The following is a 71,445-nucleotide window of genomic DNA, read 5'->3' as shown; positions in this document are numbered from 1 at the left end:
CAGCACTGATAATAAAACTTCTAGGTTAATGGTGAAAAGATGCTCCACTGTGAGGACACCCAGAGAGGTTCACAGAGTTACATGAAAAAGAGGAGAGGGAGGAGGGAGATAGAGATGAGCAGGAGGAGAAAAAGTGGGACTCAAGAGGAGAGAGACAGATCTACACAGTTCTCTGTTCCCAAAGTGTTCTCCATAGTACAGAGACCCACAAAGAGTCACAGAATTGGATTGGGAAGAGAAGGGGAAAGGAGGAAACAGAGGTGTTCTGAGGTAGAAAACAGAGAGTCAAAAGTGGGAGAAGGTAATCAACACACTCCTGTATAAAAATGGGAACTGAATATTGGATTCTTAAATGTCCAAAATTTATATCACATACTGAAAAACAAAGATTAAAAATCTAGAGTAGAGGTTAGACTCTTAAAAATACAATATTAAAAACAAAAACACAAAAAATTTTAGAAATATATATGAAGTTCAGTTTAAAAATAGGGCTTCTCTTTTTTTTTCCCCCAAGGTTATAGTGAAATGAAAATGAAAATTAAGGAGTAGTAGAGGAGTAATAGAGGACTTTAAAAGAAAGTAAGAGAAAAAAAGAAAAGAAAAAAAAGCAAGAAAAAAAATGTTTTTTCCTAATTAAAAAAATCTTAAAAATATATGAAAATGAAAGTTAAGGAGTAATGGGGGAGTAATAGGGAACTTTAAAAGAAAATAAAAGAGAAAAAATAAAAAAAAAAAAAGAAAAGAAAAAAAATTTTTGTTTAAATTTTTTTTAAAAAAAAAGGTAAAAATATATCTAGGAATTTCTCTGGAGCTGTTGCGGTCAGTGTGGGTTCAGTTCAGTTTGAGATAGCTCCTCGTTCCAGCTTACACTTCTCAATATCTATAGGCCGTTTCTGGTGTAGTTGCTATTACCTACAGGGATTTTAATCTGTTGCACAGGTCCCTTCTGAAGCGGTTCCCTTTGTTTATTTGGCTTCTGTTTGCCGGTCCCTTCAGTGTCTAATTTCCGCCCTGACACAGGCAGGTGGAGGTGGTCTCTTGTTCAGGTTCGCTAGTTCAGTCCTGCTGTGGGGAGGGAGGGGCGCTGCAGGCAGATATCGCTGGGTGTGGGGAGCTCTCACAGTGTTCTGGCCACACTGGGTTTGTCCCGCTCACGGGTGTGTGCTCTCCCCATCTACGCTGCTCAGGCTCCCGGCTGCTCTATATGGAGCAGGCCCTGCATGGCGTGCGGTTCCAGTTTTCGGGTATTCCACAAAAGCGCAGACTCGGTTGAGACAGCGTTTTGTGCCTCCCCCAGCCCGAGCAGCTTAGGCAGCCAGGAGCTTGGTGGGCGCACTCTCCCTGGGTGCAGTCCGCCTTCTCCCCTCCGCGGCCCCAGCCTCCGTTTCCACCAGCACCAGTCGGGTGCGTGCGCCTTGTGTTTAGCTGCGACCCTCCCGGCGGATGTCGACCATCCCGAATCTCAGGAAGTCTTTGGTTAGAAACTGGAGGCCTGTTTGCAGTGTGGTAGGGGATGCCATCTCTGGGGCCGAGTTTGCCCCTTTCCCCTCCCCCCTGCCTCCTGCCCCCGGTGGGGATGGGCCAGTCCGCAGCCAGCTAGCTCCTCTGGACTTGCTGAGACCCTTTGTTCTGCGAATGGCTGGCAGTGCATTCCAGCTGGTTAATTTTCTCTCTCTCTTTTGCTATCCCACAGCTTAAGTTGCTATCTCACAAAAGTTCCCTCCGATTGCCCTCAGGGCACTCAGGCCCGGTCCTTGCCCTAAGCAATGCCGCCCGCTCCTCTCCGTTCCACCCCCACTTGCTGGTGGTGGATGCGGGCGTCTGGGGTACTTTTCTGTTGGGAGTTGCTATTAGGCACATAATATGTGGGTTTTATTTATTTTTCCTCCCAGTTAGGTTGCCCTCTGAGATTCGAAAACTTCCCCCAGAACCGCCAGTGCGAGGGTTTCCTGGTGTTTGGAAACTTCCTCTATTAAGACTCCCTTCCCGGGATGGGTCTCCATCCCTAGCTCTTTTGTCTCTCTTTTTATCTTTTATATTTTGTCCTACCTCCTTTCAAAGACAATGGGCTGCTTTTCTGGGAGCCTGCTGTCCCTCAGCTAGTGATCAGAAGTTGTTTTGTGAAGTTTGCTCAGCGTTCAGTTGTTCTTTAGATGGATTTGTAGGGGAGAAAATGGTCTCCCTGTCCTATTCCTCCGCCATCTTGGCTCCTCCCTCGAGATTCTCAGTGGTGTCACTTTTACATTTCAGCTCTTCAATAGGAAGTTGAAACACCAGTCTGAATGTAGAATCAAAATTCTGAACTTTCAAACCACTTGAGTAATGTTATGTGTAGATGCCGTGGTGGGGGAAAAGGGAATCCACTCCTGTATTCTTGCCTGGGAAATTCCACGTACATAGGAGCCTGGCAGACTACAGTCCATGGGAGTCACAAAAGAGACAGACATGACTGAGTGACTAAACAGCAACACAAAGGCAGGCAACACTTTTTATTCACAACAGCCAGCCAATGAATTAGCACAGGCCCCTCCCCCTGCCATGGCAACTGGTGACACAGCAGATGGTGAAACGTCCATCAGTCTGCACCCCCAGGAGACAAGGTTCCAGGTCAGAGTCCCAGTTTGTGAGGTCCTTTCTCAGTGTCTCCCTCCATGCCCCACCCTCTTGTCTTCTCTACATTATTTCCAGGTCCCCCAAGCCCAGGATTAACGAGCACCTGTATTAGCAGTCAGACAGACCTGGATTCACATCTTGCCTCTAACACTCTCAGGCTCTATGTCCTCCATGGAGATGCTTAACCCCTCTCAACTATAGTTTTGTCATCTTTAAATTGGGGACAATTTCAAGTTCTAAAGGTGCCCATGAAAAGCACAGAGGAAAATGCAGTCAATGTCTATGGGATCTTTGAATGGACCAGGCTCTGTGATTGTGAGATTAGAGTGACCAGGGAAGGCCTGCCTGAAGGAGACACATTTGAGATGAAGCTAAACATTGAGAAGAAGCCAGCAATGCAAAAAGCTGGGAGAAGAACATTCTAGATGTGAGAAATAGTCACTGTAAAGGCCCAAGGTAACCAAACTTAATGAATGGCTACTTTTCGAGTTCCAATATTGCTTTCATGCTTGGAACTTGGCCACAAGTCACCAACCAGGACCTCATCACATACTTTAATTGTGAGTTACCAGCAATGAACCATCTCATCCTCCCCAGAAGGGAGACGCTGGTGCCATCATAGGGCTGAGTCAGCCCTGGGCCCAGGGCCATGTACACAAGCTGGTTATGACCAGGGGCGTCCATTCCCAGGGGCATCACAGGTGTCTCTGGCTATCTCTGTGTGCTTGTTCTCAGGGGTGGAAGCTCCAGGGAAGTGATAGAGCCAAGAGACAAACAAAAGCTCTTGTCCAATCTTGCCCTGTGTGATCCTCTGGTCGGCTGACGACACTGCTCTCTGGGCAAAATCTCTTTCTCTTATTCCTTCTCCGAAGGTGGCTTGTGAATAAGATCAGCTCCTGACCCTGAAGTCCGGTGGCTGGAACTCAACTCACAACCAGCTGAGACCCGGAGATGTCCAGCCTTGTCCTGAGTGTCTGTCCTTTTTCTCCAACCAGTTCCATAAAGCAAAGTCCCCCAAGAACATGACTGGTTCACCCGCTCTCAAGGCATTCAAAGCTCCAAGATCTTTTTTGAGCATCAAACAGGGAACAAGTCCCTTGATTATAGGCTTGTCTCAAACCAAACCTGGCTCAGCCAGAGTACATTCAGTACTCTGAATGTAGAGTCATAATTCTGAATTTTACAGCAACTCAAGCAGTGTTTTGATATGTGCAGCTAGTCACCAACTTGTTACAATTAGACTTATTAGTCTTTGTTCTCAATTTTGACACACGTGATTATTTTTTGATTCAATAACACGTTTTCATGGCTGCAAATCAAAGTATAAAACAAGAAAAATCTCACTTCCCTGCACCTCATCAGTACATTACATTTTAGTAGTTTTTGGCTAATTCTTTTATTATTTCTAAATGAAAATAGACATACATGTGTATAAGAAGCAACAAACTCTAAGAACTTTTTTGGACCCTCTTTTTTCAAAAAAGCTAAGTACATAGTTGACAATGTCACCCATTCCACATTATACCCCAGTGTTGGGATGCCCTGTGCCTTATTACAAATTCCTCCATGGATGGTCACTTCACGTATGTTGCTGATATTTTGATTTTAAAAACAATGTGCAGTAGATAGCTTGTGCATATGGCTTTTTATATTGTCACCACTGTGTCGTTGGGTAGAACCCTAGGAGTACAATTGCTGAGTTAAAGAGCAAATGTGTGTGTCGTTTTTTATATTCTCTCATATTCCCTCTCTAGAGACTGGACCACCAAAACTGGATTTAAACAATTTACATAAATGAGGGTTAAGACATTGTGCCCCATCTATACACAGCTGTTGTCCAGACCAGGCCCCTGTTGTTGTATCCAAGGGACAGACCAGGATAGATCTCATGCAGGAATAGGCCCTGGGAGTCCTGGAAGAGCCAGGAAACACTGTCATCTTTACTTTGACTGTGGTAACAGTTTAACAGATACCCCTGTTCATCTCAGTCTGGGTTGGAGCCCTGAGTGGTTTTCTTTGCCTTCTTTGGTTGATAAGACATTTCAAAATTATATTCTGTGTGTTTTGTTTAGCAGTCAAAATTTTTCATAGCATGGACCCTACTGGAGATTACATCGGACATATATCCATTTATCTTCAGCAAATCGACATTATTAAGGTCATTGATTGATATGTCCCTGGTGATCTTTCTTTGCAAATAGAAAGAAACGAACATGTTTAATATGCATTCAGTCTCATTTTAAATCATCCAACTTGAATTAACATCCCTCTCTGTCCCCACTGCACTCCTACTTCTAGGCCAGAAATAAAAACCTGCATAGACTGAAGGCTGAATCCAGCCCACCATAGTGGGAGATTTGGCTCCCACTATGTTTTGAGGGGATAAAAATTAGTTGCTAACATTAAAATCACGAACTTGCACATAAATATCCAGATTTCTGACTTCTCTTGAAAATATGGCCAACTGACCCACTTTCCAGCATGGCTGAAGTGGAGGAGAGGCTGCTCCCAGTGGAAAGGCGTGTGCTGCCCAGTGTTGAGCATAGATGCCTAGGCTTTCATCATTTCTCTTGCCTCCTGGACCATGAGTTTGTGATAACTAGAATGCTAGCTCTATTAAGATAAAGACAACTTCTGTCTTGATCAACTTTGACTTTCCACCATCTAACTCAGACCCCAGCACACATATCTTCCTTGTAGGTTTGTTGGATGATATAAAACATCCTGTGGATATTTTCTTCCAATACTTCTTCCAATACTGAAATCATTCAGTTTAAATACTGCTCTGCCCTAAATCTTTGATGCAGACAGGCATCATAGGTGCCCCTGATCTCTGCCATTAGACACACTACCTAAAGCTACTCATATGTTCCTGGGCTGCCTCTGAAGTCTTCACTTTTCCATTTGACCTCTTTTCCTCCTAGCAATCAGCTCTCCAACGAGGTCAGCAAACCATACCTCATGAAGTGGCTAGGCAGACCCCATGAGATCATGAATGTCTAGCATGGTCCCTAATATTGATTTTTATGGTGTTCTTAGCAGTTATTTTCTCCATGATGGCAAGTTTCTCCATGCCTTAGATGTCCATGTGGTTCACGTTGGTATTCCAGCCTAGCCTCAAGGAAGAGATCACAGTAGAATTCTCTGAATTCTGAGAATTTTCTAAGACCATTCCCCAAGGTCAAGAATGAAGATAAAAGTTTTATCAAGAGCTTTGTATTTTTATCCGATCCATTAGTGACCTAAAGGGGACAATTAGGGCAGGTTAGAGCACATATAACCAGAAGCTCCTGGTCACCACTGCATGCTAAAGAACTAAAGCTTCCCTGAGTACTTGGAGCCAGGAAAGAAGCATGAAGTGGCTTGTGCTCCTCGGGCTGGTGGCCCTCTCAGAGTGCATAGTCATGTAAGTATGGGGACTGTAAGCTGCATCATCCTCCTTTCTGGGTTAGAAAGAAATGGAACATTTCCCTGATAGTCTTAAAGTTCAACTCTTACTTATTGATAAATACCCTGCTATAGGTACTTACCCTTGCTTCTTTAGCCTTGGGCTTCCCAGGTGGTGCTAGTGGTAAAGAACCTCCGTGCAAATGTGGGAGATATAAGAGATGCGGGTTGGATCCCTGGGTTGGGAAGATCCCCTGGAGAAGGACATGTCAACCCACCCCAATATTCTTGCCTGGACAATCCCATGGACAGAGGAGCCTGGCAGGCTTGGGTCCATAGGGTCATATAGAGCTGGACACGACTGAAGCAGCTTAGCACGCAGGCATGCACCTTGCTATAGAAACTGTGGGTCCCAAGGGTCAAGGTGTAGCTTTGCATGGTTGCACACTCTTGGGACCCCATCATGTGGTGACCTGCTGAAAATGGAACTCATTGCAATTGTTTAGTGCGTGTGTGTGGTCCTGTGGAATAGCATTTTTCTACATTTTATTCTAGGTCTCCTCTCTGTTCTCTCTCTACTTCAGTGTGTATATGTCTATGTCTGCATCTCTGTGTCTCTCTCACTTATCTCTTCATCTCTTTGGAAGTCTCTGTGAGTGCAGATCTCTCTGTGTTGTTTTCTCTTCTTTTAGTTTTTCAATTTTGACTCATCCTTGCTTCTTTAGCCTCTTAATTTCTCTAAATTGTTTCCTATCTCCTGGATTCTTCTCTTAACCCTCTGTTCTGTTTCTACTTGGAGAAAGATTGGGAGAGCTACCTCTATGCTGTTGTACATCTGGCAAGCAGTGTGACCACAGCCAAGTGACAAACTCCTTGAATTTCAGATTCCTTCCCCGTAAAAATAGGATAATGATCCTCTTCTAGAACCTTTCTCCCCGAGCTTCCTTGAGAAGGATACAGTGGGATGGCAATAGCAATACTAATGGTTGTCATTGTTGACATTTACTATATATCAGGTACATTATATCCATCACTTCACTTACCTCCCAAATTTTCTATGTGGAGGGTGGTAATCATTACATTTCACCTTTTTACCCAGGAGTAAGCTGAGAGTCCAAATGGTCTTACACAATGTTACACAACACAACCTGTATTCAAACCTACATCTTTGAAATGGCATTTGCATGGCATTCTGATCATAAGGTGACACTCATAAAAATGCTGGAAAATCCACAGTGCCATTACAATGACAGTTATACCTTAACACGGACAGCTAATCGTATCTTCTCCTTTGTTTCTTTTCCTAATCCTCGGTGAAAGTTTGCCTCTAAGGAAAGTGAAGACCTTGCGAGAAACCCTGAGGGAAAAAAACTTGCTGAACAATTTCCTGGAGGAACGAGCTTACAGACTAGTCAAGAATGACTCCAAAACAGCTATTCTCCCCCTGAGAAACTTTCTGGATGTGAGTTTGTTGGGAGGATGGTTCTCCTCATCGCCCCCTTGTGCTCTGTCCTAGCACTGGGACTCATCTGGCGGTGGCAGGTGGGATGTTGGGGCTGGGGCTCCAGCAGGAGGCAGAAACACTGGGCAACAGGGACCCCACTCCAGAGGAGAAGGCATTCTCATCCTCAACTCTTGGTCTGTGGTGACTGGGACCAGCAATGACCAGGTGGCAGATAAACATCCATTTCTGTGTCAAAGATGTGTCGTTAGTCTGAGGGAGATTGCTCCTTCTGAACTAAGAGAGCCACTCAGTTACAGATGAAGGGTGAGCCATCTCTGGTCAAAGGATAAAGCCAACTGCAATACAAGAGTGAATCCCCAGGCAAAAGAATTCAGCTTCCACAGATGCAAGAATCACAGCAGTAAAAAGTTACTGAATCCCTATTCCGTGTAAGTGATAAGAATCTAACACTGTGGTTATTGTTATTAGATTAGAAAAAAGGGCATATTTTGTCTTCAAGATTGTGCAGGCTAGCCTGAGAGAAAGGCAAAGAGTAAATATATGTCAAATGAAAGGGTCAGCTGTGTGGTGTTGATTGGATGTGGTCTGAGTTTAGAGGGAGTGGCTGGGATTGATCAAGGAGGACCTCCTGGAGAAGGAGGTGCTCAGGCTGGGTTTGAAGAGACTAGAGAGCTTCTCAAATGAAGGCACCAGGACTTCCCTGGAGGTCCAGTGCTTATGACTCTGGGCTTTGAATACAGGAGGTACTAAAATTACCTGGTCATAGAGTGAATATCCCACATACCATAGAGCACAGGAAAAATTACCAAATGCAGGCACCTCTGAGAACAAAGGCTGTGAGCTGCATGGTGGTTGGAAAGTGATCTCAGGAGACATGTGACACCCAGAGGGAGGCAGCAGTGGGGCCATCAAGGGGAGCCAGATCTGCACTAACCCATCCCTCCTGGTCCCCACAGAGTGCCTACGTGGGGACCATCACCATTGGAACACCCCCTCAGGAGTTCCACGTCATCTTTGACACAGGCTCAGCTGACTTGTGGGTGCCTTCCATCACTTGTGAAAGTCCAGCCTGTAGTGAGTACAAACACCCCCCAACCCACCCACCCTTTCCTTGCCCTGATTCTCCCTTCTCCACCCTTGGCACCTGACTGACACTCATCTCTTGTGTCTGCAGAAACACACAACACCTTCAATCCTCAAAATTCTTCCAGCTTCAGGGAAGCAGGCCGGCCTGTCACCATCGTCTATGGATCTGGGATAATTCAAGGATTTCTTGGCTCTGACACCATTCGGGTAACGTGGAAACAGAAGTTGAGTTAGGACTGACTATTGAGTGACCACTGCTTACAAAACAGACACAGGACCAGCTGGCAGGACCATCCTACCCTAACTCCCATAGACATTGGCCATCTTACCCACAGGATCCTGTCCCTGGGGAGACGTCTCCATAGTGACACACAAACAAATGGATTAGCTAACCCAGAGAGTGGCTCGGGCTGTGGACTTGGAGCTCCTCTGCCCATGAGCAGCTCAGGGTTCATTTTGCTGGGAGCCAGAAGAGGGGGAAAGAAAGCACCAATTTTTATATTCTCAGACTGTGCCAGGCACTTTCATGGTAATAACTTGCTGAAAGCTGTAACAACCCCACACAGCAGGAGTGTTGATTAGCTTATGATACAGATGAGGAAACTGAAGTGCAGACAGCAAGGGCCTAGCTGAGGTCACACGTGTGGTAAGCAGTGGAGCTGGGCTGGCTTGTCAGGACCGAAGCTATTGGTGGGTGTTTGGGGAAAGGATGAAACTGATCTGGGGACCCTGGGCACAGTCAAGCACTTCAGGTATCTGGGGTGGATACGCAGGAAGCCAGAGATTTAGGGGGGCATGATAAGTGTGTGCTCCACGTATGGGGCTTTTGGAGTCTAATAAAACCTATAGCCTCCCTCCCCCAAAGTACCTGAGTAGTTCGCCTCTTTCTCTTGCTCTCTCTCTCATACACACTCGTACAAAAACACATATACCCCCCAAAAGTGTTTTTCCCACGCAGTAATTTCATAAGAACCCTACCAGCAACATTGAGTAATGGACTTCTGTCTTTCTGGGCAGCTGCAGATTCCAAAATACATTACCAGCAGTTCAGTCCATTTCTGTCATCAGTTCATAGAGACGCCAGAGAATTTTCTCTTGCTCTTTACTCATTTTGTCCACAAGGGGGCACCATTGGGTCCCGTCCCGACTCGGTTGCCCAACCCTTACAGAAGACATGAGGGCAGTTTGACTCACTCAGAAGGTGTTTTTTAAGGAGCAGATGTTTTAAAATCCACAGACCCACGTAAATGGAACCCAAATTCCCCTCCCAGCTCGGTCTAACCATCTGAGGTCTACTGAGGACACAGAAAGACCTCAGTTCTTGTCTGCAGAGCTAATGGCATCACTCCCTCAGCCCAAGCCTACACCCACTTAACAAACCTTTATGTGGGAACACTCTTCTCGCCCACAGATCGGGAACCTGGTGAGCCTTGAACAGTCGTTTGGCCTAAGCCTGGTGGAATACGGGTTTAATTTTGTACCCTTTGATGGCATCCTGGGCTTGGCATTTCCCACCATCAGCATCGAAGGTACCATCCCCATCTTTGACAACTTGTGGTCCCATGGTGCCTTTTCTGAGCCTGTCTTTGCCTTCTACTTGAGCAAGTAAGTCTGAGCTGGACATCCCTCTCTCCAAATTAGTTGTAAGGTGCTTTCAGTTGCATGAAAATTAAGCAACAGTTGATACAGAAGTATCCTGAGAGATAGTCTAACCCAGGATAACTATGGCCCCAGGGCCCCACCTGGCTTCACCACTGGCTTTTATAAATAAAGTTTTATTGGAACACAACCATGCTCCTGGATGCAAGAGCAGGGTCTTGGTGTAGGGGGTGAGCAAAAGCGAAGACTAATGCAAGGTGTCAGGATATGAACTGGAAGAAAAGGCAACAAGATTTGCTGATGAATTTGACATGGAATAAAAGAGAGGAATGGTGGAAATCTTTCCTTCCTCGTTAACATTTCACTGAGCACCCAGGACCAGCTACACAATTTGCAGGAGCCAGTGCAAAAAGAAAGTGTGGGATCCAAAACAAAAGTGTGGGACTCCATTTTGAACAAGTATTGGGAATTTCAAGACAGGGAGAGCAGAGGTGGGGGCCCTGCTGAGTGTGGGGCCCAAAGGACAACACAGGTCACAGGCCAGTGAAGCCAACCCTGTGTGACTTGAAGCCACACCCTTAGTGCTTCAGGCCTTGATGTTTCTGAAAAAATACAGGCTGGACAAGGGGGAAGCCAAAACCCTTCAGCACACTGTCCTCTGAGAGTATCTCAGGTCACAGGAGGTCCAGGGCCTCTTCTGAAGACTGAGTGGGTGGAGCCCAGCCAGGTGGCCCAGCTTCTAACCTCCTCTGTGCCACTCATTAGCCAGCAACCGACCTTGGTCTGGTTCTCAACTGCTCCTAGCCTCGATTTCTGCATATGTAGATGGGGATCTTATTAGGGCCTTGATGGGTGGACAAGCACAGCTCCCAGGCAGTGCTGTTGTTACTGTCCTCTAAGGATCCCCCTCCCTTCTCTCTGCAGAAGCAAGCCGGAGGGCAGTGTGGTGATGTTTGGTGGGGTGGACCACCGCTACTACAAGGGAGAGCTCAACTGGGTACCAGTGTCCCAAACTCGCCGCTGGCAGATAAGCATAAACAGGTAAGCCTCTCCTTCTGAGGGTCACCTCAAGTGATGCTCCCCTATCTGTATACAGACACAGGCAGACACACAAATGCACTCCCAGACACACAGTCAACAGGCATACACACCACCCACGATGACACAGACAGACATACGGACATACATGCAAAGATACAATAGGCACATATAAATACACATAGCCAGCCAGAGACACACAAGTACACACAGAAAGCCACATACGAACACACACATAAACACAGAAACACATAGACCCACAAACCACACATGGGTTTGTAATCGCCCAAGGCTCCTGACCAGGGCTTAGAACAGGGTCCCTCACAGGGTCCAGAGAGGCCTGTGCAGCTGCGGGAGGACTGCACCCCTGAGTGTGAGGTGGGAGGCATAGCTATAGGACTTTACAGTGTGGTGAAAAGAGGATCAGGAAGAATTTCCTCAGCCTGAACAGAACTGTGATAAGATGACCAACTGTCCAGGGCTACATGGGACCAAGGAAGTTCTCAGTACAGAGAAATGTTATTTTAAAAACAGGGAAAGTCCTGAAGAAATGGGGAAAACTGGTCTCCTTAGGGAGAAGCTAGCCAGCAGTGGAGAGAGGTTGGCCACAGTCTTGGAACCCAAAAGCCACTCATAAAAAGAGACACCCCACGTCCCAAGGCACACAGTGATGCAGGGGCTATAACTGAGAGAATCGGGAAGGTGGGATCCAGGAGTGGATTGAGAACAAGAGGCAATAATTGATGAGATTCTGTGTTTTACCCTCAGATAAAATCTACCTGTCCTTTGAGGTTCTGTGTCTAGTCAGGTATTGACTGGTCAGGGTCTCAGTGTCTGAGCTCAGGGAGGGGGTGCTGCTCAGAGACACCCTCTCCCAGGGCAGCCGGTCTCTCCCACCCCTATGAGAATCTGCTGCCGCAGGAACCTCCATCTTCACTGTGTGTTTGACCCATTGTTGGTGAGACATCAGATATACCTGTCTGGATGGTCTCCATTCATTATTTTCACAGTCTTCTTTCACTCATTCCACAAACAAGCATTGTGCATCCACTGTATGCCAGGCACTTTAGGGACGCGATGAAAATAAAACTCGCCCTCACATCTAAGAAGGCAAATGTGCAAGAAATGACACACACACATAGTGAATTGTCACTTCGGTACACACTAGACATGAGGGGCATCCCTTATAGCTCAGTGGTAAAGAATCTGCCTGTAATGCAGGAGACCTGGGTTCGATTCCTGGGTTGGGAAGATCCTCTGGAGAAAGAAATGGCAACCCACTCCAATAGTCTTGCCTAGAGAATCCCATGGACAGAGGAGCCTGCTAGGCTCCTCTAGGAGTTGCAAGAGCTGGACATGACTTAGCAACTAAATCACCAGCACCAGACATGAGGAAGGGTCTACAGAGAGTGACCAAGACAGGAGACTGATACACACTGGGAGAAAGACTTCCCGGAAACCATGACAGTTAAGCTGGAATCTGGAAGATGAGGAGAAATTAGCCACTCAAAGGGGAGTAGGGTCTTCCAGGAAGGAAGACCAGCGTGTGTCAAGGTACAAAAGAGCCTGGTGTATTCAAGTACTGCATTCATGGATGTCAAGGAAGTTGCTGTGATCAGAGCAAAGGATAAGTCAGGGCAAGAGATGAAGCTCTGTTCAGGAGACAGTCAGGGAGGGGGCAGCTGTGAGGGAGGGAGCTCACAGTTTCCTCAAGGAGGGAACGTTCTGCATGACCCTGATGCCCGCTTTGTCCTACTGTCTCTCAGCACCACCATGAACGGGAATGTTGTTGCTTGTTCTCATGGATGCCATGCCACGTTGAACACTGGGACATCAGTGATCTATGGCCCAACAGAAATGGTCACCAACATCCACAAGCTCATGAACGCCAGGCCCGAGGGTTCTGAGGTGAAGGGTCATGCCACAGGGTCACTCCCAGTCTCCCCATATAATAAGGATCCTCTGGGCCAACCTCTCTCCTTCTCTCTAACAGTATGTGGTTTCATGTGATGCAGTCAACACCCTGCCTCCTGTCATCTTCAACATCAATGGCATCGACTATCCACTGCCCCCTGAAGCCTACATCATCAAGGTGAGCAGCCACCCCTGAGGGTTGGCTCTCCTAATTGGGGTTTGCAGGAACCCTTGGGCTACTGCTGGGAGGAGGGCACCCTCGGCAGTCCAAGCCACACCATTGCAGATGCCGCTGAGCCCCTGTGGCTGGGCCAGCACCTCCAACAAAATCAACCACTTGAGAGTGGAGGACGGTCTGGGATATCCGTCCTCCTGAGGTAAATGTGGAGACACCACTCCATGCTGGCATGGTGGGAGTCACAGGGAGAGGGGAACACTAAGGTCTTCTGCCCTCATAGATGTTCAGTTCAACTAGAGCCCTCAGATGCAGGAACACGGAAAGTCAGCTCTAGTGATCCCTAAAATAGGACATGTGACGAGGGGGCTTGGCTGGTGGCGGTGCTGTGTACTGTCCCACCATAGTGATTATCAATCTCCCTTTCCTTCTTGAAATTTTCCCGGTTACAATCAATTACACAGCTACCTTAGACGTTGACTGCAACTTCCCCTTGCTAAGCCCCAGTTCCCCCTCTGTGAGTCGGGCTGCCCGACCCTTCTGTGGGGAGGTTGGATGCTAAGGTGAATGAAGGGCGCACAGTGCCTGCTCAGCCCTGACACAGGGTGGAGGCTTCACGCCAGCTCCCTCTGGGAGTTCAGAGCAGGCTGTCGGGCTCAAAGACGGCTGTGAGGAAGAGAGGGAATTGCAGTAATTCTAACACCCCTGATTCATGGCTCCATAGGGAGGCCCGCTTGGGTCTAGGCAAATCTGCCCTGGATTCCATGCCAACGGAACCCCACGGTGCTCTGCAAAGGGACCCTGGGGACTTATTAGGGGTGATGAGGGCTATGAACTGACCAGTGGGGATGGAGACCTGAATAAGTCACCCAGCCAAGCCTGGACTGGCTGAAGGGTGAGTGTGGGTCCAAATAGTCTTCTCAGAGGGCCTGAGCGAAGTCTTAAAGGTTTAGAAACTAGTTATTTTTACTCATGAGTGATCTTAAGCAGATTTGATTTAAAGCCTTTTGATTCTGTAAATCCAATTTCATTTAGGAAGGAGGAGGCTGGGGAAGGGGGGAGAAAAGAAAAATGAGGCGTGCATTATTTAACTACATTTTCCAGGTTAATTTTGCCATTAAATGAGGAAGCATGATATTAAAAAAAAAGAAAAGAAAGAAAGAAAGAAAGTTTCGAGCACTGCTTTGAATGTATTTAACATGCATTACCAACAGGGAGCTACTGTATAGCACAGGGAACTCTGCTCAGTGTAAGGTGGCAGCCTGGATGGAAGGGCTGTCTTTGGGACAAGGATACATGTACATGTATGACTGAGTCCCTTTACTGTCCACCTGAATCTCAGAATATTGTTTATCAGCTATACTCCAAGACAAAATTAAAAGTTAAAATAAAAAGAGTTGGTTGGGGATCCAGGAGAAGAACAGGCATTCTCTGCAGAGAAAACGAGGAGCAGGAGTCAGAAGGAAAGAAACAGAGAGTGTCAGGGGAACCGGGGACGCTCTTGTTCTTTTCTAGAAAACGATATTGCAGTATGGCTGATCGGTGTTGCCTTAAGTTCTGCCTCACAGCTAAGTGCTTTAGCTGTACATATACAAATATACATATTCTTTTTCGTTAGTTAATCAATAAATATTGAATATAGCTCCTTGTGCTATAAGTAGGACTTTGTGGCTTATCATTCCTCTGTATATTACTTTGCATCTGATCATTCCAAACTCCCAATCCTCCCCTCCCCACACTCCTGCCATATGGCAACCACACGTCTTGGCCCTTTTTGTTTTTGGATGAATCCTAATATCCCCAGCTGCTGAGAAATTCACCTGATACTTAAGAAAAGAGGGAAATAAAACCAAGAAGTGTGCCAGGTCTGGATATTGAGGAGGGAGTCGCAGGTAAGCTCACAGGCTGACTGGTGTGTATCTCTAACTCCTCCAGATTCAAAACTCCTGCTGTAGCATCTTTCAAGGGGGCACAGAAGCTAGCTCTCGAGACACCTGGGTCCTGGGTGATGTCTTCCTGAGGCAGTACTTCTCGGTTTTTGATCGAAAAAATAAAAGGATTGGCCTGGCTCCGGCAGTGTAAATGCTTGGACTGGTTCAGGAATCAATCAGGCCTCTCCTAACACACACTCGCTCTCACTAGGGCACTTCTCCCCAGCGATGCTGGTGAACTGTGTTTGGTGCCCTGCAAACCCTATTCTCAGTAATGAATAAAAAGTTTCACTTTTAATGGTGCTAAAACAAATGGGTGCTTCTTTTTGGGTCTGGGAGGTGCATCATAATCAGCAAAGATCTAGATCCAAGTCTGAACCACAAGTGACAGGAACTCAAATCCAACTGGTTTCAAGGAAATGGGAGACTTTTCGGAAGAACACTGGAGATCCTGTACATAGGAACCAGAGCAGATAGAAAGATCTCAATGACTGGACCCAAGAAATCAGAAACCTTCAGCTCAGTCTTTCTCATCCTCGCTCTTTCCCCTCTCTCTTCTTTAATGGTCTTAGCCTAACAACCTTCATCCTTAAGGCTTCTACACCTAGTGAGGGAGTCCAAAGCTACCTGCCTCAAGGTTTTTATATTCAAGGCATCTAACTCATAAGGAAAGAAGCTCGGAGACATCAGGGTTCAAGGGAGTGTTCTGAATGGCCCACCCAAGATCACATGTCCAGTCCTGGATCAACCATCCTGGCAGGGTCATAGGGTCCTATGAGTGGGTTTACATAGTCATGTGGCCCTGACCCAGCAGCAAACATGATTGACAGTTTCCTCCAGAACTTAATAACTGGAGCTGGCAGGAGGCAGCCCCAAGGATAGTGACTGGGGGATGGTCTCGGTCAGGGAAGAGTTTATGATGATGCCAACTCCACCACCTCCTCATTCAGAGGGATTATGAGGGGTAATGAAAATATTCTATTCATCACATCTTAGATGAACATTGGCAGTGGGATTCTGCTCCAGGGGGTTCTGGGTGAGGCCCCTCACACTGAGATGGTTCTCCTTTGTCCCCCCGCCTCAGTTACCAGCTCTCTGCCACCCACACCTGCTGTGACTTTTCCAGTCCCCTTTCCCATGTAACAGCCCCTGTGGATCCCTGAGCGATCCCCCTCCTCCAGGGTCCAGCACACCCCTTCCTTGGCCTCCAGTGCTGTAGGGGAAGGTGTCACTCATGTAACAGTGGACCACGGTGCACAGAGCATTCAGCCTCTCTGAGCTTCCTCCAGGGCCAGAGTTACAAACAGTTTGGTTGTGAGCTGCCATGGACTGGCACCTTGGGAGTAAAAGTATCACTTCTTTCCACCTGGAGACCCTGGGTAGAGACCTAAGCTCAGGACAGTAGGGGTCAGAGATGTAGGGAGACTCAGGTAATGGAAGAAAATGAAAAGAAGAGATAAAGTTAGAAAACATACTCCAAGACAATGCATAGTAGGGGTCTTTACTCAGGCAAGAGGAACATCAGTGAAAGAAGTGTCCCCCTGCCTTTCTTCATCTTTTTATTCAAAACAAATTTACAGAGCAGCTACAATGGTCTTTCCTGAGGGCTCAGCGGGTGAAGAATCTGCCTGCAATGCAGGAGACATAGGAGATGCAGATTAGATCCCTGGGTCTGAAAGATCCCCTGGAGAAGGAAATGGCAACCTGCGCCAGTATTCTTGCCTAGAAAACCCCATGGACAGAAGAAGCTGGTGGGCTGTAGTCCAAGGGTCAGAAAGTCAGACAGAACTAAGCACACAGGCACGTATTTTGCACCAGGTGCTGTAGTTGACCCCAGGGATAGAGGAATGGTTGATAAACCCACCACAAAGCCGTGGAGACAGATAAAGAGACAACCTGCAATGGGGAGGGCCAGATGGAGAAAACAGCAGAGGTGTGGCTGGGAGGCCAAGAGGAGTGAGGGGACTTGCTCTTTAGGGAGGCAGGGAAAGGCTGGCATAGGGCGAGGTGAAAGGCAAAAGGCACTGACTCCAACTTTGTCACCCCACCCTGAATCACACCCCTAAACCTTTCAGTTTGCATCTGTGTGCAGAACAGCCACATGTCCATGGTTACCTGTGCCTGGTCCCTTTGGGATGGCACTGGATAATGATCACCTTGAGCGGAGTGAAAGAGGACCAATAGCAGAGCTGATAAAGGGGAGAAATGTGAGAACAGAATCAGTTATTTTTCTTTAACAGTAAATATCAGCAACTGGGCTTAAAGGTGATGCAAGTGACCAGTTTGTGAAACTCATTGTCCAAGTGTTCTTCAGAGAACCCTAAGGGATGATTCTCTAGATGAGAAATCAACAATAAGAGTAAGAATAACAGCTCCAGTTCATTACATATGCTATCTCACTGTCTCCCCAAGATCCCCTGCAAGCTTTGACTCCCACCCCCCGCATTGTACAAGTGAAAGAAGTCTCCTCCGATCTTTTGGCTCTAGCACTGGTGTCAGACATCTAGTAGGCCCTCAAGAAATACATGTTGACTAAAAAATAAATGAGTTAGTAGATGCTTCCACTAGATGACACAACTACATCCATGTCGGAAGACATGCATGGTGTCAGCATGACTACTGCCATGATGCTGGTGCTGTTCAGTCACTAAATTGTGCCCGATTCTTTGCCACTCCATGACCTACAACATGCTAGGGTTACTTGTCCTTCATTATCTCCCGAGTTTGCTCAAATTCTTGCCTGTTGAGATGGTGATGCTATCTAAACTTCTGATCCTCTGTCACCCTCTTCTCCTTTGGCCTTCAATCTTTCCCAGCATCAGGGTCTTTTCCAATGAGTCAGCTCTTCATATCAGGTGGCCAAAGTATTGGAGCTTCAGTGTTAGCATCAGTCCTTCCAATGAATATACAGGTTTGATTTCCTTTAGCACTGACTGGTTTGATCTCCTTGCTGTCCAAGGTACTCTCAAGAGTCTTCTCCAGCACCACAGTTCAAAAGCATTAATTCTTTGGCACTCAGCCTTCTTTATGGTCCAACGTTCACATCTGAACATGACTACTGTCTGTCTAGGTTTGTCATAGCTTTCCTTCCAAAGAGCAAGTGTCGTTTAATATCATGGCTTCAATCAACATCTGAAGTGATTTTGGAGCCCAAGAAAATAAAATCTGTCAGTGCTTCCACTTTTTCTCCTTCTATTTGCCATGAAGTGATGGGGCCAGATGCCATGATCCTCAATTTTTTGAATGTTGAGTTTTTAAGTCAGCTTTTTCACTCTCTTCTTTCATCTTCATCAAGAGGTTCTTTAGTTCCTCTTTACTTTCTGCTATTAGAGTAGTAATATCTGCATATCTGAGGCTATTGATATTTCTCCTGGCAATCTTGATTCCAGTTTGTGATTAATCCAGCCCAGCAATTTCACATGATGTACTCTGCATATAAGTTAAATAAGCAGGGTGATAATACACAGCCTTTATACACTCCTTTCCCAACTTTGAATCAGTCAGTTGTTCAGTGTAAATTTCTAACTGTTGCTTCTTGACCTGCATACAGATTTCTCAGGAGATGGGTAAGGTTAACTGGTATTCCCATCACATTAAGAATTTTGTGAAGTTTGTTGTAATCCACACAGTTAAAGGCATTCACACAATCAATGAAGCAGACATTTTTATGGAATTCCCTTTCTCTCTGATCTCTGGTTTCTCTGCCTTTTCTAAATCCAGCTTGTACATTTGTAAATTCTCAGTTCACATACTGCTGAAGACTACCTTGAAGGATTTGAGCATAACCTTACTAGCATGCAAAATGAGCACAACTTTAGGTAGTTTGAACATTCTTGGCATTGCCTTTCTTTGAGATGGGAATGGAAAGTGACATTTTCTGGTTCTGTGGATATTGCTTTTTTGTTGTTCAATCGTTCAGTCAAGTCTGACTCTTTGTGACCCCACAGACTGCAGCATGCCAGGCTTTCCTGCCTCTCACCATCTCCTATAGCTTGCTCAAACTCATGTCCATTGAGTTGGTGATGCCATCCAACCATCTCATCCTCTTTCGGCCCCTTCTCCTCCTGCCTTCAATCTTTCCCAGCTGCAGGGTCTTTTCCAATGAGTTGGCTCTTCACATCAGGTGGCCAAAGTGTTGGAACTTCAGCTTCAACATCAGTCCTTCAAATGAATATTCAGGACTGATTTCCTTTAGGATTGACTGGTTGGATCTCCTTGCAGTCCAAGGGACACTCAAGAGTCTTCTCCAACACCACAGTTCAAAAGCATCAATTCTTTGGTGCTCAGCCTTCTTTACAGTCCAACTCTTAGATTCATACATGACTACTGGAAAAAACAGAGCTTTGACTAGATGGACCTTTGTTGGCAAAGTAATGTCTCTGCTTTTTAATATGCTGTGTAGTTTTGTCATAGCTTTTCTTCCAAGGAGTAAACATCTTTTAATTTCATGACTGCATTCACCATCTGCAGTGATTTTGGAGCCCCAAAAAATAAAGTCTGTCACTGTTTCCACTATTTCCTCATCTATTTGCCATGAAGTGATGGGACCAGTTGCCATGATCTTAGTTTTCTGAATGTTGAGCTTTAAGCCAACTTTTTCACTCTCCCCCTTCACTTTCATCAAGAGGCTCTTTAGTTCCTCTTCACTTTCTGCCATAAGGGTGGTGTCATCTCCATATCTGAGGTTATTGATATTTCTCCCAGCAATCTTTTTTTTTTTTATTAGTTGGAGGCTAATTACTTCACAACATTTCAGTGGGTTTTGTCATATATTGATGTGAATCAGCCATAGATTTACACGTATTCCCCATCCCGATCCCCCCTCCCACCTCCCTCTCCACCTGATACCTCTGGGTCTTCCCAGTGCACCAGGCCCGAGCACTTGTCTCAGGCATCCCACCTGGGCTGGTGATCTGTTTCACCATAGATAGTATACATGCTGTTCTTTTCAAAAATATCCACCCTCACCTTCTCCCACAGAGTTCAAAAGTCTGTTCTGTATTTCTGTGTCTCTTTTTCTGTTTTGCATATAGGGTTATCGTTACCATCTTTCTAAATTCCATATATATGTGTTAGTATGCTGTAATGTTCTTTATCTTTCTGGCTTACTTCACTCTGTATAATGGGCTCCAGTTTCATCCATCTCATTAGGATTGATTCAAATGAATTCTTTTTAACGGCTGAGTAATATTCCATGGTGTATATGTATCACAGCTTCCTTATCCATTCATCTGCTGATGGGCATCTAGGTTGCTCTCCCAGCAATCTTGATTCCAGCTTTTGCTTCTTCCAGCCTGATGTTTCTCATGATGTACTCTGCATGTAAATTAAATAAGCAGGGTGACAATATACAGCCTTGATGTACTCCTTCCCCAATTTTGAACCAGTCAGTTGTTTGATGTAAGTTTTTTCTTCCTGACCTGCATACAGGTTTCTCAGGAGTCAGATAAGGTGGTCTGCTATTCCCATCTCTTGAAGAATTTTCCACAGCTTGTGGTGATACACACAGCCAAAGAATTTAGTGTAGTCAATGAAGCTGATGTCTTTCAGGAATTCCCTTGCTTTTTTTCTATTTGTAGTTGAGTTTGGCAGTCCCAGGATAGATCCTCATTGAGCAGGAGCCATAAATACTTTGTCCTCCCGCCCTGCCCCCCCCAACTGACCTCAATCTGAATGACTGTCTTGAGCCATCGCCAGTATCCCTTCCCACCAGGACATTTTGCAGCCTCCTGCTTGGGGAGTGGTGACCAAGGGAGTCACTCTGACCTTTATCCACTGGGGGTAGTTTAATTGCCTCTGTGCCTCACTATCTTCCACTAGTTGGAGTTCACGGTGTTCGAGGTATGTAGGCTGGATTTCATCAAGATAGAAAGAGGTGGAAAGATGTTGAGGGTAAGAACGCAAGCAGCAGGGGCCAGTACCTAGAGACTCTGCATGCCCGCCCTATGGTGTGGGCCTTAGCAAGGCCCAGGATCAGAAGCAGGAAACTGCCTCCTTCATTCTGGCTGGTGCTTCTCCAGGTTTGTCAGACCCCACACAGGGCTCTGTGACAAAAGGTGGGCTCCAGGACACCTGAGAAATGTCTGTCTCCCCACCCCCTACCCCCTCTCTCCTTCCTCCCATAGACTCAGTCCTCCTCACATGTGTTTCTCATGGAGGGACATCAGTTGTTGATGTCAAGTGACAAACCACAGCTCACCCCGTGGTTGCTACAACTTTGAACTGGTTACTGAAATTTAAAAATGGGGAGACATCACAGCAATGTGGATTTCTAGCCTCCCTTGGAGACCAGGCAGGCCTGGTCACGCCGGGCCCACCCTCCTACCTGTAGGAGGTACCCGAGTTGGAGTGGAGCTTTCAGGGGACAGGGTCTCTAACACATCTGCCTGGCCTGTGTTGGCATCTGGGTTTGAGAGTTCTGTAAGGGTGAAAGATCAGAGAAGACATCAAAACAGGGAAAGGAAGGCAAGAATGAGTGAAGGAGAAAAGAAAGAAGGAAAGAAAAGAAGTTTCTTCTAATCCAATTCTGAGAATATAAAGAAATATTATGTTGTAAAAAAAAAAAAAGGCAGGAAATTAATGTGATGCAGTATTATTAACCAAAGTTTGGATTTTGTTCAAATCTCACAAAATTTTATGCTAGTGTCCATTATTTGTTCTCATCCTTTATTCAAGATTCCACATTGTATTTAATTGCATTGAGCAGCTTCAGCTGCATGCAACAAATTCTGCTAAATTCTCTTTTCATTTTTATTCTATTACACATATTTTCTAATTTTCCCTGTTATGGCTCTCATTTAAAAGTGGACATTTAATTTCCAAATGTGTGGGATTTTAAAGGTATCTTTGATATTAATTTCTCATTTAAATGTTTTCTTCTCTGCAATCACCCTCTGGGTTTTTTCAATCTTCTAACTTTATTGAGGCTTTCAGTGGCTAAGTCAAAGATCTCTCTTGGTAAATGTCACACTGCACTTGAGAATATGTGGGTTATTCTCAAATATTTTTTGATATTGATCTCTAACATAATTGAACAGTAATAAGAGAACAGATTATATGTTTTCAGTACCTTTAGACCATTAAATTTCTGCAGTTGGTCTTATGTCTCTGAATATGTTCCAGTGTCTGCTAGTTAATACTCTATAGGAACTTGAATTTGTGTCCTACCATTTTGTGAAAATTGTACAAATCTTAATTATGTCAAATTGGTTCATGATGCTTTTCAGGTCTAGCAAAAAGCAAAGGAGAAAAGGAAAGATATTACCATTTGAATGCAGAGTTCCAAAGAATAGCAAGGAGAGATAAGAAAGTCTTCCTCAGAGATCAATGCAAAGAAATAGAGGAAAACAATAGTATAGGAGAGACTAGAGATCTCTTCAAGAAAGATAGAGATACCAAGGGAACATTTCATGCAAAGATGGGTTCGATAAAGGACAAAAATGGTATGGACCTAACAGAAGCAGAAGATATTAAGAAGAGGTTGCAAGAATACACAGAAGAAATATACAAAAAAGATCTTCACGACCCAGATAATCACAATGGTGTGATCACTCACCTAGAGCCAGACTTTAGAATGTGAAGTCAAGTGGGCCTTAGGAAGCATCACTATGAACAAAGCTAGTGGAGGTGATGGAATTCCAGTTGAGCTATTTCAAATCCTGAAAGATGATGTTGTGAAAGTGCTGCACTCAATATGCCAGCAAATTTCAAAAACTCAGCAGTGGCCACAGGACTGGAAAAGGTCAGTTTTCATTCCAATCCCAAAGAAAGGCAATCCCAAAGAATGCTCAAACTACCGCACAATTGCACTCATCTCACACGCTAGTAAAGTAATGCTCAAAATTCTCCAAGCCAGGCTTCAACAATATGTGAACCGTGAGCTTCCAGATGTTCAAGCTAGTTTTAGAAAAGGCAGAGGAACCAGAGATCAAATTGCCAACATCCACTGCATCATTGAAAAAGCAAGAGAAAAACATCTATTTTTGCTTTATTGACTATGCCAAAGCCTTTGACTGTGTGGATCACCACAAACTGTGGAAAATTCTTCAAGAGATGGGAATAGCAGACCACCTGACCTGCCTCTTGAGAAACCTATATGCAGGTCAGGAAGCAACAGCTAGAACTGGACATGGAACAACAGACTGGCTCCCAATAGGAAAAGTAGTACGTCAAAGCTGTATATTGTCACCCTGCTTATTTAACTTACGTGCAGAGTACATCATGAGAAACACCAGGCTGGAAGAAGCAAAAGCTGGAATCAAGATTGCTGGGAGAAATATCAATAACCTCAGATATGCAGATGACACCACCCTTATGGCAGAAAGTGAGGAGGAACTTAAAAGCCTCTTGATGAAAGTGAAGGAGGAGAGTGGAAAAGTTGGCTTAAAGCTCAACATTCAGAAAAATAAGATCATGGCATCCGGTCCCATCACTTCATGGCAAATAGATGGGGAAACAGTGGAAACAATGTCAGGCTTTATTTTGGGGGGGCTCCAAAATCACTGCAGATGGTGATTGCAACCATGAAATTAAAAGACACTTACTCCTTGGAAGGAAAGTTATGACCAACCTAGACAGCACATTAAAAAGCAGAAACATTACTTTGCCAACAAAGGTCTGTCTAGTCAAGGCTATGGTTTTTCCAGTGGTCATGTATGGATGTGAGAGTTGGACTGTGAAGAAAGCTGAGTGCCGAAAAATTGATGCTTTTGACTGTGGTGTTGGAGAAGACACCTGCGAGTCCCTTGGACTGCAAGGGGATCCAACCAGTCCATCCTAAAGGAGATCAGTCCTGGGTGTTCATTGGAAGGACTGATGCTGAAGCTGAAACTCCAATACTTTGGCCACCTCATGCGTAGACTTGCGTCACTGGAAAAGACCCTGATGCTGGGAGGGGTTGGGGGCAGAAGGAGAAGGGGACGACAGAGGATGAGATGGCTGTATGGCATCGCCGACTCAATGGACATGAGTATGAGTAAACTCTGGGAGTTGGTGATGGACAGGGAGGCCTGGTGTGCTGTGATTCATGGGGTCACAAAGAGTCAGACACAACTGAGTGACGGAACTGACTGATATTCTTCTACTTCTCTGTGTATTCATTCAATAAATTTCTGAGAGTTTGATATGGAAACTCCAACTAAAAATCTTAATCTGTCTACTTCAGTTCAGTTCAGTTCAGTCGCTCAGTTGTGTCCAACTCTTTGCAACCCCATGGACTTCAGCACACCCGTCCTCCCTGTCCATCACCAACTCCTGGAGTTTACCCAAACTCATGTCCATTGAGTCGGCGGTCGGTGACGCCATCCAACCATCTCATCCTCTTTTGGCCCCTTCTCCTGCCCTCAATCTTTCCCAGCATCAGGGTCTTTTCAAATGAGTCACTTCTTCGCATCAGGTGGCCAAAGTGTTGGAACTTTAGCTTCAACATCAGTCCTTCAAATGAATATTCAGGACTGATTTCCTTTAGAATTGATGGTTGGATCTCCTTGCAGTCCAAGGGACTCTCAAGAGTCTTCTCCAACACCACAGTTCAAAAGCATCAATTCTTTGGTGCTCAGCCTTCTTCATGGTCCAACTCTCACATCCGTACATGACTACTGGAAAAACCAAAGCCTTGACTAAATGAATTTTTGTTGGCAAAGTAATGTCTCTGCTTTTTAATATGCTGTCTAGGTTGCTCATAACTTCTCTTCCAAGGAGCAAGTGTCTTTAATTTCATGGCTGCATTCACCATCTGCAGTGATTTTGGAGCCCTAAAAATAAAGTCTGTCACTGTTTCAACTGTTTCCCCATCTATTTCCCATGAAGTGATGGGACTGGATGCCATGATCTTAGTTTTCTAAATGTTGAACTTTAAGTCAACTGTTTCACTCTCCTCTTTCACTTTCAACAAGAGGCTTTTTAGTTCCTCTTCACTTTCTGCCATAAGGGTGGTGTCATCTGCATATCTGAAGTTATTGATATTTCTCCTGGCAATCTTGATTCCAGCTTGTGCTTCTTCGAACCCAGCATTTCCCATGATGTACTCTGCATAGAAGTTAAATAAGCAGAGTGGCAATATACAGCCTTGACTTACTCCTTTTCCTAGTTGGGGCCAGTCTGTTGTTCCATGTCCAGTTCTAACTGTTGCCTCCTGACCTGCGTACAAGTTTCTCAAGAGGCAGGTCAGATGGTCTGCTATTCCCATCTCTTGAAGAATTTTCCACAGTTTGTGGTGACCCCACAGTCAAAGGCTTTGGCATAATCAATAAAGTAGAAATAGATGTTTTTTTTGGAACTCTCTTGCTTTTTTGATGATTCAGTGGATGTTGGCAATTTGATCTCTGGTTCCTCTGCCTTTTCTAAAACTAGCTTGAACATCTGAAAGTTCATGGTTCACATATTTTTGAAGCCTGGCTTGGAGAATTTTGAGCATTACTTTACTAGCGTGTGAGATGAATGCAATTGTGTGGGAGTTTAAACATTCTTTGGCATTGCCTTTCTTTTGGACTGGAATGAAAACTGACCTTTTCCAGTCCTGGGGCCACTGCTGAGTTTTCGAAATTTGCTGGCATATAGAGTGCAGCACTTTCACAGCATTATCTTTCAGTATTTGAAATAGCTCAACTGGAATTCCATCACCTCCACTAGCTTTGTTCATAGTGATGCTTCCTAAGGCCCACTTGACTTCGCATTCCAAGATGTCTCTGGGTGAATGATCACACCATCATGATTATCTGGGTCGTGAAGATCTTTTTTGTATATTTCTTCTGTGTATTCTTGCTACCTCTTCTTAAAATCTTCTGCTTCTCTTAGATCCATATCATTTCTGTCCTCTATTGAGCCCATCTTTGCATGAAATATTCTGTTGGTATCTCTGATTTTCCTGAAGAGATCTCTAGTCTTTCCCATTTTATTGTTTTCTTCTATTTCTTTGCATTGATCACTGAGGGAGGCTTTCTTATCTCTCCTTGTTGTTCTTTGGAACTCTGCATTCAAATGGGTATATCTTTCTTTTTCTTCTTTGCTTTCCACTTCTCTTCTTTTCACAGCTATTTGTAAGGCCTATCTACTTAAAAGAAATTGTGATATATAGTGTAACGATATGTTTTTGCTCTGCATTTTCCAAATCTCCTGTAAATGTGTTAACATATTTTCATAACTTAAAAGTTGCATTAAATAAATAAATAAATCTCCATTAAGTCCAGTTCATGATATTTTCCATTAAAAGATAAACAACGAGTTCTATTCTCTATTTTCCTCCCTTTATCAGCTCTGCAACCAGTCCCCGTACACTCCCCTCAAGCCAGTTATAGTCCAGTGCTATCCCAATGGAGACAGGCACACGAAAGGGTGGACATATGGCTGAACTGCACACAGATGGTAACTGCAGGGTTTAAGGGTGTGTTTCAGGCTGTGATGGCAAGATTGACATCCATGACCCCCTTACTACGATTATCCAGCCTTTCCCTGTCTCTCTGCAGAGGAAGACCCTCACTCCTCTGGCCTCCTACCCACACCTCTGTTGTTTTCTCCATCTGCCCTCCCCTCCGGGGATTATTTATCTGTCTCCATAACTTGGTGCTGGATTTCTAACCCAGCCCTCTATCTCTGGGGTCCACCAAGCATCTGGTCATAGCATGCACTTAGTAAATTTGTACTGAAGGAAATGATGAGGAAGGGAAGGAGACATTCCTTTCACTGATGCTTCTCTTGCCCATACTATACATTGTGTTTTCCACCTTATTTCTTCCTTCCATTTTCTTCTCTCATCTGAGTCTCTCTCCAGCTCTGACCCATGGGTCTCTGCCTAGAGTCTCCAGATGGAAAGAACTTATGCTTCCACTTCCAAAGTGCCAAACCGTGGCAGCCCCAACCAAAGGATTTGTGGCTCTGCCCCTAGAGGAAGCTCAGAAAGAACAAAGGTTTTGTGTACCCCAGGTCCCCCATTACATGCTTAGCATCCTCTCCAACAGTACTAGAGGTCAAGGGAAGGGGCAATGCTGGGCCCTGGAGGAGGCAGGTGGCTCTCAGGGACCCAAATGGGCCCGTCACCTGGGAAGTGGGACTGGAAAGGCCACCACAATGGGGGTGCCAGTGAGTTGGTGACTGCGGTGGGGGGGACAGAAGGGAAATATGTCATCCTGAGGAGCCTCACCCAGATCCCCCCTGGAGAAGAAGGCCACTGCCAAAGCCCTTCTTAGAAGGGAAGAATAGAATCTATTTTTATCACCCCTCACCATCCTTCTGTGGCCACAGGACTGGAAGAGGACAGTTTTGATCCCATTTCCAACAAAGGGCAGTGCTAGAGAATGTTCAAACTACCAGATAACTGCACTCACTTCTCATGCTAGTAAAGTTATGCTCAAAATCTTCAAGCTAGGCTTCAACAGCACTTGGGTTGAGAACTTCCAGATGTACAAACTGGGTTTAGGAAAGTCAGAGGAACCAGAGATCAAATTGCCAACATCTGTTGGATTGTAGATAAAGCAAGGGAATTCCAGAAAAACATCTAGTTCTGTTACACTGACTACATGAAAGCCTTTGACTGTGTGGATCACAACAAACTGTGGAAAAGTCTTAAAAGAGATAGGAATACCAGACCATCTTACCTGTCTTCTGAGAAACCTGTAAGCAGGTCAAGAAGCAACCGTTAGAACCTTACACGAACAACTGACTGGTTCAAAACTGGGAAAGGCATATGACAAGGCTGTATATTGTCTCCTTGCTTATTTAACTTATATGCAGAGCACATCATTTGAAATGACAGGTTGGGTGAGTTACAAGCTGGAATCAAGGTTGCTGGGAGAAATATCTACAACCTCAGATATGCAGATGATACCACTCTAATGGCAGAAAGCAGAGAGGAACTAAAGAGCTCTTGATGAGGGTGAAGGAGGAACATGAAAAAGCTGGTTTAAAACTCAACATTAAAAAAACTAAGATCATTGCTTCTCAGCCTTTTGGCTAAGATCAAGTGAAAAAAAAACTAAGATCAAGGAATCCAGTTCCATCACTTCATGGCAAACAGAAGGGGAAAAAGTAAAAGCAGTATCAGACTTTATTTTCTTGGGCTCCAAAATCACTGTGACAGTGAGTACAGCCATGAAATTGAAAGGCGCTTACTCCTTGGAAGTAAGGCTATGAGAAACCTAGACAGCAGATTGAAAAGTAAAAACACCACTTTGCCAACAAAAGTCCATATAGTCAAAGCTGTGGTCTTTCCAGTAGTCACGTATGGACCTGAGAGTTGGATCATAAAGAAGGCTGAGTGCTGAAGAATTGACGCTTTTGAATTGTGGTACTGGAGAAGACTCTTGAGAGTTCTTTGGATAGCAAGGAGGTCAAACCAGTCAATTCTGAGAGAAATCAGCTATGAATATTCATTGGAAGAATGGATACTGAATCTGAAGCTCCCATACTTTGGCCACCTGATGCGAAGAGCTGACTCATTGGAAAAGACCCTGACACTGGGAAAGATTGAAAGCCAAAGGAGAAGAGGGCAACAGAAGATGAGATGGTAGGAGGGCATCATCTATTCAATGGACTTTAACTTGGGCAAACTCGAGGGGACAATGAGGGACAGGGAGGCCTGGCATGCTATAGTCCATGGGGTCGCAGAGTCAGACACTACTTAGCAATCAAACAATAGTTACAGACATTCTTCTAAATGAGGAGGGGGTGGAGTTGTTGGGGCAGTCATAAACACTTTCATGGTCTAGAACATCCCCCTTAAACTTCTTTGATGGTGCCTCACCCCAACTCCAGTCACCTGGTTCTGGAGGAAGCTGTCAATCATGTTTGCTGGGGGGCAGGGTCACTTGCTTAAGTAAAACTAATCATAGTACCACCCGCCCCCATCAGGATGGTTGGTTCAAGGCTAAATTTATGATCTAAGGTAGACCAGTCCTTTATATCCCTTCCTTGTAAAATGATGTTTTCTGAGCTTCTTTCCTTCTAGGCTATATACTTTAGGAATATAAAACCTTGAGAAAGGCAACTTCAGAGTCCTTCACTAAGTGTAGAAGCCTGAGGGAAGAAGGCTTTCAGGCTTAAAGAGTCAAAGATGCATAAAGGGAAGGAGCAGGGGAGGCAGAGTGAACCGATGGCTTCTGATTTCTCAGGTCCAGTCACAGAGGTCTTTGGCTCTGCTCTGGTTCGTGTGTCCAGATCCCCAGTATCCTTCCAATAAGTCTCCCTTTTTCTTCAAGCCAGCTGGAGTTGGGCTTTTCTCACTTGTGCTTCAGACTTGATTCTAGATCCTTCCTGCATGTGATGCACCTCCCTGACCCAAAGAGAGTCACCCTTTCTTATGAGCACCATTGAGATGAAGTTCTTTATTCTTTATAGAGAATAAGGCTTTGCAGAGCAACAAACACAGTTCACCAGCATCCCTGGCCCCACCCAGGGTGCCCTCACATGAGTGTGTGTTTGGAGTGGACCTGACTGATTCCTGAAGTAGCCCAGCATTTAAACTGCAGGAGCCAGGCCAATCCTGTTGTTTCCTCGATCGAAAACTGAGAAATACAGCTTCAGGAAGACGTCACCCAGGATCCAGGTCTCTGACTCATTGACACGCTGTGGGCGCACGTAAAAGTTGCTGAGGCAGCTGCTCGACAAACTCTGAGGAAACGAAAATACATAGTAGTCAGCCTGAGCCCTTACCTGCTTCCCTCATCAATATCCAGAGTTGGCAAGTTTCCTGGTTTTACTTCCTCCCTTTGGTAAAAGTCAAGTGACTCTCTCAGCAGCAGTGGAAGTAGGGGCCCTTCCAACAACTAGAAGGGCCAAGACATATGGTTGCCATTAGGGGGGGAAATGGGCAGACAGGCAGGGGTTATAAGATGCAAACATATAGAGAGGATGGATAAACAACAAAGTCATACTGTATAATACAGGGAACCATATTCAACATCCCATGATAAACAGTAATGGAAAAGAATATAAATATATATACATATATATCTATACACACACACACACACATATATACACACACATATATAATTGAGTCTCTTTGCTTTATGGCAGGAATAAACAGATCATTGTAAATCAACTATACTTCAATAAAACTTGTAAAAAGAGAACAAGAATGGCCTGTAATTCCTTGCTATTCCTTGCTCCCTCTTTTCTCTGCAGAAAATGCTGTTTCTTCTCCTTCCCCACAACCCTTTTCCTTAAAACTGTGCTTGAGCCCTCTGCGAAGCCTCCCTTGACCCACACTCACCCTCCCTGGTCACTCCAGGCTGGGTTGGTGATTTTCCCTGGTGCCCCCAAGTCTGTAGCCCTCATCACCCCTAATCTGCCCCCAGAACCCCTTTGCACAGCCCCCAGGGGTGCCATTTGCATGGAATTCACTTTAGATTTGCATTGACCAAGAAGCGTTCCTCAGGTCTCCATGAGTCTGGGGTTTTAGAATTAATGAAATTCCCTGTCTTCCTCAAAAACTTCTTTGAGCCCATTAGCCTGCTCTGAACTCCCGTAGAGAACTGACATTAAGCCTCAACTGTGTGCAAGAGTTGTGCAGTCTCTGTGCACCTTTTACTCATATTAGCATCCAACTGAGGAGTCAGGTATCCCAACTCACAGATGGGGAAATGGGGCGTAGCAAGGGGAAGTTGCAGCCAAGGACTAGGGTAACCATGTAATTTATGATCCCAACCTGGACACTTTTGAGAAGGGAAGGGAGATTGTTAATCACTAGAGTGGGAGAGAACACTGGATCTGTCCCCAGCCAACCCTGCTTGTCACTTGGCTATTTCACGGATTGCTAGAACTGACTTTCCATGTCCGTGCATCTGAGGGCTATGGTTGAACTGAAGCTCTTTAAGGCAAAGGCCCTTAGTGTTCCCCTCTCCTTATGACTCCCACCATGCCGACATGGGGTAGTGACTCCACACTTATTTCAGGAGGATGGATGTCCCAGACTGTCCTTTACTCTCAAGTGGTTGGTTTTCTGGGAGGCACTGGCCCAGCCACGTGGGCTCAGCCACATCTGCAATGATGTGGCTGAGCCTGCAGAGGGCGCCCTACTCCCAGCAGCAGTGTAAGGGTTCCTGCAAGTCCCAGATTTGAGAACCAGCCCCCAGGGTTGTCCCCTCACTTGGATGTAAGCTTGGGCGGGTACTGGATAGTCTATTCCGTTGATAGTGAAGACAACAGGAGGCAGTGTCCCGATGGTTTGGCAGGAAACCAAGTGCTGTAACAGAAAGAGGGAGAGAGGTTGGATCTGCTGATCTTTGTGTGGAGAACCTGGGAGTGACCCCATGGAGTGACCCTTCACCTCATGACCGATGGGCCTGGCGTGGATGAGATTCTGGATTTTGCTGACCGGTCCTCTTGGGCCACGCAGAAGGGAAGTCCCCGTATCCAAGAAGGCCTGGCAGCCATGTTTACAAGCAACCACTGTCCTGTTCATGGAGATGCTGAGAGAAAATGGGATAAAATAGGCACCAGCATCACTCTGAAATCTCCCCCACGACTGCCCCCTGAACATGACTGCCTGACTGTCTCCTGAACAGCCTTTCAGCTCTTGCTCTGACTCTGTTTTCCTTTGCTCTGGTCATTTCATCCTCTTTGACTTCCCTTCAGTTATTGAATGCACCAGCTCTTTCATATCTCAGGGCCTTAGCATGTGCTGGTCACCCTTCCTAGAAGACCGCCTATCTCCTTGGTCTAGATGATTTTTGCTCATCTTTTAGTTCCCAGGTTAAATGTCACTTTGTCAGTGAAGTCTTCCTCCTAAACTAGATCAGGCTCCTGTCTTGCTCAGTCTCTGTAGACTCTTCCCCATGTCTAGCAGGTACCAAGGTGGTAATTCACTATGTGTGTGAGTCATCTCACTAGATGTGAGGGCAAGTTGTGTCCTCACTGCCTCGCTAAAGTGCCAGCACACAAGGGGTACACAATGTATGTTTGTGAACGAATCAGTGAAAAAATGAATGAGGAACATCCAGATACCTATATCTGGTGTCTGACCAATAATGGGAGTGAATATGGAGGTTCCCTGAGGCAACAGATGCTCAGAGTGTTAGTGGGAGGGAGACACAGGTTGCCCTGGGAAAGGTTGTCTTCATGCACCGCCCCTTCATCTGTCTCAGACACTGAGGCCCTCAGCCAGGCAATGCCTGAGCTAGCCCAGAAGGCCACTGAAACACAGGAAAGCGTTTGTCTAAGGGTATCACACAGATTCCCATCAATCATTTCCTCTTGTTTCCAGGCCACTCCTGAATCCCAGCTTCCTGATTCCTTCTGTCACAGCCCCTGCCCCACTGTGTGCCTTGGAAGAAAGGCAGGTAGCTATGGCTAGGAAGGTATCTCTCTGTTTGAGTTGCTTTCAAGTCTCAAGATTGCAGCCAACCTCTCTCCACTGCTGGGTAGCTTCTCCCTAAGAAGACCAATTTTACCAGTTTGTTAAGGCCTTGAGCTGTTTTTAAACTGGCAGTACTGTGTGCTGAGAACTTTCTCAGTCCCAGGTAGCCCTGGACAGTTGGTGAAATTCTCCCTGATCCTCTTTTCACTACACTTTAGGGTCCTCAAACACGTTCCCCACCTCACAGTGTGGTGGGTGCAGCCCTCCCCCAGCTGCACAGGCCTCTCTGGACCCCATTCCCCTGATCAAAGCCCTGATCAGGAGGCCTGGTGTGATTGTCAATCCATGGGTGATGTGTGTATCTGTGTGCCTGTATGTCTGCGTGTGTCTATATGTGTCTTAGGTGTGTGTGTTTCTATGTCTGCATATCACTGTTTCCCTATGTGTCTGTGTTTGTGTGTGTATTTGTGTGCCTTTGCGTGTTTATAAGTCTGATGCTGTGTGTGTTTCTATGTGCGTCTTTTTGGGTGGAGTCTGTGTCTGTGTATGTGACTGTGTGGCTGGGGTGCATTCGTGTATGTCTGCGTGTGTCTGCATGTGTCCACATGCACATGTGGGAGCACCACTTGGAGTGGCTCTCGGAGGGAGATGCTTACCTGTCCATGTTTATAAGCCACTTGCCCACTTCGGACACTGGTACCCAGTTGAGTTCTCCCTTATAATAGGCACGGTCCACCCCTCCAAACATCACCACGCTGCGGTTCTCCTGCTGACTGTGGAGAGAAGGAAGAGAGGGTCTTGTTGGAGGAGAGTAACACCACACGCTGTCTGAGGGTTGTGCTTATCCACCCATCAGGGGCACTACTACAGAATCCATTTTACAGATGCAGAAACTGAGGCTCAGAGGGATTGTGTAGTGGACCCGGGTTGGTCACAGCTAAGGAATGTCACAGAAGAAGTTCAACGGTAGGCAGTCAGGCTGGGCTTTGACCATCCAACTTTCTGAAGAGGACCTGGTCCTGTATGGCGACTTAAGTGCTCAAAAATACCCTCAGAGGACACTGTGCTTGGGGGTCTGGCTTCCTCCTTGTCTAGCCTGTCATTTTTCAAAAACAGCCCAGGCTCAAGGACAATAAGGGTGAGGGTTAGTGTCACCCAGGGTTGGCTTCATGAGCCTGTGACCTGTGCTGTTTATGGGGCTCTCCCTGTCTTGAAATCCAAATACTTGCTAAATAAAGGGTCCCACATTTTTATTTTGCACTGGCTCCCACAGACTGTGTAGCTGGTCCTGGGCTCCTGGTGAAACATTAGTAAGGAAGGAAACATTCATGCCACCCCTCTCCTTCTTTCCATATCAAGTGTGTGTGTGTGTGTGTGTGTGTGTGTGTGTGTGTGTGTGTTAGTCACTCAGTCGTGTCTGACTCTTTACAACCCCATGGACAGTAGCCCACCAGGCTCCTCTGTCCTTGGAATTCTCCAAGCAAAAATCATGGAGTGCATAGCCATTCCCTTCCCCAGGGGGATCTTCCTGATCTAGGATCAAATCTGGGTCCCCTGCATTTCAGACACATTCTTTAACATATGAATCACCAGGGAAGCCCTTCCATATCAAATCCATCAGCAAATCCTATTGCTTTTTTCCTCCAACCTGTTTCCTGACACCTTCCGTTGTTCTCCCTCTTCCCTCACCCCTGGACCAAGTCCCTACCCCTGAGCCCATGATCATGGTTTTGATCAATAAAACTTTATTTACAAATACCAGTGGTGGGGCCAGGTAAGGCCCTGGGGCCGTAGTTACCCTGGGCTAGACTATCTCCCAGGAAACTTCCAGATCAGGTGGTCTATAATTTTTCATGCAACTGAAAGCATCTTACCATTGAATTAGAGAGGTCTGGCCCACCTCAGACTTACCTGCTCACGTAGAAGGCAAAGACAGGCTCAGAAATGACTCCTTGTTTCCTCAGGTTGTCAAAGACCGGGGTGGCCCCTATGACAGTGGGGCGGGGGTAATCTAGTCCCAGGATGCCATCAAAGGGTAAAGCTTCAAACCCAAACTCCTTTAGACTCAGGCCAAATGGCTGGGCCACACTAACCATTTTCCCGATCTGTGGAGAGGAGAGTGTTCCCACATAAAGGATTGGGAAGTGGGGCTGGGACCCGGCTGGGGTGTAGATGTCATTAGCACTGCAGAGAAGAACTGAGGCCTGACTGTACTCTGGACTGATCTCAGATGGTTAGACCACGCTGGGACAGGAATTCGTGTTCCATTTTTGTGGGGCTGTGGATTTTAACAACACCTGCTCCTCCTGCAAACACCATCTGAATGAGTCAAATTGGCCCTCATGCCTTCTGTACAGGTGGGGCAACCAAGAGTCAGGACAGGACCCAGTGGTTCCCCTGGAGGACAAAATGAGTAGAAAGCAGAATAGCCTTCTCTTTGGCATCACTCTGATGTGATGACAGAAATGAACTGAATTCAAGGCAATGCTTGTGAATTCTGCATCTGCCCAGAGAGACAGAAGCCCCATTATATAATGTCACTGGCAAGGTCCTCCAGAAAATTCTGCCTGGGAAACAGGTATTTGGGGATGTGTTTGCGTGTGCATGTGTTTGTTTGAGAAAGACAGAGAAAAAAAGAGAGATCTGAGAAAGAGACAGGGTGGGGTGGGTGCGGAAATATTCAAGCACTTTGAGGAAGTCAGGCCATAGTTTTTATTATACTGTCAAAATTCCCCTAGAGTGAGAACCCATTTATCAGTCTCCCTCCCATGTGTTTGGCCCCTTGCTTTCCCTGTCTGGATACCTGAAGCTCTGTGCTGCCCCCAGGGACCCCGGATCAGTTTTATCCTCTTCCCAAATTCCCACACTTGCTTGAGTCCTGATTGGCCAGCCCAGCTCCACCACTTACTAGATGTGTGACCTTGGCCAGGCCCTTGCTCTCTGCACCTCAGTTCCTTCACCTGTATCATGAAGTTAATCATAGTACCTGCTGCGTGTGATTGTTGCAGGGTCACATGAGTTATTACCATGAAAGTGCCCAGCATAGTTTGAGAATATAAATGTGGTGTTTTCTTCCCCCTCTCCCTGCTCCCAATGAAATGAATCTTGAACTGCTCATGGGCAAAGGAGCTGTAAACCCATGCCCCAAGCCACTGTCTGGATTAGCGATTCTGGGAGTTTGTGTGTCAGCTGAGATGCTATCTACCCAGGGACAGGGTCCTGAGGGGCAGACATCCAGTCACTAGGGGACTGCCAGCTGGTCCAGCATCTGTTTTGTAGCAGTGGTTGCTCCCAGAGACAGCCCCAACTTAGCTTCTGTTTCCACATTACCCGAACGGTGTCATAGCCAAGATATCCGTTTATCATCGCAAAACTGTATTTGATACTGAAGATCTGGTTCGTGGCCTGAAAGGTGGAGGAGTTTTGAGGGATGAAGCTCTTGTGTTTATCTGCAGACACAAGAGATGAGTGTCCGCCAGGTGCCAAGGATGGAGAAGGGATTTGGAGGGGAAACACAAGATGGGCAAGGTGGGGAGGGGAGCAGGTACTCACAGCAGCTGGGACTGTGGCAGTATATGGAGGGCACCCACAAGCCAGATGAGCCGGTGTCAAAGAGGACCTGAAACTCCTGAGGGGGTGTTCCAATGGCGATGGTGCCAATGCAGACAAGCTACAGAGGCCAAGGTGGGGTGGTTAGGGAAGACTTGGCTGCACCAGCCACCCTTGATTCACAGACTGCTGCCACCTTTGAGGTGTCCTGTGTCTCCTGAAATCACTCTCCAACCACACCACCTCACAGCTTCTGCTCAGATCACTGCCTGATTTGATTCCTTTTCTTTCTGTTAGGGCTGTGTGACATACTGGATCTTACTGTCTTGACTAAAGATGGAACCCACCACTCCTTCAATGGAAACACAGATTCTTAACCACTGGACCACCAGGTAAATCGTGGCACCTTCATTTGAGAAGCTCTCCAGTCTCTTTTTCAAAGCCCAAACAGAGCCCCTTCTTTTGCAGATGGCCCTCCTAAGTCACCCCAGGCCACTTCTTCTAAACTCAGACCATGTCCTCTCAACACCAGGCAGGTGGCCATTTTATTTGACAGCTAGTTACTCCCTGCCTGTCTCTCAGGATGGCCTGTGCATTCATGAAGAAGAGATCAGACTTTTTTTCAAATCAATAGCAACACTCTAGTGTTAGATTCATATGGCCTCACGTGCCATAGGGGCTCAGTAACTTTTTTACTGGTATCCATGCATCTGTGGATGCTGACATTCCTCTGACCAAGATTTCACAATTGATTTGGAGTTGCCTTTATCTTTTGATTGGCATGGCTCACCCTTCATCTGTAACTGAGTGGTTCACTTAGTTCAGAAAGAACAATCTTCCTTAAACTAATGATACACCTTTGGCACAGAAATGGATGTTTATCTGCCCCCTGGTCATTGCTTGGTCCAGTCACCACAGACCAGGAGCTGAGGATGAGTGCCTTCTCCTCTGGGAATGGGTCCCTGTTCCCCCGTGTTTCTGACTCCTGCAGGAGCCCCCAGCCCAACAACCCCACTGGCATCTCTGCTTGAACACCAGTGCAAAGCCAGAGCACCAGGGGGCGCTGTGGAGCACCATCCTCCTAACACACTCACATCCTTGTAGTTCCTCAGGGGATGATAAATTATGTTTTGGTCATTAGTGGCATTCTGGGACAGGCTGTAAGGGTGTTCCTCAGAGAAATCTGTCAGCAAATTTCTTTCCCTTAGGGTTTCTCGCATGGTCTTCATTTGCGTAAGAGGGATTCTTTCACCGGCCATGAAAAAAGAAAACAAAGAAGGGGCAGCAATCAGCTGTCTGTGTTATAAAGACTGTCATACCTGACGTTCTAATGGCACTGTGTATTTTCCAAGCATTTTTATGAGTGTCACCTTATTATCAGGATTCCACGCAATGACCATGGCAAAGACAGGTCTGAACACAGGTTCTGTTGTGTCATCTTGGGTAAGGCATATGACCATTTGAAGTCTCAATTTTCCCGTCAGTAAAAAGGTGGTATATAGTAATCCCCACCCCAGGCCACATAGAATGGCTTAGATATTAAGTGAGATGATGGATATAATGCACCTGATATATAGGAAGTCTCAGCAATGGCAGCCATTATCATTGCTGTGGCCATCCCACAGTATCCTTCTCAAGGAAGCTTGGAGAGGGAAGTAGAAGGGGTTCATCATCCTCTTTAAACAGGGGAGGAATTTGAAATGCAGGGAGTTGGAGACTTGGTTGAGGTCATACTGCTTGTTACAGCTAAAAGAGCAGAGAAATAGTACTACTGATCTTTCTTCTGGGCTCAAGCAGGAGAGGGGAGGCCAGGAGATGGAGAATAAATTAAGGAGGTTAAGAGAAGCCAAGAAGAATGTTTTTAAAAAGGAAAAAATCTAAGAGAGTTCTGCATGCACAGAGACATCCAAAGAGATAGATAAAATGGAGAGATACAGAGGTGAAGACACAGACACATTCACACAGAAATGAAGAGAGACCAGAGAGGAGACCTAGAACCACATATAAGAGAAATGTTATTTCTTCAGACCACACCTACAGTTGCACAGGTTGTGCACTGAACAATTTCAAGGAATGCAATTTTACATAGGACATGATATGGCTGGACCCCAAGGGTTGTGTAATCCTACAGGTTTGCCTGGAGAGCCTAAGGCCTCACAGAGTCTGTGGCAAGGTACGTATCAACAAGTGAGAGTTGACTTTAGACTGTCAGGGAGTGATTACATTCCCTTCTAACCCTGACAGGTGGAAGAATAAGAGGACAAGAATGAAAAACAAACAAAAAAAGGGATGATTTCACTTATAGTCCCCACACTTACATGACTATGCACTCTGAAAGAGCTACCAGCCCGAGGAGTCCAAGCCACTTCATGCTTCTGTCCTCGATTGAAGTACTCAGGACAGATTGAGTTCTGAGCATGCACTGGTGGTGAAGATTACCTAGCTATATATACTCTAACCTGCTCTAACGTTCTCCTTTAAGCCACCATGAGTCTGATGAGCAATATGAACCTCTAGATAAAATCTTTGCCTCCATTGGTATCTGTGAGGAGTGCACTCGGAAAACTCTCATAATACAGAATATTCCACTGTAACCTCTTCCTTTGTTCTTGGGTGAAAAGGAAACTGAACCGCACAATCTAAGAGTGGGGAGACTCTTTCCAACCTGTAGGTAAAACATTGCTAATAAAGTGATCAAAGTAAATGTTAAGGGCCATGTTAGACATTTGTGATCTCGTGTGGCCTTCCTAGCCAGTTCATGAGATGTGCATTGCTGTCCTCAGTTGGAGAGGAGACTGCTAGAAGGAAAAGAGGTCAAATGGCAGAGTCAGACATGACTGAAACAACTTGCACAGCACAACACAGCACAGTGACATATGAGTGGCTTTAGGTAGTGGGACAGATGGCAGAGATCAGAGACACCATTGACACCAAACTGCATTGAATTTCTATAGCAGTATTACAAAAGAGCAGTTTCAATATTGGAAGAAATATGCTGTTCTTTGTGTCTGACTCTTTGCAATCCCGTGGACTGTAGCCCACCAGACTCCTCTGTCCATGGGATTCTCCAGGCAAGAATGCTGGAGTGGGTTGCCATTACCTACTCCAGAGGACCTTCCCAACCCAGGGATTGAACTCGTGGCTGTTGTATTGGCAGGAGTTCTTTACCACTAGTGCCACTTGGGAAGCTGTGATGCTGTTAGGGAAATTAAAATTGAGGCAGTCTTCTTCAGGCTTCAGAAGTAAGAGAGCAGGCCTCTCATCAAATTCTGACCTTTCCTGAACTCGGCCTGGACTACATGCCTGCTGCAAGCACACCAACCGTTATCAGTGATGTCAACTAGAACCTTAGATAAGAAGAGGGAGTGAGTCTTGGAATTTCCTGAGCCTCTTGAGGCCTGGCTAGCCCCCAGGGTCTGGAAAAATCTTGTAATTCACAAGGTGAAAGAAAAAGCACTGTAGAAAATTAAAGTTAAACTAGAGCTGCATTTTACAGGGAAACTAATGATGATATCAGTTTGCAGCCTGGGATTATAAGCAGAGGGCCCCAAAACTGCAATCTGTACTCCCACCCGTGATGTCCAAGGACCACCTAGGACTCTTTCCCAATTGGGACTCCAGATTGCCTTCTTCTGGAACTTGCCAGGGCTCTTCCATTCTGGACAGGTTGTCAGCCCAAGTTGGTGATGTACAAGCTGTTACTTCTCTCTGCTGTTTCTGTTTCTTTTCTTTAAGGACTGTATATTGAAATTAAGTCAAGTAATTATCTTTAGAAATTGAAATTCTTTGCAAAGAGTTGTTTATTATGTTATCAGATTCTTTGAACCTAAAATGAAATAAAACTTTCAGCAAAACATCATTGACCCTTGTGAGCCCATTCATGAAAAATGCCACTCTTTAATCAAGTTTTTATTACTGGATGGGACGATTTGCCTTACTTCTTATTAGCTACTGAATGGGGACATATCCACTGGATTGTGTGAGAACTGGGACTCTAAATTAAAGTTGGCCAAAATTTTAGAAGTTACTGAGCTTTTGTAGGTCATGCCAGTTGAGAAAGGACAAGAATAAGTGGTGCTTGCCCCATAAGGTTCATGAAGCCAAATTAAGATTCATTGAAGAGAAATCAAAATTGGAGAAAGAATTAAGCAATTTGCAAGAACTATTGTCTATGTTACAATGTCAAAATTATGTATTAGCTGGCCAAGTCTCCACTTTCCAATTCATACCTGAAATAGCCTGGCCAAGTTTCCACTTTCCAATTTGTAGCTGAAATAGCCATAGTAAAGTTTGCACAAGCTAAATATGTAAAGTGACTCTATAAGGTAAAGTTCACCTGTCAATAGCTAAGGCAGGTATTATTATGTAACCATAATAATACCTCCAAAATTCAGAGACCTGCTCAGACTTTAAATTTTGGGACTATAATAGGCTAAATGACATAGAGAGATTTTACCCAAGGCTACACAAAAGATAATGGAACTTAAAACTCCCCAACGAAAAGGGAGGATCAAAAATATATAGGGCTATTTCTTTTCTAGTGACGGCATAATTCACATTTGAACAAAATATTGAGTTCCAATCTACAAAGTAACTAGGAGACAAACTATAAATTTCAATGGGCTGATGAGTGGTAACAGGATTCTGATGTCACTAAATGTACAATACAGCATGCTTTAGACTTATGGCCAGTACCACCCAATGACACTGAATTGCATTTGTCTATAAGTGAACTGTATACTAATTGGAGCTAATGGCAAAAAGAGAAAGGCAAAAGAATGGCTATGGGCTTCAAAAGTAGATTTCCAGAGGCCAGGAGAAACTACACTATATTTGAAAAACAGTTATTGACTTGTCACTGGGCTTTGATTGATACGGAAACAATTGACTGTAGATATTACTGTAATATTGAGACTCCAAGTGCCAATCATGCAGTAAGTACAAAGTTCACTGAAAACCCACAGGATTAAATATGTTGAGGAGCACAGCCTAAGAAAATGAAAATGGTATATTAAGGACTGATCCAAACCTAGGAAACATGGGGTTGCAGAATTAGGTGAAAAAAATGGAAATTCCCATTAAAGGCCTCCAGCAACAGGATAATTGATCCTTAGATAACTGAGTCACCTGTAATTTGGGAAATCTCTTTGCCTCTTTGTTGTTGTTCAGTAGCTAAGTGATGTCCAGCTCTTTTTTGACCCCATGGTCCGCAGAACTCCAGGCTTTCCTGTCCTTCACTATCTCCCTTTGTTTGCTCAAACTCATATCCCTTGAGTCGGTGATGCCATCCAACTGTCTCATCCTCTGTTGTCCCCTTCTCCTCTTGCCTTCAATCTTTCCCAGCATCAGGGTCTTTTCCAATGAGTTGGCTCTTTGCATCAGGTGGCCAAAGTATTGGAGCTTCAGCTTCAGCATCAGTCCTTCCAATGAATATTCAGCTTTGATTTCCTTAGGATTCACTGGCTTGATCTCCTTGGCACTCCAAGGGATTCCCAAGAGCTTTCTCTAGCACCACAAAAAGTAAACATCAATTCTTTGGTGCTCAGCCTTCTTTATGGTCCAATTCTCACATCTGTACACAACTACTAGAAAAATCATAGCTTTGAGTATACGGACCTTTGTTGGCAAAATGATGTCTCTGCTTTTTAATACATCACCTAGGTTTGTCATAGCTTTTCTTCCAAGAAGCAAGCACCTGTTAATTTTGTGGCTGCAGTCATTGTCCACAGTGATTTTGGAGCCCAAGAAAATAAAATCTGTCACTGATTCCATTGTCCCCATCTATTTGCCATGAAGTGATGGGACTGGATACCATGATCTTAAAGTTTTAAGCCAGCTTTTTCACACTCCTCTTTTACCCTCATTAAGAGGCTCTTTAGTTCCTCTTCACTTCCTGCCATAAAGGTTGTATCATCATCATATCTGAGGTTGTTGATATTTCTCCCAGCAATGTATCTGTATTTCTTTTTGGCATTGATGCACAGAGAGCCTAGATTTTGGTAACTTTGGTGGTGGTTCCCTTCCAATACAAATGATCAACATGTGTTGTCATCATTGTTCAGTCACCAAGTCGTGTTCGAGTCTTTGTGACTCTGTGGACTACAGCATGCCAGGCTTCCCTGTCCTTCACCATCTCTTGGAGTTTGCCCAAGTTCATGTCCATCACATCAGTGATGCCATCCAACCATCACATTCTCTGTTGCCCTTTTCTCCTCCTGCCTTCAATCTTTCCCAGCATCAAGGTATTTTCCAATTAATCAGCTGTTCACACCAGGTAGCCAAAGTATTGGAGTTTCAGCTCAGCATCAGTCCTTCCAATGAGTACTCAGGATTGATTTCCTTTAGGATTGACTGGTTTGATTTCCTTGCTATCCAAGGGGCCCTCAATAGTCTTCTCCAGTACCACAGTTTGAAAGCATCAATTCTTTGGCACTCTGCCTTCTTTATGGTCCAACTCTCACAAACATATCTGACTGGTGGAAAGACCATAGCCTTGCTTATAGGGACTTTTGTCAGCAAAGTGATGTCTGCTTTTTAATATGCTGCTTAAGTTTGTCATGGCTTCCCAGGTGGTGCTAGTGGTAAAGAACATGTCTGCCAATGCAGGAGACATAAGAGACGCAGGTTCGATCCCTGGGTGGGGAATATTCCCTGGAGGAGAGATGACAACCCACTCCAGCACACAGTCTTGTCTGGAGAATCTCCATGGACAGAGGAGCCTGTCAGGTTACAGCTCATAGGGTCACAAAGGGTCAAAAATGACTGAAATGACTTATCACGAAAGCACAGGTTTGTCACAACTTTCCTTTCAAGGAGCATGTTTCTTTTAATTTTTTGGCTGCAGTCTCAGTCCACAGCAATTTTGGAGCCCAAGAAAATAAAATCTGTCACTGCTTCCCCTTCATGGATCACATCATTGTCATGGGGACAGGGCTTGCATAACTCAAAGACACTATGAGTCATGCTGGCCAGGGCCACCCATACTGGTCCTAGTGAAGAGTTCTGACAAACTGTGGTCCACTGAGGGAGGAAATGGCAAAACCATTCCAGTGTTCTTGCTGCAAGAACCCTTTGAACAATATGAAAAGGCAAAAAAATATGACACTGTAAGATGAGCTGTCCAAGTTAGAAGATGTCCAGTACGCTCCTGGGGAAGAGTGGAGAGCTCTGATGGTCCACCTCAGATCAGAGGAGCCTGGCAGGCTACAGTCCATGGAGATACCAAGAGTTGGACCCAACTGAGCTACTAATACTTTTATTTTCAGAGTGAACAAAATTTCATTGATAAATGTAATCATATCTTGATAGAACATTCTATCGTTACTACTATTGCTGCCAATAAGTTAATGGATATATTTGATGTACAGAATCATAATTCTCATTCATGATGGGACTTTTTCTTTACTTAATCCTGTACTGCTCAAAAATTGTTTTTTCCATTGCTTAACTGTTGTTTCTTTGATCACTTTATTTCTATTGACTATCTGGAATTGTTATTTGATTTATAGAATTCATAAGACTGCTTGTGTTCTTTGTCCTTATTCTTATGCTCTTCAATCTAAGCAAACCTAAAGTCAATTGTTAGGGAAAATAAAATGGGTATAGTCTTGCTCAGATTTCAGAAGTATGGGAGCAGGCCTCTGACCGCCTTCTGACCTTGCTTGGACCTTGCCTGGAGAACATACCTGCAAGCACATCAGTTGTTGTCAGCAAGTCAAGTAGTACCTTAGCTAGGCCAAGGTGAATTGGCTAAGCCAATTTCTTGGAATTTCCTGAGTGCCTGAGGCCTGGTCAGCCCATGAGAGTGTGGATAATCTTGTGACCCACAAGGTGAAACAAACAACATTGTAAAACTTAAAGGAAAACCAGAGCTGCAGTTTTATAGGCAAACTATGATGATATCTGTTTGTGGCCTGGGATTATAAGCCAGAGCCATCAAAAGTGCAATTTGTAGTCTTACCCAAGGGGCAGACACACTGCTCAGTTTTATTTCCCACACTCAGAGAGTTGGAGAACTCAGGTTTATTATGCTGGCCAGATTGTCGCAATTTAGGATTTCCCAGTGCTGTTCAAATCTGGATGAAGATTGGAGGCACATTTTGGTTACATACACCTTGCTTTTATTTGGTTCAGTGACTAAGTTGTGTCCAACTCTTTGTGACCCCATGGACTATAGCCTACCAGACTCCTCTGTCCATGGGCTTTCCCAAGCAAGAATAATGGAGTGGGTTGCCATTTCCTTCTCTAGGGGATTTTCTCAACCCACGGTGGTACTCAGGTCTTCTGCTGGGCAGGCAGATTCTTTACCACTGAGCCACCTAGGAAGCTATTACTTCTACTTTTTTCTATTTCTTTTCTTTTAATTTCTGTATATTGCAATTAAGTGAAATAAACTTCCATAATAAATTTAAATCATTTATTTGTGCATAAGGAATGGTCTCTTTTGCTTCCTGGTGGCTCGGCAGTAAAGAATTCACCTGCAATGCAAGAGACCACCTGCAATGCAGGAGACTTGGATTCAATCGCTGGGTTGAAAAGATCCCCTGCACAAGGAAATGGCAACACATTTCAGTATTGTTGAATGGATGGACAGAGGAGCCTTTTAGGCTATAGTTCATGGGATTGCAAGGGTCGGGCATGACTTCGTAAGTAAAACCACCAAACCAAGGAGCAATCTTTCCTTTTGTAAAGGAATCTTTTAAACCTAAAATGAAAGTAAAACATCTGACAAAACAGATCCATGAATACACAAGATACTTTAGTCAGCCAGCAAGCAATTATGGAGGACCCTGTGTGCTGGTATCTGGGTTAGAGGCTAGAAAGACAAAAGTCAAGTAAGTCACAGGTGGTCCTGATGTTCAGGAAGCTAGCAGTCTAGGGCAAGTCTTGTAAACTCTTGGCCCAGGAGGCAAGAAAAATGAATAGAAGGGCTGTGAGGGTAGGCTGCACAAAGGGCAGCACAGGCCCTACCACGGGGGGCAACCTCTTCTCAGCTCCAAGCAATGGCTGCCATGCTGGAAAGCAGGCTGGTGGCCCAAGTTTACAAAAGAAGTCAGAACTCTGGGTATTTATGTAAACTCTCTGATTTTAACTTTTATCAACTAATTTTCTTTTCCAAAAAACATAGTGGAAGCCAAACATCCAACAAATGTGTGCTTGATTCAGGCTGCAGAAAGCAGGTTTTTATGTCTGGCCTAGAATGGAAGTACAGAGTGGGCAAAGAGGAGATTCAATTCACAACCATCTATATAGTACTGTTGTGTAATTGGTTTATAATACTTTATACAAATAATAGATAAAAAACAAGCACAAGCAATTATTGCAGAAACCAGTAATCGAGAAACCAAGCACCACACTCAGAGAGTTGGAGAACTCAGGTTTATTATGCTGGCAGGCCCAGAGGAGTTAACACTCTAACCTCTGAGCCCCAAATAAAGGGCTTACAGAGTTTTTATAGACAGTCTATAGTAGGCAACACTAGCTGCTAATAGACTGGTTTAAACTAAGGTGTTTTGCTCATGCGGGAACAGCAGCCAAGATGGGGAGGGGGTTGCCTGAACTTTACATGGACAGGCATTATTAAGCAGGTTTCCAGGGGCTGGGCAATTGCAAAGAGCAGGACAAGGGTGAGAAAGATAAGCTCCAGTTCCTAGTATTGTAAGTTTCCACTTTCTGAGACCATGTGACCTACATGATCCAGACTTTGCAAGGAGCAAGCTGAGTTACAGAGGCAGAACAAGCAGAAGGTTACGTGAAATTTTAACTTTTCCTCTTCACAATAAAGAATGCATTTTTAATGTTACAGTTCAATACCATGAAAAGTATAGTAATATCAGCAGACAGCAAGGGGATCAAACCAGTCAGTCCTAAAGGAAACCAACCCTGATGCTAAAGCTGAAGCTCCAATATTTTGCCCACCTGATGCAAAGAGCCGACTCACTGGAAAAGATCCTGATGCTGGGAAAAGTTAGGGGCAGGCAGAGAAGGGGGCGACAGAGGATGAGATGGTTGGAAGGCATCATTGACTCAATGGACATGAGTTTGAGCAAACAAAGGGAGATAGTGAAGGACAGGGAAGCCTGGCACGCTGCAGTCCATGGGGCTGCAAAGAGTTGGACACAACTGAGCAACTGAACAGCAACAACACTGATTTTATGCTTGCTTTCATACATCATGGTCTTGAAATAAAGATAATGTATACTGTATTCTATACAGTACTTTATAGTAAAGTACACATAAGTACAGCTACTTGAGAAGAGGCCTATACATGACAGTGTATGCCAGACACCTGAACTAACTAAGGAAATTCAACATGTGAATACATTTTCCCATCTTTGAAAGTTTGCAGCTTGAAGGTTTGTATGTGGCCAACTTGTTGTACAGGTATTCAGTGTATGTACATGGAGTGAATGTACACGTAAAGAGAATAAGGAACTCTCTTCTCTTTCTCTCTCTATGCATGTATCAGGGCCACTCTGAATAGGAATGACATTGGGTATAACTGAGGACTGTATTTCTGGGAACATAGGTGCAAGTGATATTCAGAAGAGTAGAACTAGAGCCAGAGGAAGCTGAAGAGTCAGTAGTGGAAATTATTAAGAAAGTTTTACTGGTTTATGTTAAAGACTTAGCACTTAAAATGGACACTTAGTACTTAGATGGTGGGCTGCTGTCTATGGGGCCACACAGAGTCTGACACAGCGACTTAGCAGCAGCAGCACTTACACTCCTTGTTTGGAGTGATTGATCTGGGACTGATAGAGGCAGACCCTTTGGCTAAGGATGGCCAGATAGGAGAAGTGAGGGGGTGCTGAACCATGAAAATCAAACAAATAACCCAGGTCGGGTATGTCTAGCATTGAAGACACATAAGTACTGCTATTTTATCTGCTCCCTCTTAAGCAGAATTACAGGTAATAAAAGACCAAAAATCAGCAGTATGCTACTACTTTATTCCTTTCTGTCCAGTAAACATTGAATTGCAATTTAATTTCATTGTAAGTAGAGAATGCACTTTGAATGTCTTGAATTGTTCAAATTTACTGTTCCATAAAACATTTCCAGGTGTTATGTTTTGATGAATTGACCTCTTTGTCATAAAGTGGGGCTCCCCTGGTGCCTCAGTCAGGAAAGAATCCACCTGCAATGCAGGAGACCTGAGTGCAATCCCTGGGTTGGGAAGATTCCCCTGGAGAAGGGAATGGCAACCCACTCCAGTATTCTTGCCTGGAGAATTCCCAAGGACAGAGGAACCTGGCTAGCTGCAGTCTATAGGGTTGCAAAGAGTTGGATACGACTGAGCGACTAAGCACAGCACTTCATAAAATGATCTTTTTAATCCCTGGTAAGATACTTTGCTCTGAAATCCATTCTTTATCGTATTTGTATAGCCAATCCAACTTTAAAAAACTAGTGCTAATGAATTCATATACAGGATACTTGAAGAACTCCTATAACTCAACAGTGAAAACCTGATTAAAATGGGCAAAGGACTTGAGCAGACATCTCTTTAAAGAAGATATACCAATCGCCATTATGCACATGAGGACACTCAACATCAATAGTCATTAGGGAAATGTGAATCAAAATTAAATGAGATAGCACTTCCTATCCACAAGAATAACTATTGTTAAAAAAAAAAAAAAGTGAATCATTGGCCAAGATGTGGAGGAATTTGAGCCCTTATTTATATTGCTGGTGGAAATGTAAAGTGTACAGTTGCTATGGAAAATGGTATGACTATTCCTCAAAAAATTAAGGATAGAATTACCACTTTCCAAGTGTGTGTGTGTGTCAGTGCCTGTGTGTGCTCAGTCATGTCCAACTCTTTGTGACCCCAAGTCCTCTAGCCCACCAGGCTCCTCTGTCCATAGACTTTTCCAGGAAAGAATATTGGAGTGGGTTGCCATTTCCTACTTCAGAGGATCTTCCTGACCCAGAGAACAGACCCGTTGGGTCCTTTGAGTCTCCTACATTGGCAGGTGGATTCACTACTCCACAGTCACAACTATTTTTAAATAAAAGTTTATTTATCAGTTTGCTTATTCCCATCATTACTAAAAACAGATTTCAAATTATTTTTAAGCATTTCTCATAATTAAAATTCACTTTCAAAAAACAAATATGAAACACTTTTGAAGATATTGAAAAGTTTGTGGTATTGTCTTTCAATACTATTTTTAAAGTGAAAATCCAAAACAACATTTTGAATCATGATAGTAACATTTGTGTGAAGAGCAAAAGAGACTGCTATCAAAAAATCTACATTCAAGAAATGCTGAAGCTGGATTAAGAAAAAAAGGACCATCATTTGCTACCGGTGGTATGTAACTGGTAACAGCCATTATAAGGACCAATATGGAAGTATCTTTTAAAGTTAAAAATAGAGCTGCCACATGACCTGGCAGTCCTCAGATCAGTTCAGTTCAGTCACTCAGTCGTGTCTGACTCTTTGCAGTCCCATGGACTGCAGGATATCAGGTCTCCCTGTCTATCACCAACACCCAAAGTTTACTCAAACTCATGTCCATTGAGTCAGTGATGCCATCCAACCAGCTCATCCTCTGTCAGCCCCTTGTCCCACCTTCAATCTTTCCCAGCCTCAGGGTCTTTTCAACTGAGACAGTTCTTCGCATCAGGTGGCCAGAGTATTGGATTTTCAGCTTCAGCATCAGTCCTTCCAATGAATATTCAGGACTGATTTCCTTCAAGATGGACTGGTTGGGTCTCCTTGCAGTCCAAGGGGCTCTCAAGACTCTCAAGAGTCTTCTCCAACACTACAGTTCAAAAGCATCAATTCTTCAGCACTCAGGTTTCTTTACAGTCCAACTCTCACATCCATACAAAAAAAAAAAAAAAACCATAGCTTTGACTAGATGGACATTTGTTGACAAAGTAATGTCTCTGCTTTTTAATATGCTGTCTAGGCTGCTCATAACTTTTCTTCCAAGGAGCAAGAGTCTTTTAATTTCATGGCTGCAGTCGCCATCTGCCATGATTTTAGAGCCCCACAAAATAAAGTCTCTCACTGTTTCCATTGCTTCCCCATCTATTTGCCATGAAGTGATGGGACCAGATGCCATGATCTTCGTTTTCTGAACGTTGAGTTTTAAGCCAACTTTTTCACTCTCCTCTTTCACTTTCTTTAAGAGGGTCTTTAGTTCTTCTTTGCTTTCTGTCATAAGGGTGGTGTCATCTGTATATCTGAGGTTATTGATATTTCTCCCGGCAATCTTCATTCCAGCTTGTGCTTCATCCAGCCTGACATTTCACATAATATACTCTGCATGTAAGTTAAATAAGCAGGGTGACAATATACAGCCTTGATGTACTCCTTTTCCAATTTGGAACCAGTCTGTCACTCCCTGTCCAGTTCTAACTGTTCCTTCTTGACCTTCATGCCGATTTCTCAGGAGGCAGGTCAGGTGGTCTGGTATTCCCATCTCTTTAAGCCTGGCAGTCCTATCCCTAAGAATATATGCAGAGACATCAAAATTTGAATAGCTTGTGCTCCCAAAAGTGCACTGAATATCACGTTTCTTTTTTTTTTTTTTTTTTTTTAGTTTTATTTTGTATTAGACTATAGTAGCTCGGCTAGTAAAGAATCTGCCTGCAATGTAGGAGACACCAGTTCAATTCCAGGGTCAGGATGTTCCCCTAGAGAAGGGATAGGCTACCCACTCCAATATTCTTGGGCTTCCCTGATGGCTTAGATGGTAAAGAATCTGCCTGTAGCGAGGTCTTAAGATGGCCGAGGAATCAGATGGGGAGACCAATTTCTCCCCCACAAATTCATCGAAAGAATATTTGAACGCCAAGCAAATTCCACAGAACAACTGCTGAATGCTGGTAGAGGACATCAGGCACCCAGAAAGACAGCCCATTCACTTCGAAAGGAGGTAGGACAAAATATAAAAGATAAAAAGAGAGTCAAAAGAGGTAGGGATGGAGATCCGTCCGGGGAAGGGAGTCTTAAAAAAGAGAGAAGTTTCCAAACATCAGGAAACACTCTCTCTGGCGAGTCTGTGGCGATCCTTGGAATCTCAGAGGGCAAAATAACCAGGAAGAAAAATAAATAAATAATTAAAACCCACAGATTATGTGCCTAACAGCAACTCCCAGTGGAGCTGCAGTCCAGATGCTCGCATCCCCTACTAGCAAGCGGGGCAGGACAGGGAGGAGTGGGCTGCATTGCTTAGGGTATGGACCAGCCTGAATGCCCCGAGGGCAATCTGAGGGAGCTAGCTTGAGATAGCAACCCAGACTGTGGGATAGCTATCCCGCGATCCCTCGAAAAGCCCTAACCTAAGACACCGCCAGGCACACTCACAAAACAAAGGACTGAGCAGAGCTAGCTGGCTGTGGACCGGCCCATCCCCCGCTGGAGACAGGCAGGCGAGGGCAGCCAGAGCCAGAAGGGGGCAATTGTGGCCCCAGAGAGGCATCCTGTACCAAACTGCAAGGAGACTTCATGGCTAACCAAGACTTCTTGGGATTCTGGACATTCGACATCCGCCGGGAGGGTCACAGCCAGAGATCAGCTCCCCAGAAGAGACACATGGCACACCTGAGGAGGCCCGCCCATTGTACACCCAGAAAACCAAGCGGTTGGGACAAGGAAGGGGATAAGTTGCAGCCTTCAACTGGGGGCGACTACACGTGCCAAGCACCTGGTCACCTGAGCTGCTGGGACCTGGGACAGGCGCAAAACGCAGGCCCAACAAAGTCTGCGCCTTTGTGGAGTACCTGAGAACCTAAACCTGAGTGGCTTAGACCTGGGAAGTGCATGTAAACCAGGGCCCACATCAGACAGTTCCCAGCAGAGCAATCTAGAGTCTGAGCAGTGTAGACTGGGAAAGCACACACGCCGTGAGCGGGAGCAAACCCAGTGTGGCTGAATCACTGGAAACACACACCAGTGATATTTGTTCGCAGTGTTCCTCTCTCCCCAAAGCGTGACTGAATAAGCAAGCCTAAAAAAAAGTGACCACCACCACGCCCCTTGTGTCAGGGCGGAAATTAGACACTGAAGAGACCAGCAAACAGAAGAAGCTAAAATAAACAGAGGGAAACATTTTGGAAGTGACAGGTGCAATAGATTAAAACCCTGTAGTTAGCACCGACTACAGAGGAAGGCACCTGTAGACCTTGAGAAGTACAAGCCGGACCAAGGAACTATCTGAAAATGAACTGACCCCACACTGTCTGCAACACCTCCAGAGAAAGTCTTAGATATATTTTTACTATTATCATTTTTTAATTTAAAAAATTTATATTAATTTTCATTTTTATAACCTGTTATTACATTGCAAAAATATAAAAAAGAAACATCCTATTTTTAAAGCAAACTTCATACCTATTTTTAAAAGCAAATTTCATATATATATATATATCTTATAATTTCTGTGACTTTGTGGGGTTTTTTTGTTTGTTTGTATGTTTTTCTTTGCTTGTTGGTTTTTTGTTTTTCTTTGGTTTTTGGTTTGTTTCTTTTGTTTTTTAATACTGTATTTTTAAGAATCTAACCTCTACTCAAGATTTCTAACCTTTGCTTTTTGGTATTTGTTATCAACTTTGTACATTTAAGAACCCAATCTTCAGCACCCATTTCTATTGGGAATGAGATCACTGGCCTGATTGCTCTCTCCCTCTTTTGACTCTCCTCTTTCTCCACCAGGTCGCTTCTATCTCCCCCTCCCCTGTTTTTTCTCTATCCAATTCTGTGGATCTCTTTCTGTGTTCCAGGCTGTGGAGAACACTTAGGGAACTGATTACTGGCTGGATCTGTCTCTCTCCTATTGATTCCCCCTTTTATCTTCCTGGCTACCTGTCTCCTTCCTCCCTCTTCTCTTCTCTGTGTAACTCCGTGAACTCTCTGAGGGGTCCAGACTGCGGAGATTACATAGGGAAGTAATTACTGGCTAGCTTGCTCTCTCCCCTTTTTATTCCTCCTCTTTTCCTCCTGGTCACCTCTAACTTCCTCCATTCTCTTCTCTTCTCCATGTAACTCTGTGTACCTCTCCGGGTGTCTCTCACTGTGGAGAAACTTTTCATCATTAACCTAGATGTTTTATCATTGGTGCTGTATAGATGGAGAAGTCTTGAGGCTACTGTAAGAATAAGACTGAAAAACCAGAGGCAGGAGGCTTAAGTCCAAATCCTGAGAACACCAGAGAATTCCTGAATCCAGGGAACATTAATTGATAGGAGCTCACCAAATGCCTCCATACCTACACTGAAACCAAGCACCACCCAAGGGCCAACAAGCTCCAGAGCAAGACATATCACACAAATTCTCCAGCAACAAGGAACATAGCCCTGAGCTTCAATATACAGGCTGCCCAAAGTCACACCAAACCCACTGACATCTCAAAACTCATTACTGGACACTTCATTGCACTCCAGAGAGAAGAAATCCAGCTCTACCCACCAGAACACCGACACAAGCTTCCCTAACCAGAAAACCTTGACAAGCCACCCATCCAACCCCACCCACAGAGAGGAACCTCCACAATAAAGAGGAACCACCAACTGCCAGAATACAGAAAGGCCACCCCAAACACAGCAATATAAACAAGATGAAAAGGCAGAGAAATACCCAGCAGGTAGAGGAACAAATTAATGCCCACGAAACCAAACAAAAGAGGAGGAGAGAGGGAATCTTTGTGATAAAGAATTCCGAATAATGATACTGAAAATGATCCAAAATCTTGAAAGCAAATTGGAGTTACAGATAAAAAGCCTGGAGACAAGGATCGAGAAGATGCAAGAAAGGATTAACAAGGACCTAGAAGAAATAAAAAAGAGTCAATATATATAATGAATACTGCAATAAATGAGATCAAAAACACTCTGGAGGGAATCAAGAGTAGAATAAAAGAGGCAGAAGATAGGATAAGTAAGTTAGAAGATAGAATGGTAGAAATAAATGAAACAGAGAGGGGAAAAAGAAAAACTAATTAAAAGAAATGAGGACAACCTCAGAGACCTCTGGGACAATGTGAAATGCCCCAACATTCGAATCATAGGAGTCCCAGAAGAAGAAGACAAAAAGAAGACCATGAGATATTTGAGGAGATAATAGTTGAAAACTTCCCTAAAATGGGGAAGGAAATAATCACCCAAGTCCAAGAAACCCAGAGAGTCCCAAACAGGATGAACCCAAGGCGAAACACCCCAAAACACATATTAATCAAATTAACAAAGATCAAACACAAAGAATAAATATTAAAAGCAGCAAGGGAAAAACAACAAATAAGGGGATTCCCATAAGGATAATAGCTGATCTTTCAATGCAAACTTTTCAGGCCAGAAGAGAATGGCAGGACATAATTAAAGTAATGAAAGAAAATAACCTACAGCCCAGATTACTGTACCCAGCAAGGATCTCATTCAAATAAGAAGGAGAAATCAAAGCTTTACAGACAAGCAAAAGCGGAGAGAATTCAGCACCACCAAACCAGCTCCCCAACAAATGCTAAAAGATCTCCTCTAGACAGAAAACACAGAAAGGGTGTATAAACTCGAACCTGAAACAATAAAGTAAATGGCAATGGGATCATACCTATCAATAATTACCTTAAATGTAAATGGGTTGAATGTCCCAACCAAAAGACAAAGACTGGCTGAATGGATACAAAAACAAGTGCCTTATATATGTTGTCTACAAGAGACCCACCTCAAAGCAAGGGACACATACAGACTGAAAGTGAAGGGCTGGAAAAAGATATTCCATGCAAATGGAGACCAAAAGAAAGCAGGAGTAGAAATACTTGTATCCGATAAAATAGACTTTAAAACAAAGGCTGTGAAAAGAGACAAAGATGGACACTACATAATGATCAAAGGATCAATCCAAGAAGAAGATATAACAATCTCAAATATATATGCACCCAACATAGGAGCACCACAATATGTAAGACAAATGCTAACAAGTATGAAAGGGGAAATTAACAATAACACAATAATAGTAGGAGACTTCAATACCCCACTCACACCTATGGATAGATCAACTAAACAGAAAATTAACAAGGAAACACAAACTTTAAATGATACAATAGACCAGTTAGACCTAATTGATATCTATAGGACATTTCACCGCTAAACAATGAATTTCACCTTTTTCTCAAGCGCTCACGGAACCTTCTCCAGGATAGATCACATCCTGCACCATAAATCTAGCCTTGGAACATTCAAAAAAGTTGAAATCATTCCAAGCATCTTTTCTGACCACAATACAATAAGACTAGATGTCAATTACAGGAGAAAAACTTTTAAAAATTCCAACATACGGAGACTGAACAACATGTTGATGAATAACCAACAAATCACAGAAGAAATCAAAATATGCATAGAAATGAATGAAAATGAAAACACAACAACCCAAAATCTATGGGACACTGTAAAAGCAGTGCTAAGGAGAAGGTTCATAGCAATACAGGCTTACCTCAAGAAACAAGAAAAAGTCAAATAAATATCCTAACTCTACACCTAAAGCAACTTGAAAAGGAAGAAATTATGAACCCCAGGGTTAGTAGAAGGAAAGAAATCTTAAAAGTTAGGGCAGAAATAAATGCAAAAGAAGCAAAAGAGACCATAGCAAAATTCAACAAAACCAAAAGTTGGTTCTTTGAGAAGGTGAATAAAATAGACAAACCATTAGCCAGACTCATCAAGAAACAAAGGGAGAAAAATCAAATCAACAAAATTAGAAGTGAAAATGGAGAGATCACAACAGACAACACAGAAATACAAAGGATCATAAGAGACTGTTATCAGCAACTATATGCCAATAAAATGGACAACTTGGAAGAAATGGACAAATTCTTAGAAAAGTACAACTTTCCAAAATTGGACCAGGAAGAAATAGAAAATCTTAACAAAACCATCACAAGCATAGAAATTGAAACTGTAATCAGAAATCTTCCAACAAACAAAAGCCCAGGACCAGACGGCTTCACAGCTGAATTCTACCAAAAATTTAGAGAAGAACTAACACCTATCCTACTCAAACTCTTCCAGAAAATTGCAGAGGATGGTAAACTTCCAAACTCATTCTATGAGGCCACCATCACCTTAACACCAAAACCTGACAAAGGTGCCACAAATAAAACTACAGGCCAATATCACTGATTAACATAGATGCAAAAATCCTTAACAAAATTCTAGCAAACAGAATCCAACAACATATTAAAAAGATCATACATCATGACCAAGTGGGCTTTATCCCAAGGATGCAAGGATTCTTCAATATCCACAAATCAATCAGTGTAATACACCAAATTAACAAATTGCAAAATGAAAACCATGATATCTCAGTAGATGCAGAGAAAGCCTTTGATAAAATTCAACATCCATTTAAGATAAGAAGAAAAAAAAAAACCCTCCAGAAAGGAGGAATAGAAGGAACATACCTCAACATAATAAAAGCTACATATGACAAACCCTCAGCAAATATTATCCTCAATGGTGAAAAATTGAAAGCATTTCCCCTAAAGTCAGGAACAAGAGAAGGGTGCCCACTCTCACCTCTACTATTGAATATAGTTTTGGAAGTCTTGGCCACAGCAATCAGACCAGAAAAAGAAGTAAAAGGAATCCAGATTGGAAAAGAAGTAAATCTCTCACTGTTTGCAGATGACATGATCCTCTACATAAGAAACCCTAAAGACTCCACCAGAAAATTACTAGAGCTAATCAATGAATATAGTAAAGTTGCAGGATATAAAATTAACACACAGAAATGCCTTGCAATCCTATACACTAACAATGAGAAAACAGAAAGAGAAATTAAAGAAACAATTCCATTCACCATTGCAACGAAAAGAATAAAATACTTAGGAATATATCTACCTAAAGAAACAAAAGACCTATATATAGAAAACTATAAAACACTGGTGAAGAAATCAAAGAGGACACAAATAGATGGATAAATATACCATGTTCATGAATCAGAAGAATCAATATAGTGAAAATGAGTATACCACCCAAAGCAATCTATAGATTCAATGCAATCCCTATCAAGCTACCAATGGTATTCTTCACAGAACTAGAACAAATAATTTCATAATTTGTATGGAAATACAAAAAACCTCGAAGACCCAAAGCCATCTTGAAAAGAAGAATGGAACTGGAGGAATCAACCTGCCTGACTTCAGTCTCTACTACAAAGCCACAGTCATCAAAACAGTGTGGTACTGGCACAAAGACAGAAATATAGATCAATGGAACAAAATAGAAAGCCCACAGATAAATGCACACACCTATGGACACTTTATCTTTGACAAAGGAGGCAAGAATATACAATGGAGAAAAGACAATCTCTTTAACAAGTGATGCAGGGAAAACTGGTCAACCACTTGTGAAAGAATGAAACTAGAACACTTTCTAACACCATACACAAAGATAAACTCAAAATGGATTAAAGATCTAAACATAAGACCAGAAACTATAAAACTCCTAGAGGAAAACACAGGCAAAACACTCTCCGACATAAACCACAGCAAGATCCTCTATGACCCACCTCCCAGAATATTGGAAATAAAGGCAAAAATAAATAAATGGGACCTAATTAAAATTAAAAGTTTCTGCACAACAAAGGAAACCATAAGCAAGGTGAAAAGACAGCCTTCAGAATGGGAGAAAACAATAGCACACAAAGCAATGGAGAAAGAATTAATCTCAAAAATATACAAGCAACTCTTGCAGCTCAATTCCAGAAAAATAAAAGACCCTACCAAAAAGTGGGCCAAAGAACTAAACAGACATTTCTCCAAAGAAGACATACAGATGGCTAACAAACACATGAAAAGATGCTCAACATCACTCATTATCAGATAAATGCAAATCAAAACCACAATGAGATACCATTTCACACCAGTCAGAATGGCTGCTATCCAAAAGTCTACAAGCAATAAATGCTGGAGAGGGTGTGGAGAAAAGGGAACCCTCTTACACTGTTGGTGGGAATGCAAACTGGTACAGCCAGTATGGAGAACAGTGTGGAGATTCTTTAACAAACTGGAACTAGAACTGCCATATGACCCAGCAATCCCGCTGCTGGGCACACACTGAGGAAACCAGAACTGAAAGAGACACGTGTACCTCAATGTTCATCGCAGCACTGTTTATAATAGCCAGGACATGGAATCAACCTAGATGTCCATCAGCAGATGAATGGATAAGAAAGCTGTGGTACATATACACAATGGAATATTACTCGGCCATTAAAAAGAATACATTTGAATCAGTTCTAATGAGGTGGATGAAACTGGAGCCTATTATACAGAGTGAAGTAAGCCAGAAAGAAAAACACCAATACAGTATACTAATGCATATATATGGAATTTAGAAAGATGGTAACGATAACCCTGTATGCGAGATAGCAAAAGAGACACCAATGTATTGAACAGTCTTTTGGACTCTGGGAGAGGGCAAGGGCAGGATGATATGGGAGAATGGCATTGAAACATGTAAATTATCATATGTGAAATGAATCATCAGTCCAGGTTCAATGCATGATACAGGATACTCGGGTCTGGTGTACTGTGATGACCCAGAGGGCTGGGATGGGGAGGGTGGTGGGAGGGGGGTTCAGGATGGGGAACACATGTACACCCATGGCGGATTCAAGTCAATGTATGTCAAAACTAATACAATGTTGTAAAGTAAAATAAATTAATTAATTAATTTAAATAAATAATAAATAAATAAAGACACTTTCCTTAACCTCCCCCCCCCCAAAAAAAAAAAAGAATCTGCCTGCAATGTGACCTGGGTTCAATCCCTGGTTTGGGAAGATCCCCTGGAGGAGGGTATGGCAACCCACTCCAGTGTTCTTACTTGGTCAGAAGAGCCTGGTGGGCTACAGTCCATGGGCTCGCAAAGAGTCAGACTGGACTGAGCAACTGAGCACATAAGCATAGCCAATTAACCATGTGTGATAGCTTCAGTTGGACTGCTAAGGGACTCTGTCATACATATACATATATCCATTCTCCTGTAAACTCCCCTCCCAGTTTTCAGCAGGGTGTAAGAGTTCTGATTGACTGTGTTCTCTGGAGATTACTGGGAAAGTGGAAGAGAGCCCAAGAGGGTGAGTCAGCTAAAACAAGGTGGGCAGCTGCTGGAGAGCCTAGCTCCTGGTGGATATTCTGTACTATGAGGGAAAGAGTCCAGAGTTCACTGCAGCACTAATACAGCTCTGCCTACTCTCACTGTGTGGTGATGGCTTCTGTAGATTCCTGCCTGAGTCATGAGTACATTTGAAGAGGCTCTGGCCTGGTTTCTCTTTATCTGCAGCCACATTGTTGCACAGGACCCTGTATCTGCAGGACCCAAAGGTTTGTAGGGTCAGACGTGGCTGGCAGAGGGTTATTACAGGGCCCAGCAAGAAGATGGGTGGCTAATGTCTGAAACACTCCCAGTTCCCTGAACTCTATCAGCAAACCCCTTTTCTGGGAAAAGTGAGGGAGGGGCATGTTTAGCTGTTGCAAAAGTCTCGGTGTTAGATCCTTTGTTCTTAGAGGTTAGGTCATGGTCAGGTAATGGTGTTCCCATTGTTTCTGTAAATCCCCCCCAAGCAAATGTTGTTCTCTATTCTAACAAGAAAAGGCGAGGTCTCAAAGCACAATGATCCCGCTCCAAGATCAAGATTGTGGCTGAAGAGGCAAATCTCAGTTGGCAGTCCCCTCTAGGTCAGTGTCCCAGACCCACTTGGCCCTCAGGCTTCTCAGGCAGCCCAAATGACAGGGACCAGGTCCCACAGACTGCTCTCTGTGCAGACTGCTGTTGCCATTAATTCCCAGAGGCGGTGACGGGGAACAGGTTCTCCACTGCCTCAAGGCCTGGGCCAAGCCCTGTGGTTGTCTTTGGTGAGGGCTCCGGAGCCCTGCAGGACACAGCCCCCAGCCTGTTCTCTGGTCCCCCTAGCTTACCTGCTGGCCTGAGGGCATGTGGCCTGGAGGTCCCCAGAGAGAAGGCCGGGATCCCCCTACTACCTCACTGTCTGACTGAGGACCACCACTCCCTGGACCTTTTACTGAATGGGCTCACTGACAGTGGGATGCTTGTGGAAAGGGGCCTGTGTGGCTCCAACCAATGGCTGAACAGGACCACTAATAGTCCCCTGGTAACCATTACCTGGTTATGTGGTGAAGGAGATGGTGGTGGTGGTGGGTAACGGTTCGCAGCTATGGCCAGCATGCTAAGGACTGTGCTTTGGCTGTGCTCTGTTTAAAAGTTACATCAGCTCAGCACACATATCCTCATTAAGCAGCAGGCTTTGAAAAGGTTTCTAAGGCAACTGCAGGTGTTTTTGAAATGAGGGGCAGAATGGGGCCAGTTCCATATAACAAGCAGAGATTGAACTGTGCAAGTTCTCATAGTAACAGCTTCTTGTGCTACCCTAGGAAGATGTGGAAACCTGAGAAGAAACCAAAGGCCTTTACAACTCTCTTCATAGTGTGTTTTCAGGCTTGAAAGAGTTGGCAAGGAAAGGTTGGCTGGTAAAGCTGAGGAAGGGAGTAATTGGAGCCAGGAAAACAGAAGCATTGGCTCAGTCAGAGTTCTGTGTTATGGTTCAGAAAGAGCAGTCATTTTCCTCACTCAATATTGAGTGCTGGGGAAGTCAGGATTTGCCTGTAATCATCAGATTGCCACCAGGAGACAGAATAATTAAGATTTATTCAGACTGAGAAGCTTGCAAATCCCTCTCATGGCTGCTTGCTCATCCCAGTCACACACATGATACCCAAAGTGGGATTATCATCATGGTACCCATTTTCCAGATGAGGAAACTGAGATTAAGGGACATGATCAAGGTCACACAGCTAAAGACCTTAGGATCCAAAGTGCAAACCCAAGGCCTCAGTCCCCAAATTCTGTGTTTCTGCTCTGCTCCCAGCGGGGAGAGCTGGCACTAATTGTTTATGCAGAAGCAAGGCAGGAGAGGCACCACCAGCCAACTCTAGGGCTTCATACCTTACTCTGATCTGAGCAACCTCATACTTAGAATGTGCTGCCTTTTGCTTTCAGTCTTTACTTTTGCTTTTCCCCCCGGGTTCACTTTTTACAGGATCTGATATCAGTGGAAAGTAGTTTTTCAGCAGAACAGTCCCAGGATAGATCCTCATTGAGCAAGAGTTGTCAATAGCTTGCTTTTTCCACCATGGAGGTCAAATCTGGAGGGCTGCCCTGAGCTGAACCCTTGCCAGCATCTCCTTCCCACTAGAACATTCTGCAGTCTCCTCTTGGGGAGTGGTAACCAAGGGCACTGGTCAGGCCTCCACCCACTGCGGGTAGTATAGTCACCTGTGGGCCTCATTATCTTCCACTGGATCCCAAGTGAGGAAACAGTGATACAGTTTCTCCTTCAGGGGGAGGGAACACAGATTAGCACCTATTCCTTTCCTACTTTCCATGTAGTCTGATCTCCTTAGAGTAGGCAGTATCACCGACCACCCCCTAAAAGAAGAGTTATTGTCTCTCTATCTGTGTGTGCATGCTGTGTCACTGTCTCCCCACATCCTAGCCCTCCCCACCCTGTCTCAGGCCTCGCGCATCTGCAGAGGCTCCTATGGTGGCCTTGCTGTCACCTGCCCCCAACCTTCTGACTCCTGTCCTTTGATTTTAACCCAAGCAGAACTGCTCCAGTGTGTACATGCCTGGCAAAGACACTGCACTGTCTTCCATGTGCTCTGCATGCCTGGGATCATGCTGTTTTGTATTCTGTTCTTTTCTCTCCATGTCCTACTGGAAGGATTTCTGATAACATTAAATGCATTTTTAAGGCAGTTGGCTGCATGTTGGCCTGTCTATGGACACTTTAAGTTGAATGAGCCTTGGGATGTCCCAGATTTTCCTTTTTGTAAGAGACTCTGAGGACTACATCCTTGCTTATTCATGTTTGCAGATTCTTCTGACAGCTTGTGTCTCCCGATGCGGATGCAACAGTGTATTCTCGTGGAATCATCTCCTCATTCATCTATTAATTTATTCACCATAAATTTCATAAGGGCCTACTATTGCCTGTCACCAGTGCTGGAGCCAGAAGATCAGAAGAGACTTTTTTCACCTCTACAGTGGGGGTCCTACCTTGCCGGGCATCATGGGTAGGCAGTAAGATAGCATATGTAATTAACCAAAGCTATTATTCTTAATCTTATTGGTCGTTTCTCACCAACAGGAACATTACTTATGGTTCCATGAAGACCACTTGGAAAATGAGTTTGATAAACTGTTCACTTGAGTCTCCATTTAGGTCACTTCATGATATTTACTGTTTAAAAAAAAAAAAAAAGATTCTGTTCTCATCTTTCCCCACCTTATCAGCTCCACAGCCAGTACTCGTTCAGTCCCTTCAAGCTGATCATAATCAAGTGCCATCTCAAAGGGCCAAGAACATGTAACCGTGGACACATGGCCAATCTGCACACGTGTGAAAACTGTGGGGTTTAGGGACGTGTTTCAGGGCGGGGTGGCAAGACTTCCCACTATTCACCAGCCTCTCTCTGGCTCCCTGAAGAGGAAGCCCTTCACTCATCTGGCCTGCCACTCACACCTCTGCTGTTTTCTCTATCTGGCCCTCTCCTTTGTGGATTGTTTCTTCATCTGCCTTCTTGACTTGGTGGTGGGCTCCTAAACCAGCCCTCTATTCCTGCGGTCCATCATAGCACCTGGCACATAGTAGGTGCTCAGTAAATTTGCACTGAATGAAAAGTTGAGCAAGAAATGGAGGGAGACATGGCTTTCCCTGGCAATTGTCTTGCCTGAGAAAAGGCCCATAGTATGCATTGTGTTGGGGTGTGTTTTCCATCTTATTTATTCTTCCCTGTATCTTCTCTTATCTGGGTCTCCCTCTGACTCTGACCCCTAATGTCTAATCCTAGGCCTCTGCCTAGGGTCTCCAGTTGGGAAGAAGTGATGCTTCCACTGCCAAAGTGCCAAACCATGGTAGCTGGAACCAACTGGTTTGTAGCTCTGCCCCAGGAGGAAGCTCAGAAAGGCTGAAGGCTCATTAAACCCTGGATCCCCTGTTACATGCAATATTGGAGGCCAAGGGAAGGTCTGCAATGGAGCCTGGAAGAGGGGGAAGAATCAGGGATCCACGGGGGCCCTACAGTTGGGAAGTGAGACTGGAAACTACACTGCAGGTGTTAGCAGCAGAGTGTTGGTGACTGAGATGTGGGGACAAAAGAGAACCAACACAGCTTCAATGACCTTACCCAGAAGCACCTATAGCAGGCCACTGCCCAAGGTCCTCTAAGATGGGAAGTATAGAATATATATTTTTTAAAATTAATTTATTTTAATTGGAAGCTAATCACTTTACAATATTTTGGTGGTATTTGCCATACATTGACATGAATCAGCCATGGGTATACATGTGTCCCCCATCCCAAACCCCACTCCCACCTCCCTCCCCATCCCATCCCATCCCTCTGGGTTGTCTCAGTACACCGGCTTTGAGTGCCCTGCTTCATGCATTGAACTTGGACTGGTCATCTATTTCACATATGGTAATATACATATTTCAATACTGTTCTCTCAAATCACTCCACCCTTGCCTTCTCCCACAGAGTCCAAAAGTCTGTTCTTCATATCTGTGACTCTTTTGCTGTCTCACATATAGGGTCATCGTTACCATCTTTCTAAATTCCATATATATGCATTAATATACTGTATTTGGTACTTTTCTTTCTGACTTATTTCACCCTCTATAATAGGCTCCAGTTTCATCCACCTCATTAGAATGGACTCAAATGTGTTCTTTTTAATAGCTGAGTAATAGTCCATTGTGTATATGTACCACAACTTTCTTATCCATTCGTCTGCCAATGGACATCTAGGTTGCTTCCATGTCCCAGCTATTGCAAACAGTCCTGCATTAATGAGGAGGTGGTGGAGTGGGTGGGCAGTCATAAACTTTTCATGGTCTAAAGCATCCTCCTGACACTTCCTTGGTGCTGCCTCTCCTTAGTTTCTGTTATGTGGTTCTGGAAGAAACTGTCAATCATGTTTGCTGTGGGGCCAGGGCCACGTGACCAGTAAAGTCAATCATAGGAGCCCATGCCCCTGCCAGGATGGTTGATTCAGGGCTGGAAAGATGATCTGAGTGGGACCAATCAGAGCCCTCCCTGGTAAACTGATGTTTTCTTAGCTTCCTTCCTTCCTAGTTAGATGCCTTAGAGATATAAAACCCTGAGGCAGGCAGCTTCAGAATCCTTCAGTAGGGAAGAGAGAAGAAAGCCATGAGACTAAGAGAATCAAAGATGATTGAAGGAAAAGGGGCAAGGAGAGAAATAATGAGCTGATAGCTTCTGATTTCTTGGGTCCAGTCACTGATATCTTTGGATCTGCTCTCATTCCTTTGTACCAGATCCCCAGTATCTTTCCAATAAGTCTCCCCTTTCCTTGAAATCAGTTGGAGTTGGGCTTCTCTGAGTGTGGTTCAGATTGACTGATTCTAGATCCTTCCCAGCTTTGCTGCATCTCCCAGACCCAAAGAGAGAAACTCATTTGTGCTAGTACCTTTGAGAGTGAAATCATTTATTCTTTATTGAGAATAGGGCTTTGCAGAGAACCAAACACAGTTCACCAGCATCCCTGGGTGGGAATTCCCTTGGTGTGAGTGAGTGTGTATTTAGAGTGGGCTGATTGACTCCTGAGGCAGACCCAGTATTTACACTGAAGGAGCCAGGCCAATCCTGCCATTTTCTTGATCAAAAACTGAGAAATACAGCCTCAGGAAGACATCACCCAGAATCCAGGTCTCTGGCTCATCCATGAGGTCTGTGTTCACTTGAAATCTGCTGTATCAGCAGTCCTGCCAATTCTGGGGAAAACAGAATACACACCAGTCAGCCTGAACCTTACCTGCCTCTCCCTCCTTATCCAGAGTTGGCATGTTCTCAGTTTTGTTTTTGTTTTTTGTTTCTTTTTAATTTTTTTCTCAGTTTTTTTTTTTTAATTTCCCTCCTCTGGTAAAAATCAAGTGTGTCTCAGAACAGATGGGAAAGTGGGGGCCCATGCAAGAACAGGAAGGGCCAAGAAGTGTGGTTCTTATGACGGATGGAGCTGGGGAAGGGAAGGATTGGGTATTTGGGATTATCAGATACAAACTAATATATAGAGGATATATAAAGTCCTACTATATATACAGGAAATTATATCTAATATCCCATGATAAACTGTAATGGAAAACAATATGAAACACACACACAGACGTGAGTGTGTGTGTAACTGTGTCACTTTCCTGAACAGCAGAATTTAACACAACATTTTTTTCCCTGGTAGCTCAGTTGGTAAAGAATCCACCTGCATAAAGAACATTATAGCATACTAACACATATATATGGAGTTTAGAAAGATGGTAATGATAACCCTATATGCAAAACAGAAAAAGAGACACAGAAATACAGAACAGACTTTTGAACTCTGTGGGAGAAGGTGAGGGTGGGATGTTTCAAAAGAGCAGCATGTGTACTATCTATGGTGAAACAGATCACCAGCCCAGGTGGGATGCATGAGACAAGTGCTCGGGCCTGGTGCACTGGGAAGACCCAGAGGAATCGGGTGGAGAGGGAGGTGGGAGAGGGGATCGGGATGGGGAATACGTGTAAATCTATGGCTGATTCATATCAATGTATGACAAAACCCACTGAAATGTTGTGAAGTAATTAGCCTCCAACTAATAAAAAAAAAAAAAAGAATCCACCTGCAATGCAGGAGACCTGGGTTTGATTCCTGGATTAGGAAGATCCGCTGGAGAAGGGATAGGCTACCCACTCCAGTATTCTTGGGCTTCCCTTGTGGCTCAGCTGGTAAAGAATCCACCTGCAATGCAGGAGACCTGGGTTCAATCCCTGGGTTGGGGAGATCCCCTGGAGAATGGAACAGCTACTCACTAAAGTATTCTGGCCTGGAGAATTCTATGGACCATATAGTCCATGGGGTTGCAAAGAGTCAGACACAACTGAGCAAATTTCACTTTTCACTTTGTAAATAAACTACATTTTAATATATTTTAGAAAAGAAATGAACAATAATGGCCTGTAGGCCCCCTCACACTCTGCTGTATCTTGCCTTCTGATCTCAGCTCTGTCTTTTCTCTGCAGAGAATGCCTTCACTTCTCCCTGTCCCCTCTACACTTTTCTTTAAGACCAGCCAATGAGACAAGTGCTCAGGGCTGGTGCACTGGGAAGACCCAGAGAGATGGGATGGGGAGGGAGTTGGGAGGGGGGATCAGGATGGGGAACACATGTAACTCCATGGCTGATTCATGTCAATGTATGGCAGAAACCACTACAATATTGTAAAGTAATTAGCCTCCAACTAATAAAAATAAATGAAAAAAAAAAAAAAAAAGACTTCCAGCCAAGCCCTCTAAGAATACTTCCTGACTGACCCTCACACTCTCTGGCCACTACAGGCTAGGTTGCCTGACTTACCCTGGTGCCTGTCCCCACCCTCGGCCTAAAGCCCTCACCTCATCACCCCCTAATCTACCCCGGGCGCTTCTCTGAACAACCCACAGGGGTACAGATTCCATTTGCATAGAATCCAGTGTAGATTTGGCTGGACCCAAGAAGGCCTCCTCATGGCTCCAAGAGGCCATGGGGTTAGAATTACTGCAGCTCTCTCTCTTCCTCACAGCCTTCTCTGAGCCCATCAGCCTGCTCTGAACTCCCACAGGGAGCTGACATGAAGCCTCCACCCTGTGCCGGGGCTGAGCAGCCACTGTGCTCCTTTATTCACCTTAGCATCCAGCCTCCCCACAGAGGGATCGGTACCCCAACTCACAGAGGGGGAACTGGGGCTTAGCAAAGGGAAGTTGCAGCCCTGGACTAAGGCAACCATTTAATTTATCATCACAACCTGGACATTTTTGAGATGGGATGGGAGACTGCTAATCATTATGGTGGCACAGCACACTGGGACTGTCCCCAGCCATCTTTCTTGTCACTTGGTGTATTTCAGGGATTGCTAGAGCTGACTTTCCATGTTCATGCATCTGAGGGCTCTGGATGAACTGAAGCTTTTTGAGGGCTGAGGCCCTTAGAGTTCTCATCTCCTTGTGCCCCTCACCAGGCCAATATTGGGCTGGTATATCTATGTTTATTTCAGGATGATGGGTATCCAGACTGTCCTTTATACTCAAGGGGTTGGTTTTGTGGGAGGCAGTGACCCAGACACAGGGACTCAGCAGCATCTGCAATGGGGTGACCTGGCCTGTCGGGGGACCCCTCCACCCAGCAGTAGCCCAAGGGTTCCTGCAAGTCTTAGATTTGAGAACCAGCCCTCAGGGTTGGCCCCTCACCTTCTGGATGTAGGTTTGAGTGGGTACAGGGTAGTCGATGCCATTGATGGTGAAGGTGAGAGGAGGCAGAGTCATGATGGCTTTACATGGAACCAAGGATGTTAGAGAAAGAGGGAGAAAGGTTGGCCCGGGTGATCGTTGTGAGGAGAGCCCCGGAGTGACCCTTCACCTTGTCATCCTGGAAGAGACTGGCTCCGATGAGACTATGGATGTTGGTGACCATACTTCTCGGGCCACACAGAGACGAGGTCCCAGTGTCCACAAGGGCCTGGCAGCGGTGTTTACAAGCAGTAACTATCGCATTCATGGAGATGCTGAGAGAAAATGGACAGAACGGGCAGCAGGGTCACCCTGAAGTCTTCCCATGACTGTCCCCTCCCTGACTGTCTGTTAAACAGCCCTTCAGTTCTTGCCCTGACTCTGTTCTCCTTGGCTCTGTTCAAGTCACCTTCCTTGACTTCTTTTCAGTTCTTGAATGCACCAGGCTCTTTCATGCCTCAGGGCCTGGGTACATGCTGGATGCCCTTCAAAGAAGACTCCCACCCCCTTTGTCTAGCTAATTTCTCCTCAACTTTCAGGTCTCAATTTACTTGTTACATTTTCAGGGAAGTCGTCCCCACCCCACCCCACCCCCAGCCTAGATCAGGCTCCTGTCTCGCTTGCTCACTATCGAATCTTCCTCATGTCTAGCATGTACCAATGTGGTAACTCACTGGGTGTGTGAGTTGTTTCATGTGTGTCCGCCTTACTAGATGTGAAGGCAAGTTGCATAATCAGTATCATCCTGAAGTGTCCAGCACACAGCAGATGCACAATGTATGTTTGTGAATGAATGAATCCGTCAATGAAAAAATGGAGAACATCTAGATACCTGTATCTGGTGTCTGACCAATAATGGTTCAGCAAACACAGTGAAGATGGAGGTTCCCTGGGGCTCAGAGTGGTGGTGATGGAGACAAAGGCTGCCCCAGGAGAGGGTATCTCCCAGCACCACCCCCTCACGCGGCTCAGATACTGAGGCCCCTGGCCAGGGGATGTCCAAGCTAGTCCAGGGGACTCCTAAGGAGAGGTCAGCTTTTTCTTCTGAGGGTGTCACACAGAATCCCATCAAATATTGCCCCTGTTCTCAGGCCACTCCTGGATTCCAGCTTCTTGATTCTCTCTGTCACAGCTCCTGATCCACTGTGTCCCCCTGTACGTAGGTGGCTGTAGGTAGTGCAAATATCTCTTTGTATGAGCTGTCTTCAGGTCTCAAGACTGCAGCTACCCTCTCTACATTGCTGGGTAGCTTCTCCTTAAGGAAACCAGGAGACCAGCATTACCGGTTTGTTCAGGACTTTCTCTGTGTTTGAACTGGCTCTTCTGTGTACCAAGAACCCCCTTCTTCTCCGGTATCCCTGGGCAGTTGGTCATCTTATCATAACTCTGTTCAGGCTGGTGAAATTCTCCCTGATCCTCTGTTCACCACACTGTAGGGTCCTCTAACCTCACACTAGAGGTTAGTGTGTGTGCTCCCACCTCACACTCAGGGGGGCAGCCTTCCCCCAGCTGCACAGACCTCTTAGGACCCTGATCAGTGACCTCTTCAGGAAGCCCAGGGCGATTATGAACCCATGGGTGGTGTGTGTATCTGTGTGTTTATGGGTCTGACTGCTTGCATTTGTATGTGTCTTTTTATGTGTGTCTGAGTGTCTGCCAGTCTCTATCTGTGTCTGTGTGTTTGTTTGTGTGGGTATTTGTGTGAGTGTGTGTTTATGTGTCTTTTTACATGTGTCTTGTGGGTGGAGTGTGTGTCTGTGTGTGTGACTGGGTATGTAGGCATGCATTTGTGTGTGTCTGCACGTGTCCATGTGCCCTTGTGGAAGCATCACTTGGGGTGACCCTCAGAGGGGGAGGCTTACTGGCCCATGGCAATCTGCCAGTGATGGGTTCAAAACACTGCTGACCAGTTAGGATCTCCTTTGTGGTAGGTGGTGTTCATTCACCCCACCAAACATCACCAGGCTGCCATTCTCCCCCACCCCTCCCCAGTTGGCAAGAGAAGGAAGAGGGGGTTTGTTCGAGGAGAGTAATGCCAGGCAATGTCTGAGAGCTGTGCTTATTCACCCATCAAAGGCACTACTGCTGTCCCCATTTTACAGATGTGGAAATTGAGGAACTGGGGGATTCAGTACATGACCCAGGTCACTCGCCAGCTAATGAGTGGCACAGAAGAGGTTTGAAACTGGGCAGCCTGGCCAGACTCTGACCACCCAACTGTGGAAGAGGATCTGGTTCTTTCCAGTGACCTGAGTACTTAGAGATACCCTCAGAGGTCACTGTGCTGGAGGGGTCTGGCTTGCTCTTTGTCTAGACTATCATTTTTCCAAAAAGCCCTGGCCCAAGGGCATTATGGGTGTGGATTCAAGCTCACCCAGGTTTGGCTTCATGGGCCTGTGCCTATGCTATCCATGTGGCCCATACTCAACAGGGCCCCATGTCTCTACCATCCCTGTCTTTAAATTTTCAATGCTTGTTGAACAAAATGTCCCAGTTTCATTTTGCACTGGCTCCTGCAAATTGTTTAGCTGGTCCTGGTCTCCTGGTGAAATGTCAGAAAGGAAGGAAATATTCCCAACATCCCTGTCCTTTCTTCCATATCAAATCCATCAACAAATACTGTTGCTTTTTCCTCCAACCTGTTACCTGACACCTTCTATTGCTTTTCATCTTCTTTTCTCCTTCCTGACCAAGCCAATCCCTTGGAGCTCATGAGCACGGTTCCAATAAAACTTTACTTATAAAAAACCAGTGGCAGTGTTGAGTGGGGCCCTGGTGCCATAGTTACCCTGGGCTAGAATAAAGGAAACTTCTGGATCAGATGGTTTATAATTTTTCATGGAACTAAAAGCATCATACATCTGATTTGGAGCGAGGGCTTGATCAGCTCAGACTTTTCTGCTAATGTAGAAGGCAAAGACAGGCTGAGAAATGACTCCTTGTTTCTTCCGGTTGTCAAAGATTGGAGTGGTCCCTCCAACAGAGAGGTTTAGGTAGCCCAAGCCCAGGATGCCATCAAAGGGTGCATCTTTGAACCTGTACTCTTCATAGCTTAGGCTGAGTGGCTGGGTCACACCAACAAGGTACTTGATCTGTGGGACAGTAGAGTGTTCCCTCATAAAGGTTTAGGAAGTGGGGCTGGGACTGGGCTGGGGTGCAGCTTTCATTACCACTGCAGAGAATAACTGAGGCCTGGCTATGCCCTGCATTGACCTCAGGTGGTTAGACCAAGCTGGGATAGGAATTTGGGTCCCATTAGTGTGGGACTATGGATTTTAACAGCAACCTGCTCTCTGACAAACACCATCTGAATGAGTCAGATTGGCTTCATGCCTTCTGTATGGGTTTAGCAACCGAGAATCAGGACGGGATGCAACAGTTCCCACCTGAGGACAAAATGTGTAACGAGCAGGGTAGTCTTCTCTTTGGCATCGCTATGATCTATTGACAGAATTGGACTGAAATCAAGGCAATGCATTGTGAATTCTGCATCTGCCCAGGAAGACAGAATCCTACAATGTCACCAACAGAAATTCTTAAGAAAATTCTGTCTGGGAAACATGCTTTGGGGATGTGTGTGTGTGTGTGTGTGAGAGAGAGAGAGAGAGAGAAAAAGAGATAGGGGGACAGAAAATACTAAGGCACTTTGGGGTGGCCGGCCAAGGTTTGTATTAGATTCTTAAAGGTCCCCTAGTGATAACACATTTGTCAGGCCCCTCCCACATCTGTGGTCCCTGCTTTCCCTGCCTGGATACCTGAAGCCCTTGGCTGCCCTTCAAGGACCCCAGATCAGTTTTATCCTCTCCCCAAATAACCTTTACCTACTTGGAACCCTGACTGGCCAGCCTAGGTCCACCACTTACCAGATATGTGACCTTGGCAAGGCCCTTGCTCTCTGCACCTCAGTTTCATTGTCTGTGGAGCTATGATTAGCTATCATGGAGCTTATCATTGTATATGCTGCATGGATTTGTTGCAGAATTAAACAAGTTATTGTCATGAAAGAGGCTTGAGCTTTCTGAGAGTATAAAAGTAGGTGCCCTTTCCCCCATCCCTGTCCCAGCAAAATGAACCTTGAGCTGCTCACAGGCAAAGGAGCAGCAGGTCCACACTCCCAGCCACTCTCTGGGTTAGGTGTTCTGGGAGTTTGTGTGTCAGCAGGGCACTGTCTCCCCAGGGACAGGGCCCTGACAGGCAGATGGCCAATCACTAGGGAATTTTGAGAAGGATGGGCTCTGCCAGCTGGTCCAGCATCTATTTAGTAAGCAGTGGTCACTCCATGGCCAGCCTTGACTCAGCATCTGGTTTCTACATTACCTGAGCAATGTCATAGCCAAGAAATCTTTTGATCGACCAAGTACTGTAGTTGACACCGAAAGGCTGACCCACGCATATAAAGGTAGTGGACCAGTGAGGAGCGAAGCTGCTGTGTTCATCCGCAGACACAAAAGAACACAATCGGTCAGGTGCCAAGGATGAAAAAGGGGATGGGAGGGGAGATAAAAGATGGGCAAGGGGGCTGGCACTCTCAGCACTCAAGATTTAGGCAGTAGATGCAGAGTACCCACAAGTCAGATGAGCCTGTGTTGAATACGACCCAAAACTCCTGAGGGGGTGTTCCAATGTTGATGTTGCTGATGTAGGCCATCTACGGGGCATGGGAGGGAGGTTAGGACAGATCTGACTGCCATGTCCACCTCTGATTCCCAGAGCATTGTCTCCCTCTGGGTGTCCCATGTCCCCTGAAATCAGTTTCCAACTGTCCCACCTCACAGTCTCTGCTCAGACTGGTGCCTGATTTAATTTTTTATTTTTTTCTGGGCTGACTGGCATATGGGATTTTACTTTCTTGACTAAGAGTGGAACCCTGCTTTCCTTTATTGGAAGTGTAGAATCTTCACCCCTGGACCACCAGGGAAGTCCTGGTGCCTTCATTTGAGAAGCTCTCCAGGCTCTTCTTCAAGGAGCAGCTTCAGCACCTCCTTCCCCAGGTGGTGCTCCTAGGTTCCCCAGGCTACATCCCCTAAACTCAAGACTCCTAT

At 44.9% G+C, this 71,445-nt stretch overlaps 2 protein-coding genes and 1 pseudogene across 2 annotated transcripts; 1 reads left to right on the top strand and 2 right to left on the bottom strand.

Annotated features, from left to right (window-relative positions):
- The first annotated feature begins 5,906 nt into the window (after positions 1–5,906).
- Positions 5,907–15,517, top strand: LOC122431155 (pregnancy-associated glycoprotein 2-like). The gene is made up of 9 exons (XM_043452279.1): positions 5,907–6,019; positions 7,321–7,462; positions 8,422–8,539; positions 8,640–8,758; positions 9,963–10,156; positions 11,075–11,191; positions 12,955–13,096; positions 13,182–13,280; positions 15,213–15,517. The coding sequence occupies exons 1-9, from the start codon at positions 5,967–5,969 to the stop codon at positions 15,357–15,359; spliced, it is 1,131 nt and encodes a 376-aa protein (XP_043308214.1). The 5' UTR covers positions 5,907–5,966; the 3' UTR covers positions 15,360–15,517.
- Positions 15,518–29,510: 13,993 nt separating this feature from the next.
- On the bottom strand, positions 29,511–38,466 carry LOC122431154 (pregnancy-associated glycoprotein 2-like). The gene is made up of 9 exons (XM_043452278.1): positions 38,366–38,466; positions 37,142–37,292; positions 36,051–36,168; positions 35,829–35,947; positions 34,410–34,603; positions 33,155–33,271; positions 31,470–31,611; positions 31,290–31,385; positions 29,511–29,809 (listed from the first exon to the last, which is right to left on the bottom strand). Exons 1-9 carry the CDS (start codon positions 38,464–38,466, stop codon positions 29,657–29,659), a joined length of 1,191 nt encoding a protein of 396 aa, XP_043308213.1. The 3' UTR covers positions 29,511–29,656.
- A 27,880-nt stretch (positions 38,467–66,346) lies between these two features.
- On the bottom strand, positions 66,347–71,051 carry LOC122430720 (annotated as a pseudogene).
- Between the last annotated feature and the right edge of the window lie 394 nt (positions 71,052–71,445).

This window comes from Cervus canadensis, chromosome 29 (genome assembly GCF_019320065.1).
Source record: "Cervus canadensis isolate Bull #8, Minnesota chromosome 29, ASM1932006v1, whole genome shotgun sequence".
NCBI classification, from domain to species: domain Eukaryota; kingdom Metazoa; phylum Chordata; class Mammalia; order Artiodactyla; family Cervidae; genus Cervus; species Cervus canadensis.
This window is presented reverse-complemented; position numbering and strand designations above follow the sequence as displayed.

Excerpts from the sequence above, each read along its gene's own strand:
- LOC122431155 (XM_043452279.1), top strand. The coding sequence starts at position 5,967 with ATGAAGTGGCTTGTGCTCCTCGGGCTGGTGGCCCTCTCAGAGTGCATA. Across the intron at positions 7,463-8,421 it reads CCCTGAGAAACTTTCTGGAT|AGTGCCTACGTGGGGACCAT; the intron begins GTGAGTTTGTTG and ends TGGTCCCCACAG. Across the intron at positions 13,097-13,181 it reads CCAGGCCCGAGGGTTCTGAG|TATGTGGTTTCATGTGATGC; the intron begins GTGAAGGGTCAT and ends TCTCTCTAACAG.
- LOC122431154 (XM_043452278.1), bottom strand. The coding sequence starts at position 38,466 with ATGCTCAGAACTCAATCTGTCCTGAGTACTTCAATCGAGGACAGAAGC. Across the intron at positions 31,386-31,469 it reads CCAGGCCCATCGGTCATGAG|CACTTGGTTTCCTGCCAAAC; the intron begins GTGAAGGGTCAC and ends TTTCTGTTACAG. Across the intron at positions 29,810-31,289 it reads CCGCCCAAGCTTACATCCAA|AGTTTGTCGAGCAGCTGCCT; the intron begins GTGAGGGGACAA and ends TCGTTTCCTCAG.